The sequence below is a fragment of the Castanea sativa genome, chromosome 11, assembly GCF_040712315.1.
Source record: "Castanea sativa cultivar Marrone di Chiusa Pesio chromosome 11, ASM4071231v1".
NCBI classification, from domain to species: Eukaryota; Viridiplantae; Streptophyta; class Magnoliopsida; order Fagales; family Fagaceae; genus Castanea; species Castanea sativa.
In genome coordinates this window covers 50,359,580-50,431,668 of record NC_134023.1, presented here as the reverse complement: position 1 = coordinate 50,431,668, position 72,089 = coordinate 50,359,580, and the positions used below count along the sequence as shown (strand labels likewise).

At 34.1% G+C, this 72,089-nt stretch overlaps 5 protein-coding genes, 1 long non-coding RNA gene and 2 pseudogenes across 7 annotated transcripts in view; 7 read left to right on the top strand and 1 right to left on the bottom strand.

Annotated features, from left to right (window-relative positions):
- The first annotated feature begins 99 nt into the window (after positions 1–99).
- Positions 100–630, top strand: LOC142616670 (pectinesterase inhibitor-like). Its single transcript, XM_075789468.1, has one exon. It carries the CDS (start codon positions 100–102, stop codon positions 628–630), a length of 531 nt encoding a protein of 176 aa, XP_075645583.1.
- A 2,860-nt stretch (positions 631–3,490) lies between these two features.
- LOC142616669 (UPF0481 protein At3g47200-like) lies at positions 3,491–4,878 on the top strand (annotated as a pseudogene).
- Positions 4,879–8,651: 3,773 nt separating this feature from the next.
- LOC142618028 (uncharacterized) lies at positions 8,652–10,256 on the bottom strand. Its single transcript, XR_012841139.1, has 2 exons — positions 9,581–10,256; positions 8,652–9,008 (listed from the first exon to the last, which is right to left on the bottom strand). It is a non-coding gene; the product is annotated as an uncharacterized LOC142618028 (long non-coding RNA).
- Positions 10,257–18,468: 8,212 nt separating this feature from the next.
- On the top strand, positions 18,469–19,893 carry LOC142616668 (UPF0481 protein At3g47200-like; annotated as a pseudogene).
- A 5,534-nt stretch (positions 19,894–25,427) lies between these two features.
- LOC142614803 (UPF0481 protein At3g47200-like) lies at positions 25,428–26,844 on the top strand. Its single transcript, XM_075787438.1, has one exon. The coding sequence runs from the start codon at positions 25,437–25,439 to the stop codon at positions 26,808–26,810; it is 1,374 nt and encodes a 457-aa protein (XP_075643553.1). The 5' UTR covers positions 25,428–25,436; the 3' UTR covers positions 26,811–26,844.
- A 17,688-nt stretch (positions 26,845–44,532) lies between these two features.
- LOC142614557 (UPF0481 protein At3g47200-like) lies at positions 44,533–46,995 on the top strand. The gene is made up of 2 exons (XM_075787092.1): positions 44,533–44,674; positions 45,376–46,995. Exon 2 carries the CDS (start codon positions 45,396–45,398, stop codon positions 46,743–46,745), a length of 1,350 nt encoding a protein of 449 aa, XP_075643207.1. The 5' UTR covers positions 44,533–44,674; positions 45,376–45,395; the 3' UTR covers positions 46,746–46,995.
- Positions 46,996–49,613: 2,618 nt separating this feature from the next.
- LOC142615444 (UPF0481 protein At3g47200-like) lies at positions 49,614–53,571 on the top strand. 2 transcript variants are annotated; one of them, XM_075788185.1, is made up of 2 exons: positions 49,614–49,817; positions 51,861–53,571. In XM_075788185.1, the coding sequence occupies exon 2, from the start codon at positions 51,941–51,943 to the stop codon at positions 53,333–53,335; it is 1,395 nt and encodes a 464-aa protein (XP_075644300.1). In that variant the 5' UTR covers positions 49,614–49,817; positions 51,861–51,940; the 3' UTR covers positions 53,336–53,571. The 2 variants fall into 2 exon arrangements, with proteins under 2 accessions (XP_075644300.1, XP_075644299.1); XM_075788184.1 differs by having other exon boundaries at positions 51,858–53,571.
- Positions 53,572–70,568: 16,997 nt separating this feature from the next.
- Positions 70,569–72,089, top strand: part of LOC142614895 (UPF0481 protein At3g47200-like) — a 15,722-nt gene continuing 14,201 nt past the window's right edge. The window contains exon 1 of the mRNA XM_075787535.1: positions 70,569–70,738. The gene's annotated coding sequence lies outside the window, so the exon portion shown is untranslated. The remainder of the gene's footprint in view (positions 70,739–72,089) is intronic.

Sequence of the window (72,089 nt, the reverse complement as noted above, 5' to 3'; positions counted from 1 at the left end):
AAAAAAAGATTAGTTTAAATGCTTCTATTGTTTTATTTCACAATACGTTCCTTTCAATAAATCAAATTAAACAATTGGTGTTAGTGAAGGATGACAGAAATGGCCCCTTCTTTTTGTGTCTCCTTCTTTTTCTCTCTTTTGCTAGCGATCCCAGGGATTTGCCCAACATATGGTCGGCTAAGCGTGAAGGCATCGGAAAATGTGCTTAAAGAGATTTGCTCTTCTCACGAAGACCCTCCTTTCTGTTTGCAAGCCCTCAAATCTGATCCTCATACACCCTTTGTCGATCTTGTTGGCCTTACCAATATTTCAATTCACTTGGTAGATGTTGCTGCTAATAAAACCCTTGCCCTTATTCACTCACTCATCAAGACTGCTGACCCCGAATTGAAAAAGCATTTAGATGTTTGCCTCGAAATGTATGATATTACTATTAGTGAAACAGAAGATGCAAAAACTGCGTTGAAAGCTCATGACTACGAAACGGTAATTGTTGCATCTGATAGTTGCATGACTAATGCTGAAACTTGTACTGATACAACAACTGGTGCACCGCCTCTCCAACAAGAGAATAAAAATATGCGTTATCTTTGTGAGACGTTTGTGGTTGTTTCTAGTCATCTTTTATGAGATTGTCTAGTAAAATATTTTTGTACGCGTGGCCTTGCAAAATAGTATATTTGATATTATCGGTCACTTTCTATTGAATAAAAATAAACATTTTATCTTGGTTTTTCTAGATTGAAGTTGTGGACAGGTGCAGATGTGGCATGATCTCCTCTTGGAAACAAGGGCATCCCCATATTTAACTCGGTGTGGTCATAAGATCACCCTCACTTGTGTAAATATATATATATATATATATATATATATATATATTAAACTAACATATTTTAATCATCCAAGTAAAATTATTGAACACCTTGACTTGAGAATCACAAGAATTTTAATTCAACAAAAATAAAAATAATGCTACAATAAAATTTGTTGCCAAAATGTTTTGGATGTGGTATTATTCTTATTACCAAATCATGTGCCTTGTGAGAACCCAAAGGAACACTCTTGTAAAAGGGTTTGAAGGATCATATTGAAAAAGGAACATATTAATAATTAATTTACAAATGGGAATCAAAATGGCAAATAAGATATTATTTAACATCATCCCTACAGATAACCTCTCATTTTTAATTTCCCAAAATTGGAGAGATTTTGAGGGAGGGCAGAGTTTAGAAGTGCTTAGCCAAATGAATTATTAAATTTACCCTTATTATATTAACACAATTACAAATTATGAAAAAATTAATTATTCTCCCCTTACTTAATTTTTAAAAAAATCCAAAGAACTTTTTTTTTATTTTTTATGGGAGGCGTGCTTTATACTGTATTAGATATACACTTTTTTTTTTTTTTTCCAGAGTTCTATTAGTATTAGTATTAGTACTCCAATAAAAAACAAAAAAGTTCTATGAGTATTAGGCTGGTGTGATTCCTATCCGTATTGGCATATACCATTAGCAGTAGGTTTTTTTTTTCTTTTCTTTTCTTTTAATCATTACTAAGCGGGACCAATAGTTTTTATATTAAAGTTATAGTAGTTTTAGAGTTCTATTAGTTAAGGCTGTTGAGTTCTGAACCATGTAGCTGTTTGTTCCCAATAAATAGAAAAGTTTTTTTGTCTTTTGTGTAGGGGGGAGGGGTAAATAAGACATTTCAGTTCAATACATTATCATTATCAGTAAAAAAAAAAATTGAAAGTTCAAGGGGGGCACCTGCCTCCCCTCGCCCCCCCCCCTTCCCTCCGCCCCTGCCACGAACATAGACTACCGTTGGACCTTTTGATTTTCCACAAATATCAGTTCTTCTTTCTTGTTGAAATAAAAAGTAGTAGATTACTTTTAAATTCAATTGTATAAATAATTGTATAAATTTTATTTCAAATAATTTAATTTTATCATCAAATATCTATTTAATTTTTCTTTTAGGATGAATCATTTGATCAAAAGTAGGTTGTTGAAAATGACAAATGCCCTTTAATTTAGTGAAAAACAATAAACAAGGAGAGACAAAAGTGGAAAACAATAACATTTAATGATGTCTTCTTAACCGTTAGATCTCTTAAAAATTAAAATATAAAAAAGGTATAACTTGAACCCATCTCATATGTATAAATATATATGGATTGGGTTTAAGTTATTTCTAGTGTAACTCTAAGTAATTTTACATCACCCAATAACTTGTTATAGAATTTATATTTTGAAAATTTCACCGTTGAATTACATGTTCTATATGTTTTTAACAGTCATGCCAATTAAACGTTATTTATTATTTGATTCATAAACTCATCTTTTATGTATTATTTAAACTACAAAAACTTGAACTTAAAAAATTGATTGATGACACGGTTATTAATCTTTGATCAACTTGAAATTTTGTAAGTATGGAGAATATATGAAAATAATGTAAGATAACGGTAAATTTATCAAAATTTGCATCCAATTAAAAAATATTGAGCGGTGTAATATTATTTAGAGTTACACTAGATATAACTTAAACCTCTCTCTCTCTCTCTCTCTCTCTCTCTCTCTCTCTATATATATATATATATATATATATATATAGATAATGGCTATATGGGTTTAAATTTTAATTTGATGTGTTGTGATATTGATCTCCTTTTTCCTGTAGTTTTTGTGTACAACTTCAGAAAATATTTTTAGGAGCATTGTCATGAATGAAACGAAACGCAGGAAAATAAATAGTTCTCCTTGAAAATGTTACATGTTGAAATATTTTCCAATGAAAAATATTTTATGCCAAAACAAGCAGGGGCTAAATCATTTTTTTTTCGCCACAGGAGGGTGAATTTCTTGGTGCATATATATAGCGTAGTTATCAATTCTATTCCCCTATTATTATTATTATTATTTTTCTTATCAAACTCTTGGCCATTCCATATATTTTGTCATGTAGAATGCTTCGTTTCTCTCTACATAGAATGTTGTCAAAAAAAAATTTTAATTCAAAACATGTCAATGGCCGGTAAACATTTTTCTCCCTACCGTTTAGCTGTGTTCATGCCCTTGCCAAATGGGCACTCTCTTGTAATTTGCAGGCCCTGTTTCATTTACTATTTGCTCCCAATCTGTCTTCAATATTTTGGAGGGTGGTTATGGTTATAGTTTTTTTTGAATAAAATCTTTCTCAAAGCAAATAATAATAATAATAATAATAATAATAATAATAATAATTTCTAAACTTCAACAAGGAAAAAGTTCATAATTTTATTTTCCTCTCACCAAAGTTTGTCACTATTGTAGAAAATAATGTTTTTTGACCCGTATAAGCTCGAAGTCGAAGCTATTGCAAATTGCAATTGGTGCCTCTTGAAATAAGCGGTGGAATTAATGATTCTATAGTACATTTAAAGAAGTCTAAATGATTGTTCTTTGTGATCTGTCGCTAGGAAAACGGAAGTTGACGATTGATAAAGATGGTGCCCACTTCTACTACTGCTGATTCACTTACAAATGATATAAGCGAAGAGCTGATTATTGACATTCCACCACAAGAGTCGGAGCCAGTACCCAAGTTGACCGCCGAGCGTTGCATCTACAGAGTCCCCCAGATACTTCGCCAGGTAAATATAGGCGCCTACACTCCAAAGGTAATCTCAATAGGTCCTTTTCACCACGGTAAAGAAGAACTACGGGATATGGAAATGCTGAAATTGATATACTACAAGGAATTCTGTCAACGGACCGAGACAAAGCAACAGGATATAGGAAGGGTCGTTGCAAACAGGGAACTAGAAATTCTCCATTGTTATGAATTGAGCATAGGGTTCAACAGCGAAGATTTCATGAAAATGGTTGAAGTAGATTCCATTTTTATTATTGAGCATTTCTTTAGGGCTACTGCTGAAGGAGAAAATGAGAACAATAATATGGGACGTGCGGTTAGTAACCCATGGTTGAAAACGATTAATAACCCATGGTTGAAAGCGCATATAATGCTAGACTTAATATTACTTGAGAATCAAATTCCTTTTTTTATTCTCGACGAGTTATAAAATAATTTTTCCAGTTCTAACAAAAACAAGGATGATACCTTTTTTAACCTTGCCTGCAAATATTGCTGGAAATATTTATTTTCCCATGAGAAGCAAAAACTACCTGAGAAGGAAGTAAAACATTTCACTGATTTGATTAGATACATCTACTATCCATCAAAGCCCGAAACCATCTGCAAAGAACCTGTTTCTTTTGTATATAGTGCAACGAAGTTGTATAAGACAGGAGTGAGATTCGAAATATTGAAGAGGTAAGCTTTGATAAAATAAAATTCAAGAAGTGGGAGCCCTTGGGAAAATGTCAATGCTTCAGTTGGCTCTTAATTTTCTTACCATGTTTGAAATATTTTCCTTGCATGGAACCCATGTAATCATTACTGTATCTCCCAAGCTTTGTGGCAAATAACAGAACTGAAGACCTTTTCAGAAACATAATGGCTCTGGAGCAATATCATTATCCATCTGAAGCTTACTTATGCAATTATATGGTGCTATTGGATCATCTTATCAACACTAGCGAAGATGTAGAGTTGCTTGTTGACAAAGGGATTATTGTTAATGCGCTAGGCAGCTATCAAGAAATTGCCAATATGGTTAACAGAATTTCCCTTGAAATTGTGGAAGAGAATTCCTGTTACAGTGATATTGCTAAAAAACTTAGGAACCACTATCAAAATGGTTGCAACCGTAATATCGGATACTTGAAAAGTACCTATTTCTCCAATCTCTGGAGAGGCACTGCAACTATTGTTGGTTTTATAATCTTGGGATTCACTCTCTGGGATTTCGTTAGGTCTTCCCCCAAATAGATTTAAAAATTTGTGTAGTTCAATCTCTGAGTGTTTTGGTTTGGCTTACAATATGTATGAATTGTATCTGAACTAGTCATTTTGTGTAGCTTGTGATATCCTCTTGTTCCTAATAGGGTTTGCTACAAAATATTTGGATGCTGGTTGTTTGAAACGTTGTCTCAGCATCCTTGAAGATAATGTATTCCAGCCAATAATAATGTTCTATCTTCTGTAATTTCACTTCACCACTGAATGCTATTAATAATAGAGAAAACATTCTATCAGGAGCTGGCATAAAACCAGTTTTTTTACGCCAGCCAATGAGACCACGCCACGTCAAAGTTCACACGTTCACAGCTTCCTCTGCAAGTTCACACCATTCCTCTGCTTCCTCTCTTCCTTCACGTTGAACCTCCACCACCGCCACACAGATCGCTGGAGCAGAAGGATTTGGAAGAAGTTCTCGTCGTGCCCTCTGCTTCCTCCTCTGGGGTTGTGCCGTCCTTTGCTTGCCGAAACCTCCAACACACACCGGAGCTCAGCTCCACAGAGTTCGCCGGAGCTGTGCGTAGAGCTTGGAAACAAACCAGAGCTGCTGTGAACCACGATCCAAAGGTTTTTTTTTCATGATTTTCCCTTTTCCCCAATTTGGATTTCGAATTATTTTGATGGATTTTTCTGTTTTCTGATTGCTTTTTGATTGCTGTACGTAGAGGCTACTGCAAAAACTTCTTCAGTTGAAGGTTTATTTGCTGCTGGAGATGTACAGGTAATCCTCTCCAGAGTTAGCTTTTTTATTTCTTTAGTTTTCAGTTGGTCCTGGACCTGTCAAGACTTATTGTGTCGATTCAGATACCTTACCCAAGACTCTGGTCCAAATGTTGCAACAGTTCAACCAGTGGTCATCTTATTGGTTCAGAAATTGTAATGATTATATATGTTGTGTCTAATAATACCGTTGTCGTTGTTGTTTTAGTGTTGGGAATACTCATTTGTTGTTCCAATTCATTGTAATGAATAGGTGTAACATAGGTTCTAATTTTTAATTTTATGGTTTTGTTATGCATTTGCTTTAGTGTTACTTTATATGGTTGTATATTCAGTATTGTCTAAGATAACCATTTCTTTAGGCATTGAATAAGAATTGTAGTCTATTTATTTGTTTAGTCATTGAATAATTTGTCAACTGAATTAGATGTAAACAATGGGTACCATTCTATAGGCCTAAAATTAAATTGGAAATCAATATAATATATAGAATGAAGTTGTTTAAGCATTGTATCTACTAAGTTGTTTATGTTGTCCTGTTTGTTGTGTATGGCTCTTCTATGGCAGCTTAATGCTTAAGTCCATGGCATAAGGTATAGGAGATGACTGTCATTTAACATAGATTAGGCAAAATTTTTTGCTTGACTGAATTGAATCTGATTTTTTTTTTTTTTTTTTTGGGTTGGTAGCTATCTAACCCATTTGTTGAAGATTCAAAAGAATGTTGCTTCTTGTATGATAGGATTTCTGAATTGTTTGATTTCTTTTATAAAAAGAAAAAAAAATTGCTTCTAATTTATATTAGAGAAAGGGAATGTAAGTAAAATGTTACCTATATATATTTCTTTCAATTTTTCATCTTTCTTTAATTTTCAGTTTGTGTTTCCTCTTTTAACCTTGACTTAAAGTTTTGGATTTGCTTTTCTTGGGATCTTGTTCAATTAGTAATCCAACACTGAAAAGTTATATATTTTTAGTTTCTATATTAGTTCAACCACGAAATGAAATTAATTGAATGAGAATCTTGCAGGCTATTTATTTGTTTAGTTATAGCATTGTCAGTTTGTCAACTAAATTAGATGTAAACAATGGGTACCACTCTAAGAGCCTAAAATTGAATAGGAAATCAATTACTAAATGTTGGATTGGAAGCAATATATTGAATGAAGTTGTTTAAGCATTGTACCACTAGGTTGTTAATGCTATCCTATCTGTTGTGTATGGCTCTTCTATGGCAGCTTAATGCTCAAGCCCATGGCATCTAATGGTTCCCTCCCCTTGTTCCTTAGTTCTCTCCCTATTTGTAATTAATTTCTTCTTTCTTCTTTTTTGCTTTCTTTTTAATTTTTTGGACTGCTTTGTGCTCTTTGCATAAGGTAGATTTTTATATATACATCTTTCTTGTTAATTATATATATGATGTCCTGCTTGTTTATGCTGTCCTGTTTGTTGTGTATGTCTCTTGTGCTCTTTGTGCTCTTTGCATAAGGTAGATTTTTTTTAAAATTTGTGTGTTTAATCCATAAAATATTCCGATATAGATGATGAAATCAATAGAAGATAAAATATGTTTTAGCAAATTTTTTTAGATGCATGATTGGCTATTTTAGTACATCTAATGCTAAATTTGCTATATGCTTCATTGGTGTCTTTAAAAGAACTTTACGTAAATTTTTAATTAATGAATTGGCTAAAAGTTCTCATTTCAATTTCTCAGGATGTGGAAGACCAAAAGCAGCTGGCAAATGTTTGGCAAAGGACTAGAGATCTTGTTGTCTACAGCTATTAAATAGTTCTCTCTTTGGAAATTTATAATCATTTTGGCTAATTACTGCCTGGTTTGGAACAAGGTCTGGAGTTTAAACGTGCCGTCGAAAGCCTGTGTGTTTTTATGGAGAGCATGCTCCAACTGCCTCCCAACTAAGGAAAATCTTCATCGGTGTCGAGTAAGAGTGGAGACGAGGTGTGAGATTTGCAGTCACCAATCTGAAACTGTAAACCATATCTGGTGGGAGTGCCCATTTGCACAAAACGTGTGGGCTTTGTTTGTATATTGTTTCTACATTAACGAAAGATTTCTATCGTTTTGAACTAAAAAAAAATTGAAGAAAAAACTTCTTATGATTAATATTACGATTGTTAGTAAGATCTATAATGAGCAAAATTTGATAAATGGTTAGCACCAAAATATTACGATTGTTCTCAAGCTTCTTCTTTTTTTGAGGAACAAGCCTCAAGCTATTAGTAATGAGCAATATTAGCAATATTAGTAATGAAGGGTTGTCAACTTAAATGGCCCAGCAGAAGATATTCTGGTTTAACAGGGCTTTCTAGTTTCTACTTTGTAGTCCTGAACTTGGAAGTGAACTGCTCAAAGGACAAGCTTCTATTCATGGCAAATTTCCAGTTGTAAGTGATTTGAAGTCATTTTTGCCTTAAGGAGGGTAAGCATAATGGTCGTAGAGGATTCTTTACCAGAGATATCTATTCCGACTTTATAATCTATACACACAACACAAGTGTGGTTTTTGAAAACTAAGTTGTGTCATCTTAAGCACTGTTTATGCAAAAAGACTCTTAGGCCAAACGACTCAGCAATCAAAATCACAATCCATCATTACTCAAACAATCACAATGCATAAAATACGATTGCCTTTGTCTACCTTGCTCCCTCATAGACTCGTAGCTGCAACTTAAATTCGCAAGAAATTTTAGTCAAATGAACCCAATATGAAGATATCATCACTCATTTACACAATACATCTAAAAAAGCAGGCTCTTTCACTTAATCTGAAACACAATTACACAAAAAAAGCATATGAGGAAACATGGTAGTGCATTGCGAGGAACACCAAAGTACAACAGAACCATCTTCACAGGCAATATAACTTTGTGGAGAAACCCAACAGCAATTTCCCCAACAAAACCATTCTATCACATAAATACCATCATCGAACATCTCACCCTTCAATTTAATCTCAGTAAAGAAAGACAAATATAAGAAAGCGCATCGGACAAGTATGTAGAAGCAATAAGATTCATTTCATTAACAAGAAACATAGCATGAAAATTTAGTTGGCACAAGTACAAAAACAGAAAAACACATATATGTTACAAACTACTAAAACAACCCCCATCTATATGAAGGCACTAGGATTCTAGAACTCCTGTGAAGCTGATCCAATGTCGCCTTTTCCTTTGCCAACCATCTTAGGCAGAAGGGTCTGGTGGATATTCGGCAACACTCCTCCATTAGCGATAGTTACAGAGCCCAGAAGATTGCTCAGCTCCTCTTCGTTCCTCACCACAAGCTGGATGTGCCTCGGCACAATTCTATTCTTCTTGTTGTCCCTAGCTGCATTTCCAGCAAGCTCTAGTACCTGAATACACACGCCAAAATCAAAGACACATTAATTATCCAAACCCATTAAAAATAAGACAAATATTTTGGTAATGAAAGGAGATTGAAATGAATTAACCAAACCAATTTTTTGTAAAAAAACGAGATTGATATAAATCCAAAAAAAGGTTGATTTCACTTCAGAAAATCCAAATACCTCATGTCCCCAATCATTTCAAAATTTCATAAAAGCTTGAAAATTTATTGAATTGAATCCAATTAAGCAAGACAACACTTCCAATTCAAGAAAAGAAATCCTAATTTAATAAATGAACCCATGAAATCAAAACCCAAAAATCCCGCAATTTCAGTCTTAAGAAATCAAGACCATGCAACGAAAAACCCAGAAAAATCAAAACCCTAGTTTCAATCGAAACCCCCTAATTTGAAAACTTTGATCTCAAAAATCAACTACGCAAAAACAATCAAACCCAAATAATACTCATTTCCGTCAAAATAATAATCAAAACCCAATTAACCCATAAACCCAGAAAAACCCATCAACAATTCGAAATCCAAAATGGGAAAAAGGGAAAATCATGAAAAACAAACCTTTGGATCGTGGCTCACAGTGGCTCCGGTATGTTTCCAAGCTCCACGTACAGCTTCGGTGACCTTTGTGATGATGAGCTTCGGTGTGTGGTGTGGTGGAGGTTTGGGCAAGCAAAGGACGGCACAACCCCAGAGGAGGAAGCAGAGAGCATGGAGAGAACTCTTTCTTCTTCGAAATCGTTCTTCTCCGGCAATCTGTGTGGCGGTGGTGGAGGTTCGGCGTGAAGGAAGCAGAGGTGAAGGCGTGAGCTTTTGTCTGAGGGTTGGTTTTCCTTCTTCGTTCTGTTTGGAGTCTATTTGGGGAGGGGTTTAAGTGTGAATTTAATGTTTTCCACGTGGCGAATAAGGGTTTAAGTGTGAACTTAATGTTTTCCACATGGCGATTTTTTATTGGCTGGCGTAAAACCTGGTTTTACGCCAGCTCCTGATAGAATGTTTTCTCTTTGTTATAACCATCAACTTTCAAGAAAAGGTATGATAAAAGTCCAGGGGCGGCGGCACGTTGAGGCCAGGGTGGTCACAGGACCACCCTGAGTTGGAAATTATTTTTGTTTCATATATAATAATTTAAAATTTTATATTTGTTTGTCCTTAGGAAACAAATTGGTGACCACCCTCAGTTTTTTTATGTCTAATAAAATTATACTTTGATCCATAATTTGGTCTACTTCACAATATATTGGCCCTTTCAAGCAAAAAGAAAAAGCCCAAAAAATATGAACTATAATCTGAAAAAAAAAAAAAAAAAAAAAAAAAAAAACAATTATAGCAGGACCAAAAAGAACTCCAGAAAAAAGCCCAAGATCAATCCAGACCCCACGCACTACTCAAGCATATTTTTAAATCAACAAAAAATTTCTATAAACTAATTAACTAAATACCCAATTAAATTTTAAACTAAAAAAATTCCTAACCTAAAGGATATAAGAAACTCAGGTCCTCAACAGAAGCGACTCAGCCAACGGCCACACCCAGAGCAGTCGACGGCAAGATCGGAGATTCCCTTACCCAAATCTGAGATTGCGAGATCAGCGACGGCGAGATCGGGAAATAAGAACCTCAAGCAACACCAAGGTATTTCAGTTCTCTCTCTTTTTCTCTATCTCATCTTTGCTGCAAAACCTCTGACTGAGAGCGGTGTTCTCTCTCTCTGTTTCTCTATCTCATAGTATGGCTTGTGCCTATTTTTTGATAATGCAGTGTATTCACTTAGACTTGGACCTCTTGACTATTTTTTTGTCTTTTATAATCTCTCTTTTTCTTTGGTCTGACATAGACATAGGCTCTCCTCTAGTTCTCTGTGGGCTAAATTGGCTTTTTAGCTTTTGTGTGAGTGTATATATGTAAATATGTAACTGTGTATTTGTGTTGACTGTTGATTGGCGATTGTCTCTTGAGTGGGTGGGGTCGTGGAATTGGATTGGGGTAGTGGTCTGGTTCACTTAAAAGCAACACCCAGAACTAGACATTATAAAAGGTAAAAAAAAAAAAACTTTGTTAGGCAATGGGTTAAGCGGGGTGTACGATGCAGTGTATTTTTATTCTTTACATTTAGCAAAGCAAACTAAGGGGTGTGTGCTAGACTGGCAGTAAAGAAAAATAATTAAATAATTAATAATTTTATTAATATTTTCAATGGACTTATAATTTATTGTATTTACTTTTGCTAGTTATTATAGACAAATATTTAATAAAGAAACTATGTACCCAAGATTTATCTCCTGTACATAGTGGCAGAGTTAGGATTTTAGTCTAGAGGAGACAAAATTAAAAGACGATATTAAAAGTGAAATTTATCTAAAAAACATTAATCAACAATAATAACAAAATAAATAAACAATTGTAAGTAAATATGAATATATTTCATATTATTAAAATAAATAAACAAAAACAACCAATTCATAGCTACTAAAAAATTTACAAACTGATGGAGTAAAAATATGATTTGTGTTACTTAAAAAATATAATGAATAAATGTTTGAAATTATTTTTTGTGATTAGTGACATGCCAATTTGTAAGACATAAATAGTAAAATTTGTAATATCTCTTGCATCATTCAAAGATAAAATGCTGTGAAAAGTATCATAAATTGTAAAAATTGTGTAAATAATGATATAAAAAAATAAAAAAAAAATAGTGAAATAGGTGGTTTGGTCACTTTCAAGTTTCAACAAGTAGAAGTCTCCCCCCCCCCCCCCCCCTCCATGCGACTACTAATACAAAAAAAAAAAATTAGGAGTCAGGGGGCAGGTGCCCCCCTCACCCCCCCGCTGGCTCCGCTGGTGCCTGTACAAGATTCATCTTCATTTTCTAAGTGAATTCATTAACATAGAAAATCTTCGTTCAGAAATTTGCATGTTTTTTTGTTGTTGTTGTTGGTGTCAATATTTGAATTTATCTTTTTATTAGATTGTATAATGTATGCTTCTTAAGGACCACATTGAAAAAAATTCCTAGAGCCGCCTCGGTAGAAGTCCAAGCTTTCGAGAAAATACAAATGTTATACTGTGTAAGGAATTTTTCAAAATATTATTTCAATATATATTTGATACTATATTATTGATTTACTCTCAAATTAAAAGTTTTAAGTAGTGAATGATTCTCTTGCTCTAATTTGATATTGTATTTGTAGCTCCCTAATATCAAATCAATTATTTATTGAATACTTTTGTAATCATGAGCTTCACTCTTTTACATTCCTTGGCTTAAGATAATATACACATCATCATGTTGAAATTATTATGTGTCAAATTTCACATAAAAGTTCTCTATTGACAATTGTGATGCCAACATCAAACGCAATAATCATTCTATAAAAATTTATATAAAAAAAAAATACTTATTAGCTTTACTATTGTCTTTTTAATGGTATAATACAAAATATTGCAATTGGAAAAATTTTCAATAAGCAGAATTGCACAATATTTTTAAGGCATTAAATTTTTATTTATTAATTTTCCTTTTCTTTAAATGATAATGATATTAACTACAAAATTTTTATCATCATGCACCCTTAGTGTAGTGATCACTCCACAAGTCTAAATTTTTATTAGGTAAGGGGGATAAGGGACATGGTTCATGTCTCCAGGAGATTCTATGTCGAATAAAATTTAAAAAAAAAAAAAAACTACAAAATTAAAGAATCATTGAAACCTAACAAAAAGGTTCAAAATATTATTTCCATTTCACCAAGGTTTACTGTTGTTCTCAGAGTTTAGCTTCCTTTTTACACTGAAACTAACACTATTCTAAACTGGTCACGTGTCCATCTTGTATTCCATTTTGTGCTATGCATAAGAAGGTAGTTGCTCAACTTCATCAAAAATATTGTGTGATTTCTATTGTATAATTGAATATATTATTTTGAGTGGGGCTCACTCTAATGAATTTTTAAAAAATTCCCAAAAAGGAGCAAAAGATGGTATCATAATTGAAGCTATTGGTTCTATTATAATGGCAATCCATCTACTGACACACCTAAACTTATGCTTAATTTTATAACATGCTTAGCTATCAACCTTTGATTAAATTTCAAGACTTACACATGAAACTACCATGAATACTTGCTTTAAAAAAAAGAACAATAGGTGCTCCAATTACAAGATAACCCTTAACTATATTGTGGATTTGGGTCTATAGTTGGGTGTGTCCCTAGAATTATTCTTATAGTGGTTAAGAATTGTGTAATTTAATAGCATTACTTGGTTTTTTTTATTAGGAGAATAGGGTTGGAATCTCCCCTCCTCATTCATTATAAAAATTGAGTTATAAAAAAAAAAGATTCTATCATAGTCCATGTGATTATTCTGCTTGTCATTAGGAAAAAAAGGAACTTGGCGATACGTTGCCTACTACTATTTACGCGATAAAATGGATGGTTTATGAGGAAAAATAATTTCTGTACGTTGTGTATTCTCAATAAGGACGAATTAAAACTGTATTTGGCGTGGCATAAAATATTTTCTTGAAAATGTTTTCAATGTTTTAGTGTGTTTGGTATGACATAAAATCTTGACAAAGTTTTGCTCCCCTCCCAAATCCCAATTCGGCAATTCCTTTCACTAGTCTTCTCCATTATCCTACCAAATTGTCAGCTCTATCCCATAACTTTGACTAACTTTTACCCTTAATTTTACAAATTTTAGCCATAACTTTCACTATTAACGTCTTTTAGAAGCTAAATTCAACTTTTCCTACAGAAAAATGTTAAAGAAATTATAAATTTTACTACAATTTTGTGTTTGGGAAAAACATTTTTGTTTTTTTTTTTTGTCTAAATTTTATTTATTTATTTACTTATTTTCTTTTGCAAATAATCAAACTTTTAGTTTTTTGAAAATAAACCAGTTTTAAACTTTTTGTCAGACATTTAAAATAAAACTTACCAAAGCAAAGAAGTCAATACCGTACCGGAGGCTGTACCGGTTTGGCTACCGGTACGATATATTTCGGATACCGGTCAATACCGGTGTACCGTTTCAAGTTTACCGCTATTTTATATATATATATATACACACACACACACACACCAAAATCTTTAGAACCATGTTTATAAACATATAATATTTCACTTATATTATAGTAAATATAAAAGTTTATTATAAAATATTACCTCAATTCAGAACAAATTATTCATAGTTTTAAACTTTAGTATCAAATAAAAGAAAAAAAAACACAATATAAAAAATAGAAAGCTTAGTTGTTCATTGCATACTAAGAAAACAAATAATACTAAGAAGTTAATGTAAATAAGTTACCATTATGCCTTTACAAAAATTCAAAAATTACAAAACTAAAAAAAAAAAAAAAAGCTTTTTTCTGTACCGGCCGGTACGCCCGGTACCGGCCGGTATTGCCCGAAATTGGCCGGTATGACCGGTACACGGCCGGTACGGCCGGTATTTTTTCCGGTACAATATAGAAGTGTACCGGTACTGGTGCACTGGCCGGTACGGTATGTACCGGCCGGTACCGGTACGGTATCAGCCACATTGTACCAAAGATTATATCTTTTATTAAACACTATGTAAATAAATTACTGCAAATAAATTGTTCCTAAAGGCATCCAAAATGTTTACAAACCAATGTGTTAGTCTGTAAGCATTATATAATAAAATTTGTTGTATATATATTTATGATAATGCATCTCCAAAACTCTTATGGTCTTCCACCTTCTAGCTACCAAAAAGACTCACACATAGTCACATTCTCTTTAGCTCCACCATCTTTCTTAACAAAGATTTTTCTCATTTGAAGTTAAGCGAATCTTGACTGTTACAAAAAATTTCTTTTCCTCTTTCGTTTCTACTTTAGATCAATTTCTATTTATTTATTATGTTTTTTCTCTTTCAGTTCAGTTTCTATTTAGTTGTGAGGCATGCAAGTCATTTTGATTTTTTTTTTTTAAACCATAGTAGTCCAATTTGATAGAATTTAAATTCTATTAACATATTTTATAGTTTCTTTTAATGATTTTGTTATATTTATTTTTTGTTAATATTATATCTTCTTGTATATGTAATGGCATCCATTATCACGCGTCATATCTGTAGTTTGATTGGATTGAAAATGACCTTAAGATGCTTAATTGGTTATTTAGCTTTATTAATAATTTCAATACTAATAAGAATTACATTGTTTAAAAATTTCAAACAATAATCTTAGGCTACTATAAACACACACACACACACACATACGTTGTTTAAAAATTTCTAACAATAATCTTAGGCTACTATACACACACATATACATATTGCATTGAATTTTTCTTGAGGTGCAAATCAATGTGATAGTTTTATCTTCGCTCCTCAAACCGAAATTCCTGGTTCTACTCTTGCCCATCATCTTGCAACTCCTCCACACTCTTGCCAATCAGTCAATCGGCTTGACTCTTAGTTCTTTTGATAACCTCTTCTACCACTGAGGTTTTTGACATCTGCTTTTTCAATTTTAAATATTTTAGGAATGAATTGACAATATGTATAAATACAAAAATACTGAAGAAAATTTTGGTTTGATTTTCGACGAAATAGCAATGTGTTTATATATATAAATGAGTTCAAGTTATACCTGATGTAACTCTTGTAAAATTACACTTTTTTTTACACCATAGATTTCTAAGAGATCTAATGGTTAAAAAAAGACATCATTAAATTTTATTGCTTTTGGCTTTTGTCTTTCTCCTTACTTATTATTTTTCACTTGATTAGAGGGCACTTTCCATTTTCAACAACTTGCTTTTCAAATGATTCTTCCTAAAAAAGAAAGTAAATAATTTGAAAATTTTTTTAAATTATATGGCCGACAAAACAACAACCCATTATGAGTAGAGATTTTTGTGGTTACCATCACACTCTTGCTGCGATGGTCACTCCACAAATATAAATGTTTGTGAGGTGTGGGGGGCAAGGGCCGGGATTCAAGTCTTCAAGAGGAAGTTTCACACACATATATACTTAAATTAGGCTAGAATAGAATTCCATCGTGTATAAAAAATAAAAAATAAAAGATTTTTGTGGTTGTGATTCTTAGATTTGGGCTATATATTCAACCTTTTTAACAATTTAAAAATAAAAAAAAAATCCTCATGCATCTCGGGGATCTTAGATTTGGGCTAATCTGTTTGTAACTTGAAAGTTGAAAGTCTAAACAATCTGTTTAGAATTTCATAGATTAATATAGTATCCAAATTTTATAGCAAATAGCATTACTAGAACCACAAACACAGAGTTTCAATATTTAATTGTGTCTAATCTTCAATCAACGCGTGCAACATGAGTTTCTACCTTTAATGCTTCCTTTTTCACATATTGATTCAAGAATCACAACCACGATCACAGACCCTACCGTTGGACCTTTTGATTTTTCCACAAATATCGGTTCTTCTTTCTTGTTGAAATAAAAAAGCAGTAGATTACTTTTAAATTCAATTGTATATATAAATATATAAATTTTATTTCAAATAATTCAATTTTATTATCAAATATTTATTTAATTTCTCTTTTAGGATGAATCATTTGAAAAGTAGGTTGTTGAAAATGGCAAGTGTCCTTTAATCAAGTGAAATACAATAAATAATGAGAGAGACAAAAGTGGAAAGCATAACATTTAATGATATCTTTTTTAGCCATTAGTCTCTTAAAAATCTACAGTGTAAAAAAAGTGTAACTTTACAAGAGTTACACCAAGTGTAACTTAAACTCATACATATATATATATATATACACACACACACACACTTCAGAAAATATTTTTAGGAGCATTGTCATTAATGAAACGAAAGGAAAATAAATAGTCCTCCTTGAAAATGTTATACGTTGAAATATTTTCCAATGAAAAATATTTTATGCCAAAACAAGCAGAGGCTAAATCATTTTTTCGCCACAGGAGGGTGAATTTCTTGGTGCATATAGCGTAGCTATCAATTCTATTCCACTATTATTTTCTTATCAAACTCTTGGCCATTCCATATATTTTGTCATGTAGAATGCTTCGTTTCTCTCAACATAGAATGTTGTCAAAAAAATTTTTAATTGAAAACATGTCAAGGGTAAACATTTTTCGGATTCAAATCTTTTAGATTTCCTAAGATTCTCTACTAAATAGATTTCCTTAAATTTTAACCATTCTTAAATGATTTAATGATCTAAATTTTGTCATGCCAGCATTCCATTAACAATAATTCTTTTGTTTGCAGCATTATTATATTATTTTAAGAGTATTGTTAATGGAATGTTGACATAGCAAAATCTAGACCTTAAAATCATAAAAGAGTGGTTAGAATTTGAGGAAATCTATTAGTAGAGTACCCTAGAAAATCTAGAAGATCTGAATCCACATTTTTCTCCCTAGTGTTTAACTGTGTTCTTTAAAATGTATTTTCCAACGTTTGGCTCATATAAAAAAACCTTACTATTTTTTATATTTTTATATAGATATTAAATAATTCACAACTTCAAAATACTAATTCTGAACAAATAAAATAAACCTAGAAATAGGAAAAATTAAAACATGATTATTAAAAATTACAATAATAAGAATAATAAAAATAAGAGTTCAAAAAAATGAAAATAAATAAATAAACCAAATGAAATTAACAAAATCATCAATTAAAGTTACACATTCAAATGCATAATTCGAACACTATAATAAAATCTTATTAAGGTTTTAAAAAAAAGTTATAATAAACATCGGTGCAATTAGAAAATTTTTGTATAAGCACAACGACAAGTTTTTTCAAAGAGGATAAATGTTCGTTTATTAATATTTTAATTTTAAATTTTTTTTTTATAAAAAACAATTTCCTTACTACTTTTATCTTTCAAATCTTGCACTGTTTTCGGATGAAAATAATACAGTAATAATCAACAAAGAATGTATGGGAGCAATGATAATAATTAACAAAGGGTTCGTGCAAGACATCCGTACTTTGTTGATTTCTTTATCGGTAAGTTTTCTTTGGGACAAAAGAAAGGCTAATGCTATTGTTCATGCCCTTGCCAAATTGGCACTCTCTTATAATTTGCAGGCCCTGTTATATTTACTATTTGCCCCCATTCTGTCTTCAATGTTTTGGAGGGGTATTATGCTTATAGTTTTTTTTTTTTTTTTTTGAATAAAATCTTTCTTAAAGAAAAAATATATATTGCTGTACTTCAACAAGGAAAAAGTTTATAATTTTGTTTTCCTCTCACCAAAGTTTGTCACTATAGTAGAAAATAATGTTTTTTGACCCGTATAAGCTCGAAGTCGAAGCTATTGCAAATTGCAATTGGTGCCACTTGAAATAAGCGGTGGAATTAATGATTCTATTGTACATTTAAGGAAGTCTAAATGATTGTTCTTTGTGATCTGTCACTAGGAAAACGGAAGTTGACGATTGATAAAGATGGTGCCCACTTCTACTGCTGCTGATTCACTTCCAAATGATATAAGCGAAGAGCGGATTATTGACATTCCCCCACAAAAGTCGGAGCCACTACTAAATTATACAAGCGAAGGGGAGATTATTGACATTGCACCACAAGTCGAGGAGCCACCCCTGTGGGCCGACAGTTGTTGCATCTATTGAGTCCCCAAGAGACTTCGGGAGGTAAGTAAAGACGCTTACACTCCAAAGCTAATCTCGATAGGCCCTTTTCACCACGGTAAAGAAGAACTAAGGGACATGGAAACGCAGAAATTGAGGTACTACATCGGTTTCTGTGATCAGACTAAGATACGGCCAAAGGATATAGCAAGGGTCGTTGCCGAGAGGAAATTAGAAATTCTCCGTTGTTATGAAGGGATCATAGGGTTCACTCGTGAAGATTTCATGAAAATGGTTGTGTTAGATTCCATTTTTATTATTGAGCATTTCTTTAGGGCTACTGCTGAAGGAGAAAATGAGAACAATTATACAGGAAGTAAAGTTAGTAAACCTTGGTTGAAAGGGCATATACTGCTAGACTTAATATTACTTGAGAATCAACTTCCTTTTTTTATTCTCGAAGAGTTATATAAGAATTTTTTCAGTTCTGACGAAAACAAGGATGATACCTTTATTAAACTTGCCTGCAAATATTTCTGGAAATATTTATTTTCCCAGGAGAAGCAAAAACTACCTGAGAAGGAAGTAAAACATTTCACTGATTTGATTAGATGCATCTACTATCCATCAAAGCCTGAAACTGGCCGCGGAGATCCTGTTTCTTATGTATATAGTGCAACAAAGTTGTATGAGAAAGGAGTGAGATTTGAAGAGACTAAAGATGGAAGGTTTGATAAATTAAAATTCGAGAAGTGGGAGCCCTTGGGAAAATGTCAATGCTTGATCAGTTGGCTCTTAATTTTCTTACCATGTTTGAAATGTATTCCTTGCTTAAAACCCATGCGATCATTACTGTATCTCCCAAGCTTTGTGGCAGATAACAGAACTGAAGAACTTTTCAGAAACATAATGGCTCTGGAGCAGTGTCATTATCCATTGGAAGCTTACTTATGTAATTATATGGTGCTATTGGATCATCTTATCAACACTAGCGAAGATGTAGAGTTGCTTGCTGACAAAGGGATTATTGTTAATGGGCAAGGCAGCTATCAAGAAGTTGCCAATATGGTTAACAGAATTGCCCTTGAAATTGTGGAAGAGAATTCCTGTTATGGTGATGTTGCTACAAAACTTAAGAACCACTATAAAAATGGTTGCAACCGTAATATCGGATACTTGAAAAGTACCTATTTCTTCAATCTCTGGAGAGGCACTGCAACTGTTGTTGGTCTTATAATCTTGGGATTCACTCTCTGGGGTTTTGTTAGGTCTACCATCAAATAGATTCAGAATTTGTGTAGTTCAATATCTGAGTGCTTTGGTTTGGATTACATGTATGAATTGCATCTGAACTAGTCATTTTGTGTAGCTTGTGATATCCTCTCCTAATAGGGTCTGCTACAAAATATTTGGATGCTGGCTGTTTGAAACGTTGTTTCAGCATCCTTGAAGATAATGTATTTCAGCCAATACTAATGTTCTATCTTCTGTAATTTCACTTTACCACTGAATGCTATTAATAATATCATTGTTTCTTGTGCTTGTAATGCCTACCATAGAATTTTATCAAATTCTGCACACAGATTGGAAATTTCTTTGTTGTAAGTAATTCATTCAGCGATACAACTCTATTCTATATATACAATAACTGAACAATGAAGTTGTTAGAATCTTTAACTAATTTCTCTAATTAGTAATTAAGTGCTTCTCACATGCCAGATACAAATAAGCAAAGCTACAACCATATGAATTTGCAGGCCCTGTTATATTTAGTATTTGCCCCAATTCTGTCTTCAATGTTTCGGAGGGGTACTATGCTTCTAGTTTTTTTTTTTTTGGAATAAAATTTTTCTTAAAGCAAAAAAAATGAAATAAAAAATAAAAAATATATTGCTATACTTCAACAAGGAAAAAGTTCAGAATTTTATTTTCCTCTCACCAAAGTTTGCCACTATATATTGTAGAAAATAATGTTTTTTGACCCGTGTAAGCTCGAAGTCGAAGCTATTGCAAATTGCAATTGGTGCCACTTGAAATAAGTGGTGGATTGACTATAAACTCCTTTTTCTTTGTGAGTAAAGTTTACTAATATAATAAAATATTTTTTTTAGGAATGAAATTGTAACAATCAATGGTTCCCTTATGTGTTTTCTCACATTTGATGGTTCTATTGTCATGATAGGCAATACCAACATCACATATTACTCTACTTTTGCCACATTCAATGGTTCCTTTAATTTTTTTTTCTCACATTTAATAGTTCCATTGTCACATTAGGCAATATCAACATCATATATAATTGTACTTTTACTATATTCAGTTATACCCTAATTTTTTTCTCACATTTATATCATATATTACTGTGTCTGAAAGTAGAAAGTAATTTTTGCCGATGACTCAAAAATTAAAATAATCAAAATTTCAAAATCAATTAATATGAGGAGCAAGGAATTGAAAGGTGCGTGCCAAAGTTATATATTGATATATAACAACCAAAACCTAAACAAAACAATAATAGCATAAACCCACAAAATTTAGAGACAAAAAATATAAACCCATATTAGTGTATAACCCTCAATAGAGAGAGAAAACCTAAAGATTGTAGGTGGCGTCGCCGAGCTAAGGTTGTGGGTGCACAAGACAAGAGAAACAAAGAGAATAGCTAGAACTAGAGCGTATAACCCTATTCCTTCTCATGTGGGTAGGGTTTTGTTGAGTAGCTATGTGGGTTCTTGTGGTTGGATTGGAAGAGAAGAAGTTAGAAAGGTAGAAACCTAGAAAAAGAAGAGACACAACATAAACACGAGAGAAAAGCGTAGAGAAATTTGATTTGTTATTTTCTATATATATATATATATATATATATATATATATATATATATATATATATATATATATATATATATATCTTGCTTAACCGGTAATCAGTATATATTAAAATTAAATAAATGGTCAAAATCAAAACAATATTAAATTAATGGTTTAGATTTAAATGGGTATCGTAACCAAAAAAAAAAAAAGTATGGTAAAATAACCCTTATTAGAATATCTAAAAATGTATGTGTATCTACGTTTGGTTTAATTAGCAATCTGATAAGCCAATCAAAACCACCTTGTTTCGAAAAGATAGCAGTAATTTGATAATTTCCACAATTTCGTGGGCCTAACAGGCCTGATATTCTTGTTTCTCCCAAATGATGATACTACCGAAGTTGGGAAGACCAGGTGAGGTAAGGTGACTGGACTCTTTATAGAAGATCCATCGATGTCCTTTTAAGCAATATGGGCTAGCCTGCCCTTAAAGCGATCCAGTTACAAAAACTTTGGTATTTTTTTGGGGAAATATTTAGGCCCAAAGTTTGGTGAATTGTATTGAGAGAGGCGTTCGATACTTTAGTGACTGGGCTTTCTAAATCAGGCCTGCTAATGGTGAAAATTTGAGGCCTGGGACCATTGAGTTTGAGAAAATTTATAAATAGAACTTTTCTACTACCATTTTTGTTACAACTTTGATTTGGTCAACTGTAAGTAATCAAGAAAAATAAGTATATTTATGTAAAAATGATTAGTAACTAATTATAATTTGTCACATTAAAATGGTGAAGAATAGGTTTCCGTGTATCTGTCCCAGCCGATTATTCTTTGTCCAACACCAATGCGTTATGCAGGAGAAAATAACCAATTTGGTATATATCCCTACCTTGATCATGGAGGATCGATTTTGGTTCCTTGAGACCACTTCACTCAATGAATCTAAATAAAACCAAGCCAATCATAAACTCGATTAGCTAGGGACATCACCTTGAAATAAGTTCTTAGTGAGTTACGTACGTGTAATATACATTCATGCACGCACGCACGCTCTTTGTTTTAAGGTCACGGGCACGGTGTAGGTTGAAAGACTGTAAATGTGATAAGTAATGCCCTAACTATGCTTTTTAAATCAAGAAGCTGCTGCAATAAGACTGTAGAAGCTAAGCTAAGAATATTTCTGCAACTATTTGATAGTGATTTGGTTGGTCTGCAATATATACATTAAACTCTTTGTTTTGAACTCACGGTATAGATTGAAAGTCCATGAAAATGTGAGTATAATTGATTTTGCTTATGAAAAAAAGAAGCTATACCGAAGTACGACTCTCTAAACAAGCTAAGAATGTTCCCAACTATTTGATGGTGTACCATAACGTGTTTAGTGTTTATTCGTCTCTGAGAGAGAAAGAGAGAATCACAAAAACTATAAGCGTATAAATAGGATTGCAAGAAGAGAGATCACCCGCGAAAGACTCAATTATATAAGTGCTTATTTACTATTTACGAGGTGCTCTCAACTCTCAAGGGTAAAAGCTTTTCGTTATTTCCGAGCCTCTTTGCTTGGTAAGACTTGGATATGTTATTGAGATTTAAAATTTCTACTAGTTTAATTTAAACTTCTGCCTACTTAAAGTTTTGATAAATTAGATCTTACCGTTCAAATAGCCCTAATATATATTGTAAGAGCACGAAGTTATGCGGTCCAAGCCTACCGAAAGTAGTGAATTTAGAGATCCTAAACCCAGCCCAAATCAATAAATATTTGTATAGAGAGTGAGATGAACAAATTCAGGTTTCGCCCGATGACACAGATAGGGAAAAAAAAAAAAAACAAAAGCCTAAGGTTTTAATATATGAGTTGATCTTTACAAGCTTGCCTAAGGACAATGTTCTTGATTGTTACAAATACTGTTCACTCTTTCTCAATTACTATTCTCTCTGTAATCCCCCTTCTCAATTCTTGCTGGATCCCTTTTATTTGAAAGTCTCTTTCCTTTATATACTTCATAGCATCTTGTATCCTAATCCTCCATCTTTAATTCTCCCAAATCTCCTTAGGACACTTGTCCTACTAGACTTTTGGTGAAAGTAGTGGAAGGAACTACTAAGTTGTGGATCCACTGTTCAGGTTACTTCCACATTAATGTAGCTGATAAAGCTGTTGCCAACCATTCAATGCGGAGGAACAGGTGAGACTTTTACAAGAAATTTCCCACAAAGATCCCATTCAACCCCTGAAGCACCTACTTGCACCCATTATATCCCCCAACGATGCTCCCTTACTTCTCATTCTATTCTCAGACCACCTCACTCCTCAGGCCGTAGATGCTCCTTCTAGAGGAACAATTAAAGGCTACAACGGTGCTTCTCATCTTCAGTCCTCGGGTCCCCATATATATATATATATATATATGAATTTTTTTTTTAAAAAAAATCTTGAGAGTTTAAAGTAAGTTTAGTGAGAGAGAAAAATTGCGTTTATTACCTATACTCCATTACACACATATTTAATACACGCACATGAAAAGGCAACTCCATTAGTGATTTGTTATGACCATCAACTTTCAAGAAAAGGTATGATAGAAGTCCAAGCTTTCAAGAAAATACAAATGTTACACTGTGTAAGGAATTTTTCAAAATATTATTTCAATATATATTTGATACTATATTATTGATTTACTCTCAAATTAAAAATTTTAAGAGGTGAATGATTGTCTTGCTCTAATTTGATATTGTATTTGTAGCTTCCTAATATCAAATCAATTATTTATTGAATACTTTTGTAATCATGAGCTTCACTCTTTTACATTCCTTGGCTTAAGATAATATACACATCATCATGTTGTAATTATTATGTGTCAAATTTCACATAAAAGTTCTCTATTGACAATTCTGATGCCAACATCAAACGCAATAATCATTCTATAAAAATTTAATAAAAAAACCTTATTAGCTTTACTATTGTGTTTTTAATGGTATTATACAAAATATTGCAATTGGAAAATTTTTCAATAAGCAAAATTGCACAATATTTTCAAGGCATTCAATGTTTATTTATTAATTTTCCTTTTCTTCAGATAATAATGATATTAACTACAAAATTTTTATCTTCATGCACTTTTAGCGTAGTGATCACTTCACAAGTCTAAATTTTTGTTGGGTGAGAGAGATAAGGGACATGGTTCATGTCTCAGGAGATTCTATGTCGAATAATAAAATAAAATAAAAACTAAAAAATTAAAGAATCTTTTAAACCTAACAAAAAGGTTCAAAATATTATTTCCCTTTCACCAAGGTTTACTATTGTTCTCAAGGTTTAGCTTCCTTTTTACACTGAAACTAACACTATTCTAAAATGGTCACGTGTCCATCTTGTATTCTATCTTGTGTTATGCATAAGAAGGTAGTTGCTCAACATCATCAAAAATATTGGGTGTTTTCTATTGTATAATTGAAAATCTTATTTTGAGTGGGTTGACTCTAATGAATTTTTAAAAAATTCCCAAGAAGGAGCAAAAGATGGTATCATAATTGAAGCTATCGGTTCCATTATAATAGCAATCCACCTACTGACACACCTAAACACACACTTAATTTCATAGCATGCTTAGCTATCAACTTTTGATTGAATTTCAAGACTTACACATGAAACTACCATGAATACTTGCTCCAAAAAAAAAAAAAAACAAAAAAACAATAGATGCTCCAATTATAAGATAACCCTTACGTATATTGTGGATTTGGGTTTATATAGTTGGGTGTGTCTCTAAAATTATTCTTATAATCGTTCAGAATTGTGTAATTTTATAGCATTACTTGGTGTTTTTTATTAGGAGAATAGGGTTGGAATCTCCCCTCCTCATTCATTATAAAAATTGAGTTATAAAAAATGAAATAAAAAGATTTTATCATAGTGCAAGTGATTAATTATTCTGCTTGTCATTAGGAAAAAAAAAAGGAACTTTGGCGATACGTTGCCTACTACTGTTGCTGGTTCACTTAAAAATAATCGTATGCGCAAAGAGCTGAGCATTGACATTCCAATAGTCATGGAAAATGATCTTATGTGCCATGAGTCGATCATTGATGTCTCACTAGCCATGGAGCCAGCCTGGTGGCCCGAGTGCTGCATCTACAGGGCCCCCAAGAAACTTCGCGAGGTAAATAAAGAGGCCTACACTCCAAAGCTAATATCAATAGGCCCTTTTCACTATGGTGGAAAAGAACCAAGAGACAAGGATGGTGAAAGAGAACTAAGGGAAATGGAAAAGCTGAAAGTGGGTTACTTAAAGAAATTTTGTAATCGAACTAGGAAATCCCAAAACGAAATAGCAAGGATCATTGAAGAAAACGAAGAAAAGATTCGCCGTTGTTACTCAGAAAGCTTTGATATTTGCCATGAAGATTTCGTGAAAATGGTTCTATTGGATTCAACATTTATCATTGAGCTCTTCTTGAGGAGTTACATGGAGGAAGAATATGAAAATGATTATATATTAAGTAAACCATGGCTAAAGGTAGGCATAAGCCATGACTTGATATTACTTGAGAATCAGCTTCCATTTTTTATCCTAAAGGAGTTTCACAATCAATTTTCCAGGTCTGAAGAAAACAACAATATTTCCTTTCGTAGGCTTGCATGTAAGTTTTTTCATCTCACTGGCAAGAAATTGCCCGAGAAGGAAATAAAACATTTCACTGATTTGATCAGATATTTCTATTATCCATCTACCCTTAAAAGTGGAAATGGCATCATTTCTGATCTACATAGTGCAACAGAGTTGTACGAGGCAGGAGTGATATTCAGAACAAGTGAAAAGGGAAGCATGTTACTTGACATTCAATTCCCAAACATGCCATTGAAAAGATGCCCATGCTTCAATTGCTCATGGCTCTTAAATTGCTTACCATGCTTGAAGTACTTTCCTTGCTTGGAAGGTACTCAAACTTTCCTGTATGTTCCTCAGTTTTTGGTAGAAGACAAAACTGAAGGCCTTTTTCGAAACCTCATGGCCCTAGAGCAATGTCACTATCCATCTGAAGCTTACATATGCAATTATATATGTCTCTTGGATTATCTTATCAACACTAGAGAAGACGTGGAGTTGCTCGTTGACAAAAAGATTATAATTAACATGTTAGGCAGCAATGAAGCAATTGCCACAATGGTAAACAAACTTGGACTAGAAATTGTGGAAACGGGTTCCTGTTATTTTGGTCTCGCTCAAGACCTTAACAAGCACTATGACGAATGTTGCAATCGTAATATGGGAAACTTGAGAAGTAGCTATTTCTCCAATCTTTGGAGAGGTACTGCAACTATTATTGGTCTTATAGTCCTGGGGTTCACTCTTTGGAATTTCATAAGGCCTTACGTACGTCATTAAAAAGATTGAAAACATGAGTTGTGATCAGTATCTGTTGGAGTGTATTGGGTTTGGTTTACATGTTATGATTGCTTCTGAGATTGTCATTTTTTTTTTATCCTATGATACCCTTTTGTTCCTAATTACCATATAATTGAGTATGTATTTTAGCCAATAATGGTTTATCTACTGTTATTTCACTTTTCTACTGCAAGCTAATAAGAATATCATTGCTTCTTGTAAGGTTAATGCCTACTATTGATTATTCTTTTAAGAATAACTAGCCAATGTTCGGTGTGTTGTATGTTATCAGTTCATTTTGAAATTTTTAATAAGAAATTAGTTCTTTGACTTATTTTAATAAGAACTCATTTTGAAATTTCTAAATTACACATTCTAACTTTGCCAAAATTCAATTTAGTCATGCAACTTCTGATTTATTTATTTTTATAATTTCTTCCACTTTTAACATAGTCATTTTGTCTTATTCCATTCCAATATGCCGTTACCCCTTATATTCTTGAGAATTTATAGCCTGGCAATTAAAGAATAGAGCTTCATTTTAAAAAGTAATGAAAAATGTTGATAAGTTAATTGCAAAGGCAAGTACAAAAGGAATTTAACTACAAATTGAAAAATGTATCAACGGAGAAGAGATTGCGTGTAGAATGGATCAGAGGGGTAGGGTTCCTCTACAAATCATTCAAGCTTAACGAAATTTTTTTTGCTAGTTTTTAGATTTTCAAACGATGTAGTTTTAGGGGAACTTAATAGAAACCCACTTACTAGAGTAGATATAAGGACTACATTGATAAAAATTTAAAGTTATAAGACCGAAATGAATAAATCAAAAGTTATATGAGTAAATTGATATTTAGATGAATTTTAAGGGTTTAATTTGTAATTCGGCTGCTCATATATAATACTCATTAGGTGTTATGATAATTTAGGAATTGATTTCTATTACATCACAGGTCACTGAACCTGAAATAGAGATTTTTATTTTTTAAGATTGATATCGTTAAGAATATGAATGTATTCCAAATCGATTGTTAAGAATAGTATTGCACATCTATCATAGGTCACATGTGCAATACTTATTTATGTTGTGGGGAGTGAAAGAACCAAAGTGGGTATTTGGGCCTTGGGCTTTATCAATGGGCGCTAGTTCGTTCTTGACTAAAGGCTTTTAGGGCCATGAGTTGGCTCACAAGCCGAGGGCCCGAGGATTCATCCGAGGAAGAGTCACTCCTTGGACAGACCAATGACTACTTGGAGGTTCACTAGAAAGATCAGGGCAGAGTTCTGGAAAGATTGTAGGTTACAGAGGGAGTCCAAATACCCTCTAGACATTTCGGTGTAAGAGAAATATCTCAGGAAAAGGCTGCTGCCTCCACATTAAAGACCATGCACCTACCTCTCTGGCCGCATTAATGGGGAAATGACCCCTGAACAGTGGAGTTCAGCCTTCTAGCTAGTATTTAAAGATTTCAAAAAGGTGGTAGAAGAAAATTTTGGGTGACACGTGGATAAAGGGAGAAGGAAATGAAGTATTTAAGGGGAGAATGGGGTAGCAGAGAGGGGGAGGCCTTTTGGAAAGAACTTAAGAAGGACTACAAGTTGTAACCTTTATAAGAAAAAAAGAGAAATAATATACAAAGGATCCTCGGCCTACGTCCGAGGAGGTTCATTTTTCTCTATTTGTCCATTGTTTATAAATATTGTAATATTTTGGCCCGTTCATCAAGTTTCGAGCACCATCGAAATAGATTGCAAACCCACACTCTACAAATTGAATTGTTTAAGGCTCATTGGGCCTAAGCCCACGTATATTTTTGGGTCCAGGTGCAATTGTGCACTTACAATTGGCGCCGTATGTGGGAATCTAAGGTGGGAGAACTCGAACACCATGGTAGGCTTAGGCTCACACCATGCAGAATCTCAGGGATCGCAACCTGAGAATCTTTTCGAGCGTCTTGAGCGCCGGAGGGATCGAGAGGGTAGCGTTCATACCGAGTATCCTAGAGCAAGTCATACTCACAGTGGAGGGGCCAGTACCGCCCATGAAGATGGTGCTAAAGCCATGCAGAAGGAGATTGATCACCTTAAGAAGAAGCTGCGTCGCGTTAGGCGGAGGCGTGCCTCACCCTCATTCAGTACCTCTTCCGGGAAATCCCGGGGAAGTAGTTATAGTTCGAGGTCATGGTCGCCCCCCAGCAGAACATCCTCTTGCGAAGAGGATAGCCTAACGGGTCATAGGAGCAGGAAGCTCCCCTCCAGGGGCTTAGGGAACAATGCCATGAGCCGGGCGTTGCACCAGCTCTCCAAATCGCCATTCTCGCGCAGGATTGAGAATGGGAGGCTCCCCAGGAGGTTCACCCAGCCCACCTTCACCATTTATAACGGCCGAACTGACCCGGTGGAACATGTGAGCCACTTTAACCAGAGAATGGTTGTGCATTCTCACAATGAGATGGTTCAACGATCTCAAATCAGGGTCTATAAGTTCCTTCGGGGAACTGACCAGAGCATTTACGTCAAGGTTTATTACATGCAGCAGAGGTCCTCGACCGTTGGACTCACTGTTGTCTATGGCTATGAAGGAGGGCGAGACGTTGAAAGCATACTTCGACAGGTATTGGGAGATGTTTAATGAGATAGATGGTGATTTTGATGAGGTGGCGATCAATACTTTTAAGGTGGGCCTTCTAACTTATCATGACTTGAGGAAGTCCTTGACCAAAAAACCCGTACGGAGTGTACGTCGCCTTATGGACCGTATTGACGAATATAAAAGGGTCAAGGAAGACCAACAGCAGGGGAAGGGTAAGGCGAAGGTTATCCCGCAGGAGAGAAGGGATTTCAGGTCGGACAGGTATCACAACAACAAGCCGAGAAGAGATTACTCCGGGCAGTCTAGCTCGGCGGCACCTCAGACAGTTAATGCTGTATTCCGAGAGCCGGTACACCAGCTACTGGAGAAGGTCCGTAAGGAACCCTACTTCAGATGGCCCAGTAAGATGGCGGGGGATCCTGCCAAGAGGAACCAAAATCTCTTTTGTCAGTACCATCAAGACGTGGGTCATACTACCGAGAACTGTCGGACTCTCTGGAATCACTTGGAGCAGCTTGTTAGCGAGGGAAAGTTAAAGCAGCACCTGTACCAACCTAGCAGGCAGGGCAGTCAGTCTGGCTCGAATAATCAGAGGAATAACTCATCTCAGCCTCCTTTCGGAACGATCAACGTTATCTTTGCTGCGCCGGGCAGGACTGGCTCATGTCCTACTAGGGTGATGGCCGTTTCGGACTCCCAAGCCGAGGAGGGGGGCTCCAAGCCGAAGAGACTGAAGCTAAGTGTGCCCGTCTTGGGATTTTCAGAGGAGGATAAGGTTGGGACCATCCAACCCCATGACGACGCCCTAGTGGTTACTCTGAGGATAGGGAAGTATGATGTGAGAAGGGTAATGATTGATCAAGGCAGCGGCGCGGATATCATGTATCCTGACTTATTTAAGGGCTAAAGTTGAAATTGGAGGACCTCACCCCTTACGACTCGCCGTTAATAAGTTTTAAAGGGAAAGCCGTTATACCAAAGGGACAGATTCGGTTGCCCGTGCAATTTGGCTCCGAGATGGTCAAGGTGGATTTTATCATAGTCGATGCATATTCCCCATACACAGCCATCCTTGCTCGGCCCTGGCTGCACACTCTGGGAGCCGTTTCCTCCTCCTTGCATGTTAAGGTTAAGTTCCCTTCGGGGGAGTGCATCGAAGAGATTCTCGGCAGCCAATTGATGGCTCGGCAATGCATATCGGCCGCAGTGCTGCATCAGACCGAAACGCAGTCCTCGACCTCGGCTGTGAAAGACTTATAACAATTAACGACTCTGGATGTGCCCGATGTGGTGACAGCAGAGGAGGCCATATGCGAAGACCTTGAGAATTTTTTGATATCGGATGATCCCGAAAGGTTCTTCCAGGTTGGGGTATGTTTACCACACCAGGAGAAGATGGAATTGGTGGAGTTTCTAAAGAACAACGTCGATATTTTTGCTTGGGCCCCTATGAGGCTCCGGGGGTTGACCCAAGCTTCATTTATCATCATTTGAACGTCAATCCTGCTATTCCTCCTAGAAGGCAACCTCCTCGGCGTTCCTCCAGGGAGCACTCTGAAGCCGTTAAGGAAGAGGTACTCAAGCTCAAGAGGGCTGGGGCTATTAAGGAAGTTTTCTATCTGGAGTGGTTGGCGCACACGGTTGTGGTCAAAAAGAAAAGTGGGAAATGGCGAGTATGTGTGGACTTCACAGATTTAAACAAAGCCTGCCCAAAAGACTCATTCCCAATGCCGCGCATCGACCAGCTAGTGGATGCCACCGTCGGACATCCTGGGATAAGCTTTTTGGATGCCTTCCAGGGTTATCACCAAATTCCACTGGCAGCAGAAGATCAGGAGAAAACTGCCTTTATTACTCCAACAGGGAATTATTACTATAAAGTGATGCCGTTCGGATTGAAGAATGCTGGGGCTACTTACCAGAGGATGATGACTAGAATGTTTGAGTTGCAGCTTGGAAAGACCATTGAGATATACGTGGATGACATGGTAGTGAAGAGTAAGACGATATCTGCACACGTGAAGGATTTAGACGACACCTTTCAGGTACTTAGAAAGTACAAGTTGCGTCTTAACGCCTCGAAGTGTTCTTTTGGTGTGAGTTCTGGGAAGCTCTTGGGTTATATGGTTACTCATAGAGGTATAGAGGTGAATCCAACACAAGTCAGAGCTATTCAGACCTTACAGCCACCTCGAAATCCTAAAGAAGTTCAGAAATTAACCGGAATGATCGCTGCTCTCAGCAGGTTCATCTCTTGGTCAGCTGACCGATGCAAGCCTTTCTTCCAACTTCTGAATAGGTGGAGGGGGTTCCAATGGTCCGAGGAGTGCGTTGTAGCCTTCCAACAACTTAAGGAATATCTTTCCCGGCCACCTATTATGTCTCGGCTTGAAGTGGATGAGGTCCTGTTTGCGTATTTGGCAGTGGCCGTCCATGCGGTCAGCCTGGTCCTCATAAGGGACGACGGTGGGGTGCAAAGACCGGTCTATTACGTCAGTAAAACGCTGAATGACGCCGAGGTGCGTTACTTACTTTTGGAGAAAGCACTCTTAGCCATAGTTTATGCCATGCGGAGGCTTCCTCATTACTTCCAATCCCACACCGTTGTAGTTCTGACCCAACTGCTTCTCAAGTCAGTTTTGCGTAGCACTGAGTACTCTGGAAGGGCGGCTAAATGAGGAACTATTTTAGGAGCTTTTGACATCAAATACATGCCGCGCACCTCAATAAAAGGCCAAGTTCTTGCGGATTTGATGGCGGAGTTCGCCGAACCATTGTTGGAAGAAGCTATAAAAGAATTACACATGGATGAAAAATCAGTGGGCGTGATCACGGGTATAGGAACCCCGACTTGGGAGGTGTATGTTGATGGGGCCGTTAACCAGAAAGGGTCTGGTATCGGACTTGTCCTGGTATCCCCCGAGGGAATTATCTTTGAAAAATCTCTGAGGTTGGCGTTCTCGGCTACCAATAATGAGGCCGAGTACGATGCAGTCCTGGTCGGCATGAACATGGTGTATAAGATGGGTGGAAAGGGAGTTCATATGCACTCGGATTCTCAGTTAGTGGTCGGTCAGGTAACTGGGACCATGGGGGCTAGGGACCCAAGAATGCAAGAATACTTGGCCCAGGTCAAACGTTTACAATCTAGCTTCGATTCCTTTATCCTATCACACGTTTCTAGAAGTGGAAATACATGCAGACTCCTTGGCTACCTTAGCGACATCCTCGGTTCAGAGTTTACCTAGGACTATCCTTGTTGAAGATTTGCTAGAGCCAGCTCTTACTACTGTTTCTGCAGTTCGGATCCACTTAATAAGGCCTGGACCTAGTTGGATTGACCCTATGGTATCTTTTCTGAAAAATGACATTCTGCCCAACGACAAGTCTGAAGCGGACAAGATCCGTTGAAAGGCAACGCGTTTCTGGTTGTCCGAGGATCAGAAGCTGTATAAACGATCGTTCTCCAGACCATATCTGTTATGCATGCACCCCGAGTCAACGGAGGCACTTTTGGAAGAACTGCACGAGGGGATTTGTGGAAGCCACACTGGAGGAAGGTCCCTAGCCCATAGGGCCCTGACTCAAGGATATTGGTGGCCCAATATGCAGAAGGAAGCTCAGGATTATGCAAGAAAGTGTGATCAGTGCCAAAGGTTCGCTCCTAACATTCATCAGCCTGGAGGAACCCTTAACCCTCTCTCCAGTCCGTGGCCTTTCGCTTAATGGGGATTGGACATAGTAGGACCATTTCCGAGGGCTGTAAGAAAGAAAAGGTGGTTGCTTGTAGGGACCGACTACTTCACCAAATGGGTAGAGGCTGAGCCCTTGGCAAATATTAGGGACGTCGATTCCAAGAGGTTCATCTGGAAAAACATCGTTACTAGATTTGGGGTACCACATACACTCATTTCGGACAATGGGGTTCAATTTGACAGTAGAGCTTTTAGGAAATATTGTAGTGACATGGGCATCATGAATAGGTACTCCACTCCAGCTTATCCTCAGGGAAATAGGCAGGCCGAGGCCGTCAACAAGGTTATAGTTAGTGGACTCAAGAAAAGACTGGACGATGCAAAGGGTAGATGGGTGGAAGAACTACCGCATGTCTTATGGACGTATCGAACTACGCCGCGTAGATCCATAGGAGAAACACCATTCTCTATGACTTATGGGGCCGAGGCAGTGATCCCTTTAGAGTCTAGTTTCCCCACACTAAGGACAAGTACTTTTAGCCCAGAAAACAACAACGGCCTCCTAGAGAAGAGCCTAGATCTAGTGGAGGAACGGCGAGAGACAGCTATGGTCCAAATGGCTTATTATCAGCAGAAGCTTAAACGAGGGTATGATGCCTGTGTGAAGCTCAAGCCCCTAGCGCCTAGGGATCTGGTTCTGAGAAAAGTCGTGGGTACTGCAAGAAATCCAACTTGGGAAAAATTGGGACGAAACTGGGAAGGACCATATCGGATTATTTCTGTAGCAGGCATAGGGTCATATCGACTAGCTGATTTAGATGAAAAAAGTTGTACAACGTCCATGAAATGTAAACAACCTTCGAAGGTATTATTATTAATAAAAGGCATTTTTGTCATCTGTGGTTTAAGTTATAAATGTATATGAACTTATCAATTACAACTCTCGTAATATCAAACAGAAACTTGGTTATGCACGGTCCTCGAACTAAATACCTTGTGGAAATTGATATCTTATTATCTGTTAAACAGAACCTTAGTTATGCCGGGTCCTCGGGCCTTCTACTTTGGGGAAATTAACATCTTAAGTTACTGTTACTAAGTATCAAACAGAAACTTGGTTATGCATGGTCCTCGGACTACATACCTTGTGGAAATTGATATCTTATTATTTGTTAAACAGAACCTTAGTTATGCCGGGTCCTCGGGCCTTCTACTTTGGGGAAATTAACATCTTAAGTTACTATTACTAAGTATCAAACAGAAACTTGGCTATGCATGGTCGTCGGACTACATACCTTGTGGAAATTGATATCTTATTATTTGTTAAACAAAACCTTAGTTATGCCGGGTCCACGGGCCTTCTACTTTGGGGAAATTAACATCTTAAGTTACTATTACTAAGTATCAAACAAAAACTTGGTTATGCACGGTCCTCGGACTACATACCTTGTAGAAATTGATATCTTATTATTTGTTAAACAGAACCTTAGTTATGCCGGGTCCTCGGGCCTTCTACTTTGGGAAAATTAACATCTTAAGTTACTATTACTAAGTATCAAACAAAAACTTGGTTATGCACGGTCATCGGACTACATACCTTGTGGAAATTGATATCTTGTTATTTGTTAAACAGAACCTTAGTTATGCCGGGTCCTCGAGCCTTCTACTTTGGGGAAATTAATATCTTAAGTTACCATTACTAAGTATCAAACAGAAACTTGGTTATGCACGGTCCTCGGACTAAATACCTTGTGGAAATTGATATCTTATTATTTGTTAAACAGAACCTTAGTTATGCCGGGTCCTCGGGCCTTCTACTTTGGAGAAATTAACATCTTAAGTTACTATTACTAAGTATCAAACAGAAACTTGGTTATGCACGGTCCTCAGACTACATACCTTGTGGAAATTGATATCTTATTATTTGTTAAACAGAACCTTAGTTATGCCGGGTCCTCGAGCCTTCTACTTTGAGGAAATTAACATCTTAAGTTACTATTACTAAGTATCAAACAGAAACTTGGTTATGCACGGTCCTCGGACTACATACCTTGTGGAAATTAATATCTTATTATTTGTTAAATAGAACCTTAGTTATGCCGGGTTCTCGGACTACATACCTTGTGAAAATTGATATCTTATTATTTGTTAAACAGAACCTTAGTTATGCCGGGTCCTCGGGCCTTCTACTTTGAGGAAATTAACATCTTAAGTTACTATTACTAAGTATCAAACAGAAACTTGGTTATGCACGGTCCTCGGACTACATACCTTGTGGAAATTGATATCTTATTATTTGTTAAACAGAACCTTAGTTATGTCGGGTCCTCGGGCCTTCTACTTTGGGGAAATTAACATCTTAAGTTACCATTACTAAGTATCAAATAGAAACTTGGTTATGCACGGTCCTCGGACTAAATACCTTGTGAAAATTGATATCTTATTATTTGTTAAACAGAACCTTAGTTATGCCGGGTCCTCGGGCCTTCTACTTTAGGGAAATTAATATCTTAAGTTACTATTACTAAGTACCAAATAGAAACTTGGTTTTGTAAGGTCCTCTGACCACATGCCTTGTTAAGATTGATGTTTGATTTTTTTTCGAATAGAACTGTGGTCAAATTGAGACTTAAGTTATATATCTTTAAGTGTTAGGAAGAAATTTGATAAGGTAGGGTCCTCGGACTGCTGAAAGTGAACTTATTTATTTCACAAGTTTTAATTGTTCCATACTGCTGAAAATGGACCTATTTATCCCATTCTTTCTATTCGCTGTGTGCTAATGAGAACTTTATGGTAAACATAAAGATGAAAAAATGAAATAAACACAACTCAGATGAAAATCAAATAAAATTGTCTTCCATTAATTATGTCAATATATATATCATTACATGGAAAATTTCAAGTATAGAGAAAAAGAAGCCCTAAGCTCGACCCTAAGCTCTTGGAGGGGGGTCTTGCTGAGAAGTACTGCTAGCCTCGGTGCTTTTTAGTTCCAATTCAAAGGCAGACAGGACTTTTTTCCCTTTGTCTGTTGTAGTGATTGGAGGGACGATAGGCTCCATACGTTGGCTTAGGCCCTTCTTGGCATCCCCACTCCCTTTCTTCTCTTTATTGGAACCTGAAGGGTCTGTAGGATCTGGAATGAGCTCTGGGACTATAGGAAGAAGAGCAGGAGGAGCTGCCTCAAGGGTAGGAGCAACAGCAGGAGCCTCTTCTATCTCCTGTATGTCAAGAGGAAGCCAAACGTTCTCGAATTTCCTTAGCTCGGAGGCTGAAGGAACCCCTGCTACGTTTAGGGCTTCCCCCCAGACTTGCTGACAGTATTCTCGGCACAAGGCCGCGAAAGCCTCTGTCAGCTGGTCTTCTGTTGCAGCTACCCCTTCCTCATAACTTGCATGCTTGGCGACCTCCAGAGAACGCTTGAAGGTGCTAGCTTCCTCTTTCATTTGCGCGAGCTCCTTCTCCAAGTCCGAGCGTTCCTTCTGGGCCTGGGAGAGCTCATCATTCTTTTGGTGGAGAAGCTTGCGCTGCCTCTCTACTTGAGTCCTCATAGTTCTCAGGCTGGCCTCGGCACCGTCTCTTTCTCTTTTCAAATCAGCCAGCTGAGAGGTGAGTTTCTCATTTTCTGCGATGGCCTGGCCTAGGGACTTCTCAGTCTCCATCCGAATATCAGCCTCCATTCTGGCCTTCTTCCGAGAGTCCTCCACGAACTTCTCGGCGACAAAGACTTCTTGAACAGCCTACAACAAAGTGTTAGAGAATTAGATATAGCAAAACACTCACTAATAATCCGATATTATGAAAAATGAAATATTCATAAGAAGTTAAACTTACAAGGGCTAATTCCCTTTTTAAAGACAGGAACAGCTGAGGTTGGCTCATTTTTTCCAAGGTTTCCATATCCTTGGGCAGCAGAAGAGGGCGTTCCAACGCGTCGGCCAGGTGGTGGGCGTGGCCTTGTTGGACTGCCCTAATGCTGGACTGGCAAGAAATTGGTGCTCCGTCCAGTCTTAAGTCAGGAGACCAGGTAGCCAATGCTCGGCGCACTTCGGCCATGTCTCTAATCTCCCCACTCTCAACCGAACGAGCCCGTCCTTTGCCCTTGTCTAGCTTCTGCTGCTGAGCTGGCTGTGGCTGTTGTCGTGGCTTCTTTTGTTTTTCGCCACCAGTCTCCTCGGCCTCCCCCTTTCTTTTCTTCTTGGGCTCCTCAACTGGAAGTTTAGGTTCGGCTGGAGGAGGGGGAGGTGGCAAAGACGGAGGAACTTGGGACCTTCCCGCTCTCTTTTGGGCAACTTTCTCGCCTCTCTTAGTTAGAAGGCCTTGAAGCTTGTCCATTTCTTCCTCCTCGGAATCGTCTTCTGGATGGGCAACTACTAACCCTGCAACTCTGGAGGCCTCAGTGGGCTCTTCTTCCTCGTCAAAAAGCATGACGAACTGGTTTCCTCGGGGTCTTTCGACGTCCTCGAGCTGAAATTTGTCTATCTCGTCGTCCAATGTGTGCGTAGAGGACACTTGCTCCTTTGGGACAGCAGTTGCTTGAGAGTGCATCGAGAGAGGGATCGCCGCAATGGGACGCGTGTACAGAATGGTGTTGGGGTCATCGAGGATGTCGTAGTCAGCAAGAAAGTTTGGTCTTGCTACGTTTATTCTCTTGCGCCTCCTATCTCCCGTGATAATCGCGTTCTCTATCTCCTAGAAGTCCGAGGATATTGGGTCGAACCCTAGTATTAGGTGAGCCGCTCTCAGCTGTAAATCTTCACTCACGAAAACTTCTGAGCGCAGCACGCGGTTCAGGTCAGCGACGTTGCAATGGCTCAGGCGTAGGCGCACGAGTTGTTTGTCTGAGGAAAAAGACACCCAAAAAGGCAAATGTGGTCAGATTAGTAATGCATATAACAAATTGGAGTTAGACAGTTTGTGAAAGTAAATAAGCATTTAAGGATTTTTAGATGGAATTACAAGGTTGGGAAATTAGATCCTAAGGAGTCACACCTGGATCTCCTCATACGACTGGGCAGTGTGGGCCGTCGTGCCAGTTGCCTGAGGCGATGAGGTAGTCGTCCTTCATGCCTTTATTAGACTTGGGCAAATAGGAAATTAACCTAACTACACTAGACCGGGATTTAATGTAATAGCCTACGTTCCTAAGTTTGTGGTATTCGTACATGAAGACAACGTCATGCCAAGTGAGGTTCAAGCCCATCTGCTCATTTAGGGCATCGATGCTTCCTAAGACCCTAAATACATTGGGGGCACACTGGTCAGGGCACAACCGGTGATTGCGAAGATATTCCCTAGTTACGCTTCTCATAGGGAGGGTCATCCCACCTTCTATGAAGGCAATCATAGGGATAATGACCTCTCCCGTATTCCTAGAACTACCTACGGCTTCCGCCGGACAGTATCTCAAGCCTACATCGCTGGGAATCTGGTATTTGGCCCTAAAACCTTCCATCCCAGCGGCGGTGTCAACTAAACACTTAAATCTACCCATCTATGAGAAAGGAAAGGGAAAGTTTTAAGAAGGAAAATGGTTAGGAAGGGAGCCGAGGATAGAATCCGAGGAGAAAGGAGTAAAAGAAAAAGTAGGAACTTACGAGTTCGTAGTTATGCGAGTTTCCACGGATTTCTTGAGAGAAAAGGCAATGACTGATGTTTTGATATGATTAAGTTCTGAAGAAATAAATGAAGGCGCATATTTCCAAAGCGTTATGACGTGCGTAAAGCGGCCTCGAAATTGGATTCATCCCGCCAAATTTTCAGGGGGCAATACGGACCGTTGGATGTTCATCTCACCGTTGAACGTGGGAAACAAGGTGTAACTTGCGGTCATAAATGCGCGCGTTTTTGAAATTCAAAGCGCCAGACGGCATTTTCTGGGAAATGAAACGATTTCCACACACGTGGTGAGGTATGAAACATGTGGGGGAAGTTTAGGTCGGATCAAAACTCCATTTTTCTCCTCGGATAGGGAAAAATAAAGTTTTGAGGGGCTATTGTGGGGAGTGAAAGAACCTAAGTGGGTATTTGGGCCTTGGGCTTAATCAATGGGCGCTAGTTTGTTCTTGACTAAAGGCTTTTAGGGCCATGAGTTGGCTCACAAGCCGAGGGCCCGAGGATTCATCCGAGGAAGAGTCACTCCTCGGACAGACCAGTGACTACTTGGAGGTTCACTAGAAAGATCAGGGCAGAGTTCTGGAAAGACTGTAGGTTATAGAGGGAGTCCAAATACCCTCTAGACATTTCGGTGTAAGAGAAATATCTCAGGAAAAGGTTGCTGCCTCCACATTAAAGACCCTGCACTTACCTCCCTGGCCGCATTAATGGGGAAGTGACCCCTGAACAGTGGAGTTCAGCCTTCTGGCTAGTATTTAAAGATTTCAAAAAGGTGGTAGAAGAAAATTTTGGGTGACACGTGGATAAAGGGAGAAGGAAATGAAGTATTTAAGGGGAGAATGGGGTAGCAGGGAGGGGGAGGCCTTTTGGAAAGAACTTAAGAAGGACTAGAAGCTGTAACCTTTATAAGAAAAAAAGAGAAATAATATACAAAGGATCCTCGGCCTACGTCCGAGGAGGTTCATTTTTCTCTATTTGTCCATTGTTTATAAATATTGTAATATTTTGGCCCGTTCATCAAGTTTCAAGCACCATCGAATTAGATTGCGAACCCACACTCTACAAATTGAATTGTTTAAGGCTCATTGGGCCTGAGCCCACGTATATTTTTGGGTCCAGGTGCAATTGTGCACTTACATATGTTATAATATTTAGGGAATCAACTTTGATCATATACATGTAATTAGAAGAGAGAATCAAGAATATGAACTATTGCTTGAGTGAATTGAAAAATATTGAATTATTTTCACTAATTTAAGTCTATAATTATCTATATATTTTTGACTGAGTGTAAGTAACTTTTTCTTGCCAAGAATGTCATATTCCAAATCGATTGTGTCTTGCCAAAAGTCTTGTATCTCAACTGGCATTTATTGATATTTCCTACAAGAAGATATCCACGGTTCAAATCCCCTCTCCTCCATTATAACTATCAAATAAAAAAAATCAATTATTTCTTCTATAATTATTAGAAAAGTAATATAAAAAATTCATTTTACTCAAATAATTAGTACTTTACCACCTACAAATAATTAAGACATTAAAATAAATGCATTTACATTATGAATACTTTGTTTAATCACATAGAAAAAATTTAGGTAAGTATATTGTAAGCTCATATATATTTTTAAAGTAAAAATTTAGGAAATGTAAATTTTTAATATTAAGATAATTAAAAATAGGTTTATTATTATTTTGGTCCTTCATGTTTATCTTATTTATCAAAATGGTTGTTAATGTTTCAAATGTGTCAATTTAATCTCTAATCATTTGGTATTGGATTGAAATAGTTCTTATCATGAAGTAGCGGGTGAATAATACTATAAAAACCAAATCAAAATTTCAAATTAAAAGATCAAACCCATGTGGCATGGGAATTGGAGAAAAGATCAAATCTCTGGGTGCCAAATTAATTACATTTTAGTAGGGAAGAAGTTGTTTGAGATTTGGTTCTGTATTAAAGAAAGTGTGACTTAGGATGATAGTGCCTAATCTTTTATTTGTAAAAATCTATTATTATTGGAGGGCACGTGTACACCACTTATTAGTGATTAAATTTAATTATCTTACGAAGATGGTTGGCTCACGTGACACTTGACTGACTGGTGAATGTGCTACATGCGTTAACCAGAGCAACAGGAAATCCTATTCCCAAGAGGAAAAAGATATGTCAAAAAGGCAAATATTATTGGTTTGCTTTTGCTTAATAATAAAAGTTAAAAACTAAGGCAATAACGCAATGATTATATATAAAATAAAAAAAGAAAAAAAAGGCAATAATGCAATGCAATTTCCATTACACCAGTGTCACCATCATGGTTGATGATTTGAGAAAATCATTTGGCGTCATAATATATTAATTATTAAATGGAAGTGATTTCCATCTCAATTGAAATTTGTTTTGGTCTTGTCTCGTTCCATGTATTTTGATGATTCTGGAATGTACACTGTTATGCTAATACTACTTTTGTAACTTTATTATACTTGTAATAAGCTAAAGGGCACTTTCTTTCACTTTTACTAATTGTAATATCATTTTTCAAATAAAAAAGAAAAAGAAAAAAGTCATTAGTCTGATTCATTTTCCACATTCATAAAATGCCAATGAAATTTAATTAATAATTGTTACACTGTGATTAGAGTCACGTTGAGACAAATTGTTACCTAATTATGAAAAAGATAAATAATAATCAGTCAAATATAATATTTGTCTATGTTCAATGAAACTGTCATTTGATCCTTATCCTTATCCTTATCAATTAATTTAAGTGCAGAGTCTTGGACTTGAACCTTTCCCATTAGTGCATGTCAATTCATTGATTGTTGAAAACTAGAAATTCGCAATGAAAAATTGACTATAGGGCTAATCATGCATTGCTTTACCATAATACCACGCGAATATGCAGGTCTATGGGTTTTCAGAAAAGCCCTTTATCTTTTGCCTGCATACAAAGTGGGGAACACATGGAATATTTTTGCCCCTCCTTTTTGCAAAAGCACAATGCGATGTGTTTCACTTTCATCATCATTCGGCAAAAACCAAAAAATAGAAAAGTAAAGAAGGACTTCATGCTGCCGTAAATATATATAATATATATGAACTCTTTCCGGTATGTCGAAATACTTTAGCTAGAGTAACAGTTCATAGGGTTGGTGGTTTCTATAAAGAAATACTTCGTCCTTTAGTCAATATTTTATATCATATTAAACTGTTTTCGCTACGTGAATTTTTTTTTTTTTTTTTGGCAGCACTTACCATCACTCTATACAGTATTAAAAAAAAAAAAGATTTTACTAGGTACACTTAAAATATACATTAATAAAATATTTTAAAATAATTTATATAAAAATTTCATGAATTTTTTTTTAAAATAATTAAAATATGCCTTAAAAATATTCATTAATCAGACTCAATAAAAAATAGGCAAAATTTACATAATTTTATTTATTATTTAATTTATTTTTACTATTATTTATAAACCATATCACTTTTTGATAATATTATTTTAAAATATGATAATAAATTTTTTAATATATATAAATCTAAATCATGCGTAGTTCCCAATTATTTTTTCTGCAATGAATCAATAGCAACGTCCTATGGTGATTATCTCCCAAAAAAAAAAAAAAAAAAGTACTATGGTGATAGGTCTAGCCACCATGACTATTGCTTTCACCAAGCTAAGTGTCGGCAATAGTTAAAAAACCAATGGCAACGTACCGTGGTGAAAGCTGTAGCGGTCATGAATATTCAATATTCCTCAAAAACCAAACGATGTTCAGACTTGAATTTAAATATTGTAAACATAATAGCAGTGAAAAGGTCATTCTTCCCTGAAAAAAAAAAAAGTAAACATGGACTTAGATCTCTCGGTTTTAAGTCACGTGGTGATCGGTTAATGCTCCGTTTGTTCGGCTTGCAATGGTTACATCTGTATATGTTTTCTTTTGACAGTAAATTTTTTTTCTAAAATTGTTTAAACGTTTTGCCTCTCAATTATTTTTGGCTAGACATAAAATATTCTTCGAGGAAAAAAAAACATTTTTAAGGGTTTAGTTGCATTTTTGAAAATGCTCATAAAAATATATATTTTAAGTTTTCAAGGGTTTAGTTGCATTCTTGAAAATGGTCTTAAAAGTATATATTTTAAGTTTTTGGCTTTGTTCTTGAAAATGCTATAAGGAAAATTTTCTAATACTGTTTCACATTTTTCTCATGTCCTAAGAACGTATATAATAAAAATAGATTAAGGAGAATTTTAGATAAAAAATATGTGTGATTAGTGATAGTGGCGACGTGTTGATAGGTGAATAGAGACAAGGGTGTGGTAGTTGGGTGGCTGCAAGTGGAGGGCAGAGGTTCAATCGATGAGTTTTTGGTGAGATGAAAATTTTCATACGGTAAATGATAAACAATTTTCCACCTAAATTGCCTTTATTTTACAGTTAACTGGAAAACAACAATTTATTTGTCAACAAGTTGACCACCAATTTCAATCGCTCCAAAAACTCATAAATGCAAAAATATTTTTCAAAAATCAATTTTCGTCGAACCATACACAATATTAAAAACTTAGTAAAACATTTTATAAACTTTTGATGGTTGGATTGCCAATTTAACGACCGGTGCTGGCAATCCTATTGTTAGACCACCAATTTTGGCCACCAAACTATTTGCATGGACTATTAAATCAGTGTCTCCAGTGACTAAATTGTTGGTTTTATTGATTTGTGTTTGAGAAATTTTACAAATCACCGAACACTTAAAAATATTTTACTTGAAATGTTTTCATTTGAGAGTGTTTTATAACAAAACAAACAGGGTATAAGTTCAAATATACTAAGTTCAAAAAAAAATTCAAAATATAAATAAGATGTTGAGATGAAGAGGGTCATAGGTTAGCTAATAATTTTATTTAGCAAAAAAAAAAAGTTATCTAATTGTGCATTACTTGTCATGCAATCGTATGGGTTATTTTTATGATTTTTGTTAGGGCTGTCCACGAGTTGGACCGGGTCAGGTTTGTGCCCAACCTGGACCCGACCTGAATGCATCAGGTGGGGAAAATTTTGACTCGCAACCAACCCGTATAGAGTTTCGGGTCTGGCGGTTCGGGTCGTATCAGTTTTGGGTCCATATTGGTCGGTTTCAGGTTCGTCGGAGTGGAGCAAAATCTGGCCTAGTTTTGGCCAAAATATTGCCGGATCTCGTTAGATCTGGTCGGATCTAACGAGATCTGGCCAATATTTCCCTATAACTGTAAAGATCAGGCCGAAATCTTAATGGATTTGGCCGAAATCTGCTATATCATCAGAGTTAAGAGTTTGGACTTACCCATTTTTGGCTGAAACTCGCGATTCCGACGAGGGAAGAACAACTCATCGGGCGGGTCGGGTTCGTCAATTTCTCAGACAGTCAACCCGCAACTCAAACCGATGGTCTCGGGTCCTTGCTCCGGCGACCCCCGTCCGACGAAAACCAAGCTTTGATCGGGCGGTTTCAGGTGAAGATGATCGGGTTTCGGGCGGGTTTTCTGGTCCGGGCGGGTCGTGGACAGCCCTAATTTTTGCAAAGAATTAAACTTCTGGAAACTAAGTCTAATATATCCTTTATAGTTCGAAAAAATTTCACTAAAAATTTTATAAAAAGTCTTCTAATTTAATTAGTTAACAGGTTCTAATCATCCATAATTTAAATCCTCTATTTTGCCGTCAGTTTATATAAAATAAAATGTTAAATAAAGCTAAAGACAAGGGATATTTATTTTTGTCCTTTTGCAGATGCATGATTGTTTTGTGCTTTTTACCTGAGAGAGAGCTTTTACCCTCTGACAGAGAGAGAGATTAGAGCTTGCTATATATCAGTAAAGAAGAGTAAAGAAAATACTAATAAGAAAAAGAGAGGAGATCTGATGATCTGAATCACACAAGCTTTTCTTCACCAGAAATATTTGCAGGTTCTTTATTCTCTTCTTCTTTTTTCACTCTAATTATGTTCTTCATAGCTTATATTTGTTAAAAATTCTCTTCATTGCTGAGTTCAGTTCATTGATTTTTGCGGAGAGTTCAGTTCATTGATATACTAGCCAACATGGTATTTTCAGATTCTTCACTAACTGAGATAAAATCAGATATTGCACTGCTTCTTTTAATGCAGATTTTTTTTTTCTCGCTTTCTTTCAATTTTGTATATATACAAAGAGGGGTCTTTGATCATATACTTGGATTATCATCTAACATGTTTCTCAAAAAAAAAAAAAAAAAAGAGGATTATCATTTAACATGTACCTTTTGATGCTTCTAATATTCCTTTTTTTTTCTTAGCCAAAAAAAAAAAAAGCTTGCTTATCGTTAAGATTATACTTTCAGTTATAGTACTGTGTTTCTACATGGTTTTATACCCAGATAAAGGTTAAAAAAGATGACTTTTAAGGCTTTAACAGGTACTAGAAGACTAATCAGTACTTTAGTTCCTACACAACTTTTAGACTTTTTCAAATAAAGAAAAAAATTGATCATAAACTATTATAAAGCTCCGAACTTTACCATTGATGAATCAAAATGGAAACTGGTGGCAATTGTGCATACCTATTGAAATATGTTTTGTGGGTTAGATTGACTGAATTCTATGGCTAATAATAAGTGTTTTACTTGTCAGTCACTAGGAAAAGGAAACCAATGGATCGCGCTGATGCAAATCATGTTTCCAAGAAAGAACTTAAAGGCAAAGAGTTGGTCATTGACATTCCACCAGACCTGGAGCCTGCTCAGTGGCCTGAGTGCTGCATCTACAGGGTTCCAAAGAAACTGCGCAGAGTAAACAAATATGCCTATACTCCTAAGCTAATTTCTATAGGCCCTTTTCATCACGGGAATGAAGATTTAAGGGAAATGGAAAAGCAAAAACTGAGATACTTTAAGGATTTCTGTTCTAAATATAGCAAGAGCCAGGAGGATCTTGCAAGCATCGTTACAGAGAAGGAATTACAAATCCGCCATAGTTATGCAGAGGCCCCTAAACAAGGCAAGAATCAGTTTGTAAGAATGATTCTATTGGATGCGATCTTTATAATTGAGCTTGTAGTGAGGAATTCTGAAAAGCCAGAAGAAGAACAAGATGATCATATATTAGGCAAACCATGGCTGAGAAATGCTATAGAGCTAGACTTGATATTGCTTGAGAATCAGCTTCCGTTTTTTATTCTGGACGATTTATATAAATTCGTCTTCAATGATTCTTCATATGTTCCCTTTCTTAAGCTTTGCCGCATCTACTTCTCTTGTTATGATAAGAAGCAGCCAAAGTCCAACAGAAATAGGGAAGTGAAACATTTCACTGATTTGGTAAGATATTTTCATATTCCAGAAAAATTGAAACCTCCAGGAAAGATCAAACATCTATATTGCGCAACAAAGCTTGATGAAGCAGGAGTGAAATTCAAAGCTGTTCAAGAAAGAAGCTTGCTCGACATAAAATTCAGAAAGGATAGGTGCTTGGAACGCTGCCCTTTTTTTAACTGCTCATGGCTTTTGAATTGCTTACCATGTATGAAATGCGTACCATGCTTTGAGCAAATGCAACCTTTCTTGGAACTCCCTGTCTTTGAAGTAGGAGATGCAACTGAATGTGTTTTCAGAAACCTCATGGCCTTGGAGCAGTGTCATTATCCCAAGCAAGCTTACATCAGCAGTTACATTCTGCTATTGGATTATCTTATCAACACTGAGAAAGATGTGGATTTGCTGGTTGAGAGAAAGGCTATTGTTAACCGGCTTGGCAGTGATGAAGCAGTGGCGAAATTGGTTAACAAACTTGGTCATCAAATTGTGGAATGTAAATCTTGTTACTTTGATCTCAGTGAAATGCTTAATGGGCACTATGAAAACTTCTGGAATCGAAATATGGCATCCTTGACAACAGTATATTTCCGCGATATTTGGAGAGGCACTGCGACAGTCGTCGGACTTATGGTCCTTTTTTTAACTATCTGGAACATTTTTCTTAGGCATTACGTTAAGTTCAAGTAGATTCAAAAGCTTCTCTCACTCTTGTATTACAATATTGAAGTTTGCTTTGCTTTGAATTGCTACGAATTGGGTTTTAATTTATCTACTTTAGCTTGTGATATCTTCTGCTACTATTTATCCCTCATCTGTATGAGGAGTTGCCTCTAGCTCTGGGATAACTTGATTTGGTGGTAGTAGTATGTACTATTAAGCAAAAATTAACGTTATGAATTTAAGACTTCAACAGTAAGACATGAGCAACTTTCCATGAGTGTTCTTTGTTTGTTTTGGAGTAGCTTGCTGAAAACTTTTTACTAAACTTGCAAAAATTTGAAAAAGTGAAAAAAGATAGAAAAAGTGAAATTTTAAATAGGTATATATAAAATCTAAAACCTAAAGCTGATACCAAACAGATTCTTAGCGTATTAATATTGTAAAGCAGCAATTAAGAGTTTATTCCTGAACTACAGAATGCTTGTCTCTATGGATAGTGGCTGGTACAGCTAGATCATCAAAGCTTTGTGACAATCATGTAAATTATAAGGGTTTATTTGGTTGAAAAAGTGTAAAAATAGAGAAGATTTTTAAATTATTTTTTATTTGGTTAAGAGCAAAAAATGAGAGATGAAAAAAGTGAGTTTGTATAAATTTATTCATATATTTGTGTTAAAAAATAGGGTCAATTAAAACAAATGAATGATACATCAAAAAAAAAAAACAAATAAATGACAAATAACCCAAAAAAAAAATCACTCAATTCATTAAAAAATAAAAATCATGGCTAGTGAAAAAAAAAAAAAAAAAAAAGAGAGAGAGAGAGAGAGAAGGGAAGATTGAAGAAGAAGGAGAAGAAAGCAACACCAAGCCCAAGATAGGAAAAGAAAAACGACAAAAAAGGGAGGCAACGTCTCAAGACAGGACAAAAAATAAAAAATAAAAAATAAAAAATAAAAAATAAAAACAAGAAAAGAAAAGAAGGAATTGGTTGCATATGGTCATTTTTCCTTTCAATTTTTTTTTCAATTTGGAAAAAAAAAATTTAGTGAGCTCAGAGAGAAAACACTTGGGCCCTACCATTTATTTTTCTTCCTCTCCATCCAACCAAACACTTCAAAAAGTTTTCATTTTCATTTTTTCTCTAGGTTGTGTTGGTTGGGGGTGAAAATAGAGAGAATGAAAAATAGAGAGGAAAATAGGGTGAAAAATGCTGTTTTTCATTGTTCGGTTAGAGTAAGAAAATAGGAAGAAGAGAAAACCTTGGAGAAAGTTCTCTCTGGACTCATATTTTTTTTCTTCTCAAATTGGGAGGAAAATCTAGGTAGTAAAGTGCTAGTGTAGCACTTTTACAAAAATGACCTCAAACTTATTTTGCTTTTTTTCCTCCCAATTTTTTTTTTTTTTTTTTTTTCAACGTGACGTTCTCTTCTCTCTTTTTTTTTTTTGTTTCTTCAACATGACGTTCTCTTTTCTCTTTTTTTTTTTTTCTATTTTTTTAACATAATCTGATCTATTGTCCTCATTATACTCCCCATTAATCTTTTTTTTGTTGATTTTTTGGTTTTTTTTTTTCCATATGACATTAATTTTTACATTATAATAATAAAAATAAAAATAAAAAATTATATATATGATGTGGTAAATTTTATATTATTTAATGAGTACAGATAAATCTATTTCTTACATATTATGTAACAAGGGTATAATAGTCAATTTATATAAATTACATTTTTCATCCTTCCCTTTTTTTTCTTCAATCAAAAATTTTTTTTTTTCCACATTCCCACTTTTCCACCCCTCCAACCAAACACACAAGAGGGAAAACTAAATATTTTCCATCCTCCCACTTTTCCATCCTTTCACAATTTTCCATCCTCCCACTTTTCCACTCCTCTAACCGAACGGACTACTAAAATTTTCCATTCACCATATTTCACCTTCAAGCAAACACACCCTAAGAGTCCGTTTGTTTGGAGGAGTGGAAAAATAAGAAAATAGGAAAGATTTAGTGGGTTTTTTCAAATTTTCATAAAAATCTTTCTAAAATGAATAATTAATTAATACTCTAAAAACACTCATTAACCAAACCCCCTAAAAATTGGTTTGAATGAAAACTCTCTTGTGGGCTTCCTATCAATCATCCAGTATTCCCATAAGAGACTAGACAGTAATTCTAGACTACAGTCCTACACAACTAAAATGATATGTAATTACATGGTTTAATTGATAAAAAAAAAATTAAAAGTTTATGTTTAATTCAAAAATAGGGTCAAATGTTTGGAGTTTATTGTAATTTCACTTACTAATAATTAAATAAATATTTCCATTAATAAATTATTTTGATTTGAATTTAAAAATAAGTATTTATAAAAGAATTAGAAGCACTTTCTATTTTGAGTTTGAACTTAACAAGAATGGGTGTAAATTAAAACTCATATTTTACACTATTTTCATCCTATTAACATTTTACTTAAAACTCAATATATCCTTCTACACATTTTTACATATTTTTTTTGGCACAATTATTTAATTGTACAAAGAGAAATAATAATAAATTCAAGAAAAGTGACATACAAGAGTCTATCAATCACATAACTGGGTTTGGTAAATGGTAAAAGCTGTGGTGGCATAATAACTCAAAAAATAAGGCCATGCATGTGTGAGTAGTGGATACTGTTTCTGTTATTGCCACAGGGAGACTGGAAGCAGCAAGTCAAGACACGAAGGCTGAAGCAAAGCAAGTCCATAATAATGACAGGTTTCACTGGCCATCTTAAAGTTGATAGTGACAACATATAAATCTTTATTGTCTTCAGGTAAAAAGACAATGGCAATGCTCCTTTTAAGGCAGGGCATGTAGAAGGGATTCTTGTAAGTTTGTGACAACGATGTCATCTCTATGACATAACGTTTTCTGCTTTTTATATTTGATAGAGAAACATTGAATCACACACATTACGAAGAGAGTTTTAGCTATGAAGTGACGAGAGAGTAGGGAAGAGTGTCAAAGATTCGTAGCCTTGTTTCGTTGTTCATCATCTCTATCCGATTCTGCTGTTTCTTGGAGTTAAAAAGTATTTCAAATAACATTTGCAGGTTATTTGCTCCATCCTTTCACTTTTTTTTTTTTTTTTGGCAAGATAAAGTTAGCAAAATATTGATAATTTAGTAATTTAATTAAGTTCATATTTTGTAATGAGTATTTCTGATTTTTTTTAATTAAAAAATTTATCTTGCATGCTTGGTTTCCAATGTTTTTATAATCAAGTAATTTCCTTTAACAAGTATTAGGAGACTCATGATTTTTATTGGGTGTTCTTTCTTTTATTAATGGAAATTAGACGCTTGGGTATTAGTAAGTTCAGTAACTTCATTTATTTAGTAAAATTTAAGCACGTATCTAATTAATGTCAAGTAAAATTTCACAACATGTTGAAAGGGGTGTCCGAAATGATACACTTTTTATGGATCACTTTCTTTTACATTATTCACGGTTGGACCTTCAGCTTTTTATTTTATTTTTTTAAGGTGAAATATTATTTTAATTATTGAAATTCATTTTTTATTTCTAAATTATCAAAAAATTCATCATTCGTTCTTAAACTATTAAAAATATTTTATTTTTATACTTAAACTTTATTATAAACTTTTTTTAATCCCTAAATTATTATAAAAAGTTTTTTTTTTTTATCGATATCTCTATTTTTGTTTTTTAAACTATTAAAATAAAAAAGTATTTACAAAGTTTAGGTATTAAAAAAAAAATTTAAGTTTAGCGACAAAAAATTAAAACGATCAAAACAATATATTACTCTTGTTTTTATATAAACAAGGTTGGTTTAAAAAAATGGTTTTACTAACGTATTTTTTAAAGGCATATATTAAGTTACTAACCAAACCCTTAAAAGAATAGAGAGTTACATTTTCTTGTGTATCCCACATATATATATATATATATATATATATATTTAATACATTTATGTTACCATAGAATAAACAAAGAAAAAAAGGGTCTAGATAAAGAATTATATGATTTAATTAAAAGTAAAAAATAAAAAGATGCTTGGCGTGGTGTAAAAATATTTTCCAGAAAACGTTTTCAAATTTTTTTTTTGGATGTTTAGTGTTACTTTAACATCGATCTTTGTCAAACCGTAAATATTTTTGGTTGTTTACGAGTATAAGACGTTAACATTTTCCACAACGACCCCCTCCACGACACCTACCCACCCACCACCATGCAATCCCTCTCCTCTCTTGCCCAGCTGCGAATTTGCCAAGATCTTTGCTTTTTTGACAAACCCGCCTATGCTATTGAGTTATTTCATTGTTTAAAAAAAAAAAAAAATTTGGTTGAGTTTTATTTGAAATATGCTAGAAATGAATTAACAATCTGTCTGAATTGAAAGAACTCAATAAATTTCGGTTATATTTTATATGAAATACTGAAATAAGTGCTATGTGTTTTATTTATTTATTTATTTTTGGATTTTAAATTTGATTTGTTGTGATATTGATTTCCTTTCTGCTGTAGTTTTTCTTACAAGCCAAAATTCGAAAAATATTTTCTGGAGCATTCTCAAATGCAACCGAATATTGAAAATAATTAATTTTATTTGAAAATATTTTCAGAGATAAAATTTATGTAAAATACTGAAAAAGAAAAAATCTACCATGCATTAAGTGCATGGGACTGGTGTATGAGGTTTAGCCCATGTGATAGGTATGATATATCATATACGTATCCGATGTAACAGTTATACCTTCTCCAAAAGCAAGACTATGGACCATGGTCTCCCTGAATTTTTAAATACTGGTTGGTAGGACTGTAGGAAGAAGAGTCCAATTCAGAACCCATTAGTGAAAAGGTGGACACTAACGTGAAATAATGGGAAGACAACTATCATTTTCACCTAATTTTCTTTTCAACATTTAATATATTTTCTTTAAGAGAGATAATCGAATTTAAATCATTCGTTATTTTTATATTTCCAATGTTTGCAAATCAATTGTGGATATAAAATTTTATAATTGTTATGTAGAACGTTTGTCAATGTTGAGATAAGTTTTGCTAGAGTTATTTTACTTACTCACTTGAGACTTACCCTGGCTAGTCAATGTTGTTTTTGTCACTAGAAGAAAGAGCTTGACGGATTCAATTGAAGAATTTGAATTGTGAACGCAAGGACTTGATTATAGAATTTCCACTAGTCCTGGACATGGATCTGGATCAGTTGATTATAGACATTCCACAACAAACGTACGAGTGTTTCATCTACAAGGTTCCCCCGGAACTCCGCAAAGTAAATCATGATGCCTACACTCCAATGCTAATTTCAATTGGCCCATTTCATCACAAAGACGAGAAATTGAAGAACATGGAAGAACTGAAACTGAGATATTTCAAGGGAGCCTGTCATCGAACTAAGAAAAGCGCGGCGGAGCTTGCAAGATGCATCAAGAAAAAGGAAGAAACTATTCGTCATTATTATGCGGAGAGCTTTGATATCAGCAGTAAAGGTTTCATGAACATGATTCTTTTGGATTCTATTTTTATCATTGAGCACTTGTGGAGGACTAAGCAAACCTCGCGAAAGAGTTGTAGCTCAAATGGCACTGCCTCTCCTCAAATAGAAGAATGCTTCCTAGACGAGCAAAACCTAAGGCTAAGCTACTCTATTTTGCAGGACTTGATATTACTTGAGAATCAGGTTCCGTTTTTTGTTCTCGAGGACTTATATAAATATGCCTATGGTGACCTTCCTGATCAACAAAATGAAGGTTGCAAAGGTGATGATAAGTCCTTTCATAAGCTTGTCCTCGATTACTTTTTACATTTTTGGGAAGATTTCGGTTTAAATCGCTCTTCCTATGATTGCGAGAAAATGTTGCCTGGTAAGGACAAGCAAATCAGACATTTTATTGATTTCCTGAGATGGCTTCTCCTTCCATGCGAATGCGCTCAGAAATGTGGAGAAAGTATTAAACGTCTACCTTGTGCAACAAAGTTGGCTGAGGCTGGAGTGGAATTTAGAGAAGTCCCAGATAGATTCTTCCATGATATTAAGTTTCAGAAGAGTTGCTTATTGGAGAAATGTCCGTGTTTAAATTTGTCCTGGCTCTTGAGTTGCTTTCCATGCTTCAAATGCTTGGAGAACATGCAGCCTGTCTTGGAAATCCCATCCTTTACAGTAGGGGACGTGACTGAACGTGTTATCAGAAATCTCATGGCCTTCGAGCAATGTCATTATCTAGGGGAAGCTTACATCTGTAATTATATTGTGCTATTAGATCATCTTATAGACACTGCAGAAGATGTGGATTTGCTTGTTGAGAAAAAGGTTCTTGTTAACTGGCTAGGCAGCAATAAGGCAGTGGCAATTCTGATCAACAGACTTTCCCAACAAATTGTAGAAGGTAATCGTTCCCGTTACCATGAACTCAGTCTACAACTTCATGGGCACTATGAGAACTGTTGGAACAAACTAATGGCATCCTTCACAAGTCTCTATTTCCGTGATTTTTGGAGAGGCACCGCAACTGTTGCTGGAATTTTGCTCCTATTTTTCGCCTTTATGAATTTCCTTAGGCCTTTTGTCTTCTTTCACCGTTGAAAATCGGTGGTTCAGTGTTAATTTGTTGGAGACTTGGAGTGCTTTCCTTCTTGTTGCTTCAGCTGCATCTAGACTTTGTAATAATGCTTTGCTTCTAGTTTACCAAATGTATTCGATCATGTTGTAAGTTTGTGGTCGATGTCGTTTGGAAACAGTATAGACTGGAGAGTCTGTATTTTAGCAAATAAAGCTCGATCCTCTGTTATCACAAATTCACAATGAATCCTATGACATGTTTCCTAATATCATTATTGATTATTCCTGTTCTGCTCCGAAAATCCTTTATTTCATATATAGCCAATTTGTCGGGCCATTCGGTTCGCGAAATGCCGAAATGTTGCAAACATTATGACAACATTACGGAAATGTGGCATATTACGACACTTGATTTGTTTATTTATATATATAACATTATGGGAATATAATTCAATCAGAAGACTGAAATAAATTTGATAGTAGAATTAAGTTACAGCGGTCAATATGCATCCCTACGTTTAGGACCAACCTAGGACAGAAATACTTCTATTTTGTGTTGGTTTAAATAACGGCCATATAGAATTCGTTTTGGCCATACAAAAACAAATACCTAATTTCAGTTAACAAGGTATTGTTTGGATTGAGGGGGAGGGAGGGGAGCAAGGGAGAGTAGAGTAAAATTGATTTAAAATTAGACTAATTTTTATCTAACTCTACTCTTCTTCATTCCCTCTTAATCCAAACAACCCATAAATGAGGATCAAGTCAAGAAAAAATTATCAATTTCTTTGTTAATTTTTTTTATATAAAAAATAATATTTTCTAAATTTTTGAAGGAGAGAGGGTTGAGAAGAAGAGGGTTTTGTAAAAATTTGATCTAGAGACTATTCTATTTCTATCACCACAACAAATAAAGCATTGATTCTCTTAATCTCCTTATTGTATGTCATCCATAAATATCATTCATTTCACATTTTAAATGTGTTTATCAATAAAAATTATGAACACCACGCTTGAAATTATGTCGTTATGACAAACTCTAGTCAACATAGAATTTTTAGGACTGGTGTACATTGCGAGAGTTGCTTCTTTTCAAATGCAAAGAAGGGCCACTTTGATTGTGATGATGGATCAGTGGCTCGGTGGCAGAGCAGTTGATGAGAAATAGGGATGGCCATGGACCAGGTTTGAGTCGGGTACATCCGAACCTGACCCAAAACTTGTACTATGGATACTTGGATCCCAATATTCGTTAAAGGCCATACCTAATTTCAACTTGGATTTTTACACATAGGGGCCCAGAATTGACCCAAATCTAGTTTTTTGGGGTTTTTTTTATTATAAAAAATAGTAACTTATAAAATGTGATTTTCCATCCAAAATTTGTAAATAAAACCAATTTTTCTTAATATTTTTTTAAAGGATGTATGAAAATAATTTTTTTCCAATTGGTCCACATCATGAAATGCTAAGTGATAATTTAAGACAAACATTTACTATTCAATATCTAATGAATAGTAACATTTGGAAAATCATGTTCTGCGGATAAGCATTGTTAATTAAGATCTAAAGCATGCTGGCTCGGTTTAGAGAGCATTGGATTTCTAATGAATCAATATAAAATTCTTTCTTAGCTCAATAAAGAGGTCACAAAATAAATACCACTAACTTGAGGGCTACAATTACAAAAATAACCGTGACCACTGACCACTAGCATAATGTTTCTATACAACAAAATTATATATCAGATCCCTTAAACTGTATGATTAAATCAAGACTTGCACGTAGGCTCTGATGAAGTATGTTCATTTAAAAGCCCCAACAAAATTATATAACAGTATGATTGAATTGCCTTTGTCATTTTTCACTAGTCTCTTTTTATCCTATGAGTCTGTCTATCTTTGTCATTTTTGAACCCTTGCTGAACTCAACTCCATACTCTGCAATGGGAATAAAACCAGAGCCCCATCAACCCTTGTATGCTGTATTTCAATTGGACATGACGATAATCGTATTATTAGTACATAAAGCAGTACCTGCTTACAATCAATAAGTAAAGGTCACAGGGCATTGATCCCAAAATACTAGAATATACATGCTTGCTTGACCATAGAATCAATGCTTGAAACCAAAGAAACAGCCGGACTTTAAATAAAAGGAGTAAGATGGTTTAAGTTTAAGACATTAAAATGATGAGGTCAAAGAAACACAAGTAAAATGACATGGTAGATTTTGATTCAAAACATAACGATCCACTGAAACATTATAATAACAAACACCACCACCCAATTTTAGTTGCTGGAAAACAAAGCCAAAAAGGGTTTTTTTGGGTCTGTTTCCCAGTCAACAAAAAGGCTCAACAGCACCAAGCTAATCAGTAGTGTCAGGGTCCAGGGAAAGTTTTTTGCTTTCCCAGGTCTGCAATAACCACTTTTTTTTTTTTTTTTCTTTTCCTTTCCTAAGCAGGCAATCTGGGCCATCAGTGTAAGTTTCATAAATTAACAAACCACAATTGAAAGATCTGAGATTTTTTGATATGACGCTCTAATTGTTTCCCTAATAATGCTTTTTAGAAAATGATTGATTTTCCAATTTTTTTTTTTTTTTATAAAACTATCTCATTTTCTATGTTTGGTATCAACCATAAATGAGTTAACAAGCAATTTCCTAATTTCTCTTATTTAATTTTATGTAAGACAATTATTTTCCAAAAAAAAAAAATTAGTGAAAAAAAATTCTCAAAATAAGCCATACTATTTCTATGAACCAAAAATAGTGTTAAGATTTGAGTTTGTAGTGTTGGCAAACCATGACAAAAAGTAAGTCTCATTGAGTTACAATGGTTTACTTTCAAGTCCAAGGCAAAAAACTCAAGTTCAAGATGAAAAAAAGTGGGATGCAATATGGTTCTCTCGATTATTGTTCGATTTCTCTCGATTGCTATTCGATCGGTTGAGAGTTGCAAATTAGCAAACATAATAAGCCCATAAATTGTCCGTTTCAAGCCCATATTGCGATTCATTTTTTGCAGTATTTAAAGGACAGCATAAGCTAACCCTAGAAGAGATTTTTAGAGAGAGAATAGTGTATCTTGTGCCTTCAATTGTAGATCTAGGGTTTTTGTACCCAAAACTCTCAAAAATCTTCTACCAGGAATATTCTTTGAAGAAACTCAAGATCCAGTGTTGTGGAAGTTGTTACATACAAGATCAACTACTACTAATAGTCTTAAGTTTTGAGTGGGAACTCAGAGTCACAAACGTTGGTATTTGTGTATGACAAATTCAGATAGAAGAGTTGTGGATTTGGAGTTGCGTATGGTCACAAGAGTAAGTACTACAAGAGGTTGCTTTAGGTTTAGGGAAAAATCTACCGTAAAAATTAAATTCTATCATAGTGAATTTGTTGTCTTAAGGACAGTTTAGGTTAAATTCTCTCTAGGTTTTTTATCTTGAAATTGGATGGTTTCATTCGTTTTCTTGGGTCATCATATCACTTGTCTTCTTTACTTTTCCACAGTTAGTGATATGTTTTTATGTGTTTAACCTAGGTCTGAATAATAAACCTAAGTATCAACTTGGTTAATTAATTAAGTTAAACAATCTAAGTGTATAGGGTCTAAACAAACTAACAAGTGGTATCAAAGTGGGTTTACTCTGAATTGGATTAACGTTCTGAGTGAGAACCTTGATCACTGTTATCATGGATAATTTTAAGTGTCTTTTCTACTCATGTCTGTGATAATTTGAATAAAAAGAACACTAGTGCTTCTGTTGATTTTATTGATGCGTGTGAAACTCTTCGTAAGGAATTATATAAATCTTTGAAAATTGCTAAGAAATTTGTTGGGTTAAAATAAATTGACCCATTGCAATTAATTAATTAATTACCCAAATTAATTAATTAGATCAAATTTCATGCAATAGCGTGGTAGCACAAACAAATTACCAAATTATCTAAATGCAGCGGAAAATAAATTTGAGACGGGTGGTTTGTTTACGAATGAGGAAAACCACCGAGGCAAAACCCCATCAGGTGATTTTAAGGTCACCATTCTCAAGAATCCACTATTATCAATTGCAAACAGTTACAAGTATAAGGAATCTTACCAAACTCTTTGGCCTATCTCGAAATACCAACCTACAGTTGAACCCTTACCCCAAAACTCAATTGGACTTGTATTGTAGCGGCAATCTTTCCATTCAATGTACGAATCCTAGTACATGACTAACCAATGATGCACGGATCCTAGTATGTGACTAACTTTTTTGTACGAATTCCAGTACGTGTCTAACTCCATGGCAAACCTTTGATTGATGTAGTTGATTTGCAACAACTTCACATAGAAACACTAATAAGATCTTCAATGATAATGTGAGAAACTTTGCTTGGTTACAGAATCCAAAAGCGTACAAGAAACGTAGCAAGAACTCTTTCTTCAATAGGAGGAGGCTAGGGTTTCAAAAAGAAAACCTTATGAAGCTCTCTAGGTTTTTTTTTTTTTTCTTTTTCCACCTCCTTGTTTAAATAGGAGTTCAATGGGTTCTCCTATTCTAAATAGGTATACACAAACCTTAGGTTTTCCTAGTCCAATAAAGATTATAAAAATCCATAAATAAATAGTCTTTTAGAATTAAAAGTGTTGCTGGCTATAGTCTGAATCCTGTAAGCTCGATAGATCAAGACATGTGTCGAGCTTTAATGAATCTCGACAGATCGAGTTTTTGTCGAGGAGATATCGAGACCTGCAGATTGCACTTTTCTTGAACAGTTCTTGAGTAATCTTCATGTCTTCAATGTAACCACTTGTTATGATCAACTTGAACATACTTGGATTTACCCAAATATAAGTAAAGTGCATTTTGTCAAAAGATATGCCAATTACATAATAATATATCCCTTACAAAATTCAAGGAAGAATTAAAATTGGGTAATCTTGAAAAAGAAGAATTGATTGTGAGATTGGATGAATCTAATAAAAAAAAATTAATTTCTAAAAAATCAATTTTCCTCTCAGGATGAAAAGATGAAAAGTTTGGGAAAAAATGTTAGTTGAGTCTAAAGCTAAACCTAAACTTGAAATTTTGTCTAATACCAAACTTGTTTTTGATAACAGGTTTGCTTCTATTATTTTCCTCTTAAGCCTAAAGCTAACAAAATTTATATTCCTTCTTTTAATAGGAATCATAAAGAAAAGACTTATTTTGCTAGGTTAGAGAAAGGTAAAAGTTTTGATGTAGATATTGAAGTTTCTAAACTTGTGTCTAAACCTACTGCTCTAGTACAAAACAAATCTGTTTTTGTGCCTACTTGTCACCTTTGTAGTGTTGTTAGTCACATTAGACCAAATTGTTCTTTGTTGATGGAAAACAAAAATATGAGATTAAATCTGTTGTTAGGAATATTGATGTTCCTAAATTTGTTCCTGTCTATCAATTTTGTGGTGTATCTGGTCACATTCGTCCTAACTAGCATAAATTAAAATTTAAGCACTCTGTGTTTCGGTCTAGGATATGTGATATATTTCTCTTTCCATAAGTCTTGATAAATTGTTCCATATATATTTTAAAATTTTAAAATTTTTGGCTTGTGAAAGGAAATGGTAGGAATTTGGTCTTTCTCTGAAGAATTGTGTAATTCCTTAAATACACTCTGCTTCTCATGGTTTTCCACCTACAAAGCCAAACACTTATTCATATGGATGAGAAAAGACTTGCTAAGGTGAGTGTTTTTTACTTGTCCTTGATATAATTCTTTCAATTATTTGTGGACTTGTTTTCTTTCTGTTTTTAATTGTTTTACTTTCTTAGGTTATTTTGTTTATAAAAAAAATCCAAAAAAAATTACAAATTTTCGAAAAGATAAAAATATTTTATTTTGCATCTAGTTTTAATTTTCTTAAGGATTATATGAATTATAATATCTCTCTTGACTTAGAACATGCTTGACATTGTGAAGAAACATGAAAAGTATGTGTTGTATAATTGTGTGCATAAACTATTTTTGATTTTGTATGAGTATGTACTAGATTGTACATGTACTCATGGGTTAGTTAAGAAATTGATTTTTTTTGTATACCCTTTATATCTTAGTTGAGCATTGTCATGTATTACTTTTGCATTATTTTCATTTAGCACAATGTGTTTTTTTTTTTTTTTGGTCATAGTAGTAGAAAAATTCAAAAAGTATTTTTATTTTTTATTTTTGTATTACACACCACCAAGTGTGTAATTAAAGTTGGCCAATGAAATTAACATTTCATGATTGTGTACCTTGTTCCGCTTTGATAAGCTATTTTTTGCACTTTGCTTGTTTGTGCTATGTAGTGCTTAGTTGTGTGAGCTGTTTATAGTCTTCAAACAAACGATATTGATTTTGATGTCACATTTTTTTGATCATAAGGACTAGAATTCTAGGAGAAATGCATAAATAACTATCTCATCACTGTAACTCGCCAATCATGAATACCTGTGTACAAATCATAAAAGCTATACTCGGTAAGGTGTAGCACTTGCACAACAAGATAAAATGAGGTGTTATTTAAAAGGAAAAAAAAAGTGTAACAAGGGTATTTCTTTTCTATCTTCTATATGCCCATGCATATTATCTTTGATTGATCTCAAAAGAAAAATATATAAAAAATCAAGAGAGAAAGAAAATGCAAAAAAAATCAAAATGCTTTTACATAATTGCAAGCGTGCTTTTTAAGAAATGTGAGAGTTATATGATGTAACTCTTTAGGTGACAGTCACTTTTAAACCAATTTGATTGATGATGTAAAAAATTTGCTTGATTACTATCTATATATCACCTATTTTGTGTGAGTTTTCTATATATCACCTTAATTGTGTGAGTTGTTTATAGTATTTAAACAAGCGATATTGATTTTGATGGTCACATTTTTTTTTTTTATCTTAAGGATTAGAATTTTAGGAGAAATGCATAAATAACCATCTCACCATTGTTAATCGTCAATCACAAACACTTATGTGCAAATCATAAATTAAAGTTGTGCATGGTAAAGCGTAGCACTTGCATAGCAAGATAAAATGAGGTGTTATTCAAAAGAAAATATGTGTAACAAGGGTATTTCTTTTCTATCTCCTATATGCCCATGCATGATATCTTTGATTGTGCTCAAAAGAAAAATATAATAAAAAATCAAGAGAAAAAGAAAAAGCAAAAAGAATCAAAATGCTTTTACATGATTGCAAGTGATTTCTAGGAGATGTGAGAGTTATATGATGTAACTTTTTAGGTGATAGTTACTTTCAAACCAATGTAATTGATAATGTAGAAAATTTACTTGATTACTATCTATATATCACCTATTTTGTACTTTGTACACATACTAGTTGCACAAACTACATGCAAATCTTTCCTAAATTCTATACATATGATTGTGTGTTGTCAAATTTGGCCATCTTTAATTGCATATGAACTGACGTGCAAATACAATTGTTTTGTTTTGGTTTAGAATTTGAAGAAAAATGTGTTTAGAAGTTTAAAATCTTGTTTTTAACTTCTTGATTGGCTTTGATATTTGCATTAAAGAGGCATTATGTTTTTAAAACTTTTTCTGGATCATGTGCATATGCATTGAGTCTCAAAAACTACTCTTAAAGTTGTTTTTTTTTTTTGCATAAAATTTCTAGATTTTTAAGTTCTAAAATTGTTAACTACTTTGACTAATAGAAGGTCTCCCTCAACCGATCAAACTTGTGAGTTTTTGTGTTCAAAACTCTCTGCCTCTCTTGATCAATACTTGATTGATGTTCAACCGATCGAAATTGAAAATTTTTCAATTTTTAGATTTTTGACCAATTAGTCTTTTAATGCATCATTTGTGATAGGATTGACATGCATTGCATTGTTTTCTTTATTTATCTTGCATTTTTGCAGTCATATCCCCCATTGGTTTCACACGCAACACGCATACACTTTGCTAAATTGGGTACTCAACTTGATTTAAAAATTGATTAATTAATTTTTTAGTTTTGTACATTTTAGTATATGCTATTTTTCTAGATATGTGAACTACTAAAATTGAGAATTTTTTTAAAGAGATATGGTGGATAATAAATGTGCAAATATTTTCTTTACTCTTGATGTTGATTTGAGTTCAAAATGCGTTGATATGTGAAAACACATTACATGCTGAATTTTTATATCATTGAGATCTATATTGTATAGTGTTAATTAATTGTGCCTAAAGTGTTTGCATGCATTTGTTTATGGGTCACATAGTGTCAAGTTTGCATATATTTAAAGAGATAATATTTGTGTTTATGTGTATCCTCAACTTATTTTTTTAAGTTTGGTTAGTGTTGCTTAATTTTTCCCCACCTCCTAAATTTTCTCCAAAATTGTTTTTCTCAAAACTTGTTTTGTTTTTCCTATTTTTATAGGGGGGAAAAACTGTTTATCAAACTAATGCTGTTCATAGGGGGAGTTGCCTCTATTTTTAATAGAGCTTATTTCTTGTGTGTTTCCTTGATTTTCTATTTACTTTTAACATTTGTTGTGTATGTTTACTGTCTCCCTTCTGATTGGCTTTTCTTTGTCAATACATGACAAAAAAGGGGAGAAATAGATTAAATTTGCAAAAGGTTTTTAATTGTTTTATTTAGGGGGAGATGAAATTATTTTGAAAGGGGGAGAAAATAAATTTTTTTTGATGTATCGAACTTAGGGGAAGAGTTAGTTTGAATTATTTTTTACATATTTGTTATCCTTATGGTTCATATTATTTATTTGTCTTTATTTCCACACATGCGTTGATGTGCTCTTGTAAGTGTTTTAGAAAAGACAAGTGCATTCAAATCAAGAACTTCACGCTCATCATCCCAAACAAATGCATGTTCATGTAATTATGCATGTTCATGTGATTTATCTAAGATATAAACCATAATTATCAATCTATCAATCCAAGCATGAGAAATATGTTATTTTACTAACCCTAACATAAACATGTGAAAACTAGACTCGACAAGACTTAATAGATGATTAAAACTAAGCAAAACAATCAAAGTAGCAAGAACCCTGAATTCACGTTTTTGGGCATGAGGATGCACACACATACACACCTAGAAACACAGTTTTAAAGCAAGCAACAGAGAACAATCAAACAAAACATAGCATATTTCTAATATATAACTAAACAAACTAAACTAACTACAAAGATATCAAAGATCAACAAAATAAAAATAAACAAAACAAAATCTATTCCTAAACATGCATTGGATCTAACAACAAACAAGAACAACACTAAACACATCCAAACATGTTCATTAATATTTCCAATCAGATCAACTTTCCAATTAAAACATGATTAGACAAAACAAAATAAAATCAAACAAAGCAAAACATATTTTGAAGCATGAATAACATATAAATTAACTAATAACAACAACAAAACAAATTATAAAAAGATCCAAATCAAGGAAAAGTCATGAAGAGAGACTCACCTTGCTATGGAACACAAACTTGACTGATATTTAACCGGCCCGTTAGTTCCTACACAATAAGATCAAATGACAATCAAATGAATCAAATTATTTCAATAGTTCATAAGTGATCACAACTCAAAATAAAAAGACATTATTGAAAAGATTGTTTTGAAAAAGGTTTTGAAAGGATTTAGAAAGTAGTTTGTCTTAAGACTACTAGAGAGAGGTTTTGAAGAACCAAAAAACATTCATGGTGGTTGTGTGTGAAGAAAATCAAAGTTAGAAAAGTGTTTTAGAGAAGTTTAGGTGAAAAATTAACTCTCTCTTTCTAGGGTTTGAGTTTGGTGGCATAAGGATGTATTTATATGTTTAAACCAGGTTTTTCAAGCTTATTTTTAGGGTTTGAACGTTCCAAAGGGTCTAGGGGCTAGGCCCTATCAACGCGGGAGGCTTTGGGCCCTAAAAACTAAAGTTCTAAGGTTCTAGAACGGGCCATGCATATGCAAGTTTGTGTATGCGTATGCAGGTTTGTGCATGCGTATGCATGAAGTTTCATGTGTACGCACAACTCTGATTGCCTGACTTCAAATAGTCGTAACTCACTTAATAGAAGTCCAAATTAGGAAAAAATTGAGTTCACATAAAAGCCCAAGATGTATACTTTCCAATGCAATAAACCTCACTCAAAAATTCTTTGTGGATCAAAAGTTATGGTCAAAACAATGAGAAAATGTCATTTTTCAGTATCGTTTTCAAAGCAATTTGAACATTTTTAAGTTGTGATTACTTCCAAACTACCAAAATAACTTCAATTACCTTTTGTGGAATTGTCAAGCTCATCATTAGGACCAAGAACTAATATTAAAACTAATATTAACTGGGTATAAAATGAGGTGTCTACATTAGGACACCAACATATCCCTAAAGTAAGGATGTTTGGGAAATGTGATAACTCCTCTCTCGCTTAATAGTGGTAGTCAGGATCTTATGATCTTTTTGCTATTGCTCCCTCTCGTGAGCTAGAATCCTAGCAATCTCCTCCTACGTATACCCGTCTTTAACGGCAACAAAGTTCTCAAGATCTCTCGCCCGAGCCTTTAAGGTCTCCACATGTAATCTCAATCGGGACTCTAAAGCCCACTGAGCATGTGCTATACCCCCGAGCACTCTGCCCCCTCTCACAAGGCAATCATCTATAATGGGTTCAATGGATGACTCAAAGAACCAAGTGGCATAATCTGCAGCCACTGTAAGGAAGCCCTTAAATGAACCTATCACATAGGCGAGGTCGTCTAAGATCATATTAGGGTTGGATATCTGATGAGGTGGATCTTTGGGTACTCTAAAGACTGGCATAACCTGATGGTATGTCCTCTCAGCCAGAATGAACTTCCATCTAGTTAAAGCCCAGAACCAACACCTTGCACGCGATTGAGCCATAGTAGGAGTGACCTCGTGTCTACTCTACAAACCTCCATCATATGGTTTGTTGCATGTCTCACTCAAGGTGACGCAATCAAGTGCAGTGTAGATGGTAGCTAGTTGTGTCAGACGACTAGAGATAATACAAAGATTTTATATATGAATAAGGTAAGATGAATTCAAATCTTGCATATTTAATCGAAATAAAATTTACCTAATTGATAATAACTAATAAACATTTTGAATATGCCAAAAATAATTTTCTCCTTTCTAATCAAAAACTATTTAACTGATATGATAAAAGTCTCCACTGTTGAAGTTTTGGGTGGATAATAGGTTAGAGAATTCATAAAATGTTTGAAAACAAAATTTATATGTATTATATAATTGAAAACTTTAAAAATAATTATTAAGAAAAAGAAAAACGCATAAACATAAACATAAACATAAGTTATTTTGTTTTCATTACTATTATAAATTGCAGAAAATTGAAGCACGCACCACTATTGAGTGGGTGTTGATCATTGTGGTGTATTGGGAAGTGAATCAATCAATCAATTAACTTGTGACCACAATGTGATTGGTAAATTGCACCAATTAAAGCCCTTTGAATGTAATAACATGTTTGCCTCCTTTGGGGAAGCTATCATTGCTCAAAGGATTTGGGATAGGGTACGCTCCAATGATTCAAAAGGTGTGAGATAAATTTTTGGGAATAGACATGGAAGAATTAGAATCCAAAAACAAAAACAACAAAGACATCATCATATTCCCAAACAATAAATTCCTCACATTTGAGGGTTTTGATAACTCAGAAGAATGGATTGGAATGGGAGGCACAATAAAAGAAGATGAAGAAGAAAAAGATAATAGTGCTAATGTTTTTGTTACTAATAATACTCCTATAATAAAAAATAATGTCTCATTTATTCACTGAAAATTTGGTGGTTGGGCAATCTAAAGTCTCTACCAAACTACCTGAGTAATACTCAATTGCTAGAGAAATTGAAATTCTACGGATGTCCAATTCTTAAGCAGCGTTGTGTAAGAGAGGTAGGAGATTACTTGCCCAATATTAATTGTTACTATAGGGAGTCGATTCAATCTTTTTTTTATTGGATGTGAATTTTGACACATTGAATATTACATGATTTTTTTTTTTTTTGAATTAGATGAAGGCATAATAAAACTAGTGGTATTTCCTAATTAGTAAAATCATCTTTTGCAAGACAATCACATAGTAGCTTAAAATAAGTTCGTAGAATGCATTTAAAATTTGGTAATTTTAATCCTTTTCTTTTTTTAAGTATATATAGAGTTGATCTTAGCTTAAAATAAGATGCGAGAAAGCTCTGAATGTTATTCAATTTTTGTTAAGAAATGATAGATGCTAGTTTTAGTTTTCATGTATCAATTTAGTATTTAATTATTTTAATTCTGATTTTTTAAATCGCGATTATATATTTTATTTATTTATTGATTTTTTTATAGGTATGCTGCCTCAAGCACAACAGTACATGGTGAAAAAATTTGGGATTATAGACGTAAGGTTTACAATTGTCGCAACAGTAGCTTTTGGTGCCGCCCTTGGAGTAGGCATTAGTGATAGGAGAGGTTGAACGAAGTCAATCTATTCTAGAAATTGTCTATGCATTGCGAGCTTCTTAGTAATGACCTTTTTACTGAATCTACCTATGATTTGCATTAGTACCATATTGATTGGCTTGGGCTTGGGAATTACTTTTGTATTAGCATTGCTGTATATTTCGAAAAATTTACCTAATTAGGATCGCTGAATTACTTCAGTATCAATACTGTTAATATTTTATATATGAATAAGGTAAGATGAATTCAAATCTTGCATATTTAATTGCAATAAAATTTACCTAATTAATAATAACTAATAATCATTTTGACTATGCCAAAAAATAAGTTTCTCATTCAAATCAAAAACTAATTAATTGATATGATAAAACTCTACACTGCTAAAGTCTTCGGTGGACAATATGTTTGAGAATTCCTAAAATGTCTGAAAACAAAATTTATATGTATTATATAATTGTAGATTTTTTTTTTTGAAAAAAAAAACATGATTAAGAAGAAGACAAAATCCATAAACATACACATAAGTTATTTTGTTTTCATTATTATTAGATATTACAAAAAAATAAAGCACGCACCACCATTAGGTGGGTGTTGATCGCTGACTCGTTGTGGTGTATTGGGAAGTGATCAATGAATCAATTAACATGTGACCACAAGGTGACTAGTAAATTGCACCCATTAAAGCCTTTTGAATGTTTTCAATTTATCATTTTTAAAAAACTTTTTTAAGACTAAATATATCTTCTTCTTTTTTTTTTTTTTTGAAAATAAAAAATCACCTTCAAATAGCAGTAGGAAACACAACACTATAGTTTTTATCTTGCTCAGCTAGAGTAGATCTTGTCATTATTGCATACGACATGGGTATTATCTCACTTTCGATGATCTACATGGATGAAGATACTCAATCTGTTTAATGGGAATATTACCAATACGATTCATTTTTATATTGTGGCTTGAACTATTCTTGATTCCATAGGTTGTATTTATATGAACAAAACTTTTAGATGAAAGGTAACCATATTGTTTTCAAATTTATACAAATTTGTGGCCCCATATTAGTTTCATCGGAATATAACCAACAAATTATAATACTAGGCTGAATACTTAAGGAATTGACTTAGAATTATCAACCACTTCATGTATTCTTTATATATATCTGAATAGAGACATGCCAATATGAGGGAGACATTGATTAACATATTTGATATCATGTACGGAATTGGAAATTTGTCTCTCATTTGGATAATCCATGTTATTGTAAGATAGCAGGATTGTTGCGTTCCTATATTTCAATTGCAGTGCTTTTCTCAATTGCTTAGCTTCAATGATCCTGTTATTATGTCATGAATCTTCTAGTTTGCTAAGAATAAATGTATGGAATTCATAAAAATGTCTGAAATAAAACGTTTATTTATTAAATAATGGAAAAATGATTTAGAAGAAAAAAATAAACATAAACATAACAATATTTTGGTTTTGAGTTTCTTTATAAATTGAAGGAAATTTAAGTTTGCTTTATCATTTGTTGAGTTTTGGTGGTCATTAGGACTAGAAAATTGATTATATGCACTAATTAATGTATGACCTCCACGTAACAAGTAAGTTTTACCTTTGAATTCCTTCTCAAGTGTACACACTGTATTGTGTTTGCCATCGATTTGCGTGCAAGACTCTAGAAATTCTAGAAATATCAATTTTTCACCGTGGGACCGCAAAAATATCTAGATTGATGTGCCACAACACGTTCGGGCATCAGAGCCCTCAAATACTTTTTTAGGTTAAAATGACCAAAATGCCCCTAATCAACCCTAGGTTGACCAAAGGTCAAAGTTGGTCAAAATCACTTTTTTAATATTTTTACATCAAACCCAAATTATTCGGAGATTTTCATCACATTTGACCAACTTTGACCTGAAGATGACTCTTGAGTGCACTAAAAACCCTAATTTTGATCCAACAATCGGAACGGGTTAAAACTAGCTTCATTGCGAAGAGCATCGAATTCCCTTTCCAATGACTACTCATGGGTCGAAATCAAAGTTATAACGGTTGAGATATCTTGAAATATAGGAGCTAAAATCCTAATTCTAAAACATCAGGGTGTAAAATACAAATTTTGAAATTTCAGGCTGTAATATCCAATCACCCCTAAATTCTAGGGGTGTAATTTGCAATCTACCCAAAAAGAAATTAGAAATTTAATTGTCTATTTAAAACTAGGTTCAAATGTTAAGAGCTTATTGTAATTTCAATTGACAAAATTGGCTATTAAATGAATTATTTCTATTTAATTTTGAAAATAAGTACTGTATTTATATATATAAAAAAAAATTTGGCTACAAACTTGGTTTTAACTTAAGACTATAACTCCACTTAGGCTACAATTAGTAGTATTTTTTGTATATAAAATAGTTCTACATAAAAAATAAAAAAAAACTTTTATTTGTTCTCTGGTGTCATTCCTCACATTTAACCGTTCTTTAGCAATTGGTTACCAAACAACTATCAATTGTAAAGAACTTTACCATTGTAGTTTGCCAAACACTCTTAAGTCATAACACTTATCCTCTTTTCAATTAAAGCACTTGATCGCAAAAGCTGTACAACTAAAACTATATAGTTAAAGCTCTACAGGGAAAACATTTGTTGGAACTCTTAAGTCTATGATTGAGACTTGAGAGACAAGAGGCAAGACAATGAGAGTTACTGACATATTAAAGGATTTTTGTTATTGACAAAAAGTTTTATAGAAAAGCCAACGTAGTGAGGAGATTACTCTGGGAGGATTCAAAGTTATGGCTCTAATACCATAACAAAAGATAGCAAACTAAATTGAAATCATATCATAAAATTGTACATCAGGGAGCATGTGTTTGCATTAATTAATCGAGTCTGAATTCTAAAATGATTCCTTATACAACCTCATATTTTTATACCCTACCTTAATCTTGCCATGTCATATCTTATTCCAATGGTATTTATACACAAACATAATCATTAATCATCATAATAGAAAAAAAAAAAGAAAAAAAAAAGACTAGTGGTCACGTGAAATTTTTATTAACTTTTGTACCTAAATAATTCAATAATCCTAACTACAAGTTTTGTCCACCTTTTGTATGCATTCAATATTCAAAATGGTCCCATTAAAAAAAGCAAATCACAATGGCACCAATCATTTGGCACGCATGTGCATCTATCTAAACAGGTGTGCATTTCTTAGTAACCTGTTGGATACAACTGCCAGCGTTTGCGTTTTGGCTTTTTTTAGAAGAACATTTCACGTGATTATTATGTACTATTCGGTAGGTTTTATGCATTGTTTACGAGATTCACAAACTACTTTTTCAGCAAAACTTTTACTAAAAATAAGTCTTACGATACTATTTACACATTTAAAACTTATTTTATCATAATATTTTTAGTTTTTAATAAAATACGCGGTATTCAAACTTAAGAGGAATTCATCCCAAAAAAAACATTAAAAAAAGACTTATTGCTGATTTTTTTTTTTGCTAAACACTTTTTTTTTTTTTTTTTTAGCTAAACACTTATTGATGGGTCTTGTTTCTTCAATTATGTGTGAATAAGATGTCAAAGTAAACGGTCAAGTCAGGTGTGAGTGGACTGTGGAGTGTGGACCATGTTTTTGTTGTCGTACACAAAGTTATCTTTAGCAAGTCTTGCTTTTTTAAGTCAATCGCACATTAATTATTTTTTACCGTTTTCCTGGAAATGACTACTGAACATACTATATTAGTGCAAGTTTCACGTTGCATAAAAATAATGCTAGTCCAATAAAGTGTAGGATTGTAGGTTTACACTGTTGTTCATGTAAAGTTAGTATAATTGTACTTATTGCATGATTAAGTATATTGTTTCCGCTTTCTAAAAAAAAAAAAAAAAAAAAGTATATTGTTACCAAAAACGTATACAATATTATACACATTTGTTTATTTATAATATAAAATATAAATAAATAATAAATATAAAAGAAAACTTTTAAAAAATATTATTCATAAACGTTCCATAAAATTTGATTGCCATATCTGTTTTTTATATTTAATTGTAACTTTAAATCTGGAAAGAGGTAAAAAAAAAACCGTTTATGAGATGTTTGTAAATTGACTAAAGTTAAAAATTGTAGTATCATATAAAATATCACAATTTTTGTCATAACTAAATGTTCTATTTGAAAAGAAAAAAAAAAAAAATCTTATTTAGTATTTTGCTAAAAAAAATTTATTGAAAATATACTAAATTATATTTGTACCTTGAAAAAAAGTGAAAAAAGTGAGAAAATTTGAAAAAAAACGTGATTTTAAAAAGTTGTATATATATATATATATATATATATATATATATATATATATATATATATATATAAGTTATAAGCTAAAATTGATACCAAACAGACTCTAACCGTCCGCACAAAAGATTATGAGCAGTAAAAAAAAAGTTATGATTTTTTTAATGTAAAAGTTTAAATGATGATTTCACGTGAAATTGATAAATTACTAGCCAGATCATACCATGCATATGTTATAATTGGGACCAAAGTTTTGGTGCTTTATTAGGTAAAAATTACTCCCGTAGACTTGTTAGATTAATGTTCATCATAAGCATGACGTATTCTTAGCTTTCACACAGAGAGAGAGAGAGAGAGAGAGAGAGAGAGAGCATGACGTATTCTTAGCTTTCAGAGAGAGAGAGAGAGAGAGAGAGAGAGATCACTCTATAAATAGGAACCCAATAAGATATTCAGAAGTAGTGCTATCAAGTGCACAATAATTTTCTTTTATAATTGAGTTTTAGGGATGAGCACTGCAGGGAGAAAGTGAAAGATCCAAATTAGCAAAGCTTGCTTCGTCAGGCATAATCTCTAGCTGACACTACTGTCCCTTGGAGTTTAGAATACAAGAATTCTTTTCAAGATAAAAATTTGCAGGTACTTTTGTCCATCCTTCCACTTTACTTTTTGTTCTTCAAGATAAAGTTTATCCCAAAACTGATCATTCACTAATTTAATTGAGTTCATATAAACTTTGAGATTTTAAATAAAAAATATAACCTTGCATGTTGGGTCTCTAAATATTTTTATACTAATTACACTAATTTCCTCTTTTAATTTGGTAGATTCGAACTCATTCTTTTCTATGGGAGAATTGGAAATTTTCACTAACTTACCAGACTCTTGCTCTGTTTTTTTTTTTTTTTTTTTGTCTCTCTCCAAATCTCGATGCAATTCTCTTTCTATGTTGTTGCAACATTGTCGACCACCACAACAAACCTTCACCCAAACTCATAAACCAATAACACATACAGCCACCAAATTTGTTCAAGACTTACTTTTGTTTCCTACGAGCTGAGATTTATGACAAACTCAGTAAGGGCCTAAGGGGAACTCCCTTGGATAGGAAGAGAGATCCAAGTTTTAAGTTTGAAACCGGTGCCCTTTAATTCTTCTAATCATGAAAATATCAAGTTTTTTTTTTACGAGTGTTTTTGGGCATTTTAGTTGATCTATACTGTTCTTATTCTGGTGTTGTTTTTATCTCTTTGCTTTGTTAAAATTTATTTTTATTTGTATAATAACTTATTATGGGGGATAAACTTTTCTAATTGGTAAAATTTTTATAATGTATTTATCAAGATTTAATTGTAATGTTTTAGCTATAAAAATGGATTTTATTTTATTCCCTCAATTTTCTATCTTTTGTTTTAGCGAAAAAAACTTTTTTCTTTCTCACAATTATCTCCTCTCCTTCTTTTTCTTATTACGAAACAAGTTTTTTTCGTTTTAAAAAAAATATTTAAATTTTTTTCTTTAAAATAAAACTTCTCACATATATTGAAGGATCAATAATGCTAAATTATTTCTATGTTTTCACTAAAAAAAAATGTCAAATTATACTTACAACACATTCTTGACATAATGGTCACTTTATTAATATAAATGTGAAAGATAAGAGCAAAAGTTTAAACTCTAAAAAGAAAATAAAAAAATATAATAATTCTAAATTATCGCATCTTTTAACTTAAAAATATTAATGAAAGTCTTCAAAAAAAAAATAATGATAATAATGTCAAATAAAAAGTACAAGCAGTCCATGTGAAGTTGAGTCAAACCACTTTTTTTTATTTATTTAAATTTTGCATTTTTGTATAAAATACAAAAATTCAGATCACAAAATTAGTGATAACTTTTGACACAAATACCCTCATGTGGTTAATCATAAATAGTAGAGAAAAAATAATAGATTTTGATAAGTAACCAATCACAATCTACAGCATTAAAT

Bases quoted from the DNA above. Each gene is read 5' to 3' on its own strand.
- LOC142614803 (XM_075787438.1), top strand. From the start codon at position 25,437: ATGCGCAAAGAGCTGAGCATTGACATTCCAATAGTCATGGAAAATGAT.
- LOC142614557 (XM_075787092.1), top strand. From the start codon at position 45,396: ATGGATCGCGCTGATGCAAATCATGTTTCCAAGAAAGAACTTAAAGGC.
- LOC142615444 (XM_075788185.1), top strand. From the start codon at position 51,941: ATGGATCTGGATCAGTTGATTATAGACATTCCACAACAAACGTACGAG.
- LOC142616670 (XM_075789468.1), top strand. From the start codon at position 100: ATGGCCCCTTCTTTTTGTGTCTCCTTCTTTTTCTCTCTTTTGCTAGCG.